The 72089-nt window shown below is 43.7% G+C and overlaps 3 protein-coding genes across 4 annotated transcripts; 2 read left to right on the top strand and 1 right to left on the bottom strand.

Moving 5' to 3' along the window:
• Positions 1–4435: 4435 nt before the first annotated feature.
• On the bottom strand, positions 4436–26263 carry gdpd5a (glycerophosphodiester phosphodiesterase domain containing 5a). Of its 2 annotated transcripts, none has more exons than XM_080013369.1 (16): positions 25902–26263; positions 23292–23466; positions 14565–14668; positions 14331–14424; positions 14182–14241; positions 13982–14080; positions 12929–13022; positions 11864–12009; positions 9206–9288; positions 8734–8884; positions 7869–8099; positions 7622–7767; positions 7320–7467; positions 6855–6937; positions 5843–5955; positions 4436–5385 (listed from the first exon to the last, which is right to left on the bottom strand). In XM_080013369.1, exons 2-16 carry the CDS (start codon positions 23406–23408, stop codon positions 5294–5296), a joined length of 1761 nt encoding a protein of 586 aa, XP_079869495.1. In that variant the 5' UTR covers positions 23409–23466; positions 25902–26263; the 3' UTR covers positions 4436–5293. The 2 variants fall into 2 exon arrangements, with proteins under 2 accessions (XP_079869495.1, XP_079869496.1); XM_080013370.1 differs by having other exon boundaries at positions 23292–23469; positions 25907–26263.
• A 26399-nt stretch (positions 26264–52662) lies between these two features.
• Positions 52663–56624, top strand: serpinh1a (serpin peptidase inhibitor, clade H (heat shock protein 47), member 1a). Its single transcript, XM_080013170.1, has 6 exons — positions 52663–52705; positions 52910–53001; positions 54054–54672; positions 54768–54866; positions 54994–55226; positions 55637–56624. Exons 3-6 carry the CDS (start codon positions 54075–54077, stop codon positions 55934–55936), a joined length of 1230 nt encoding a protein of 409 aa, XP_079869296.1. The 5' UTR covers positions 52663–52705; positions 52910–53001; positions 54054–54074; the 3' UTR covers positions 55937–56624.
• Positions 56625–57828: 1204 nt separating this feature from the next.
• On the top strand, positions 57829–64822 carry acer3 (alkaline ceramidase 3; the record flags this gene model as incomplete). Its single annotated transcript, XM_080013915.1, has 11 exons — positions 57829–57931; positions 60990–61100; positions 61415–61467; positions 61658–61710; positions 61965–62046; positions 62148–62183; positions 62835–62893; positions 63843–63944; positions 64176–64280; positions 64569–64614; positions 64769–64822. The coding sequence occupies 11 exons, from the start codon at positions 57829–57831 to the stop codon at positions 64820–64822; spliced, it is 804 nt and encodes a 267-aa protein (XP_079870041.1).
• Positions 64823–72089: the final 7267 nt, after the last annotated feature.

The raw sequence follows: 72089 nt of genomic DNA, 5'->3' as shown, positions 1-72089 counted from the left end.
GAACTTGAAAGAACCAGGCGAGAAAGAAACAAGCAAGGCTTCCAAAAGCAGACAGCTTGTTTAAAAAAGAAAGATGCGATGGCAAAAGCACTAGTTGTTCCACTGAGCGAGAGCCGAAGAGGCCTGCCTATGAAGCAAGCCATACTTATTTGTTATTTATTTGACTTACAATCAACCTACGCACGTGTGTTTTCTGTTCATAAGGCCTATGCGCAGGCAGGAATAACGTTGCGTTGTTCAAGGCGAGGCCGCGGACTGCAACTAGACCGAGCTTAATCTCCTCCATCTTCCTTAATCCAGAATCCGCGGGGTCCTCCAGCTGCGTCTCAGCCGCGTGTAACGCCCCGTTTCGGTCGCCAACTTCAAAGCCGAGAACAAGGTATACAGAGATGACGTGCACCGAAGAACGCTCCTTAAACCCCAGCCATACAAGGCATGACGGCTCCTCCTGGATTGAAAGACATTGCTTGCCAGGGGAAAGCGCATGTGTGTCGGCGCCCACCTGGACACACTGAGCCGCCAGGCGAGGAATCGGGAGTCGGGCGGCTGCGCGGCGTTTCCCCGGGTGGCGGACGGGAGACGAGAGCGAGAGAACGAGGTGGGGGAAAGCGTGACTTGTTGTTGTCGCCGCGCAGGGCGAGCAGACGCAGGAAGGCGCCGGGGACCGGGAGGAGGTGGGCGGAGGGCTTGCGCTGACCGCAGCGCACCGAGGGCGGTGCAGCGACTCCTTTGGAAGCCTGTCCAGTCTGCACAGCGGACAAAGCTCCTCAAGTAAGCAACGGCAGGCTCCTCTGGCGCCAACAAGATGGGCCTTCCAGAGCCCAGCCCACTGAATTATGCAACCACTGCCAATTCTTTCCCACCGAATTGTTTTCAGGCTTTTATATATATATATATATGTGTGTGTGTGTGTGTGTGTGTGTGTGTGTGATATACACACACATCAGAGTATATATTATGTACTCTGATGCTAGATGGATGGATGGATGGATAGATAAAGAGAGAGATAAATACTTTATTCACCCCCGGATGGAGTGTTAAAGCTGGAGACCGAATAGAAAAATAACAACTGGCAATTGCCAGTAACCCCAAAGATTAACTCACAAATAGAAACATTTCACAATATACAATAAACCAAAACGATTCAAATGACAAGAAATATAACCCCGAACAATAAACCTCTTTATCAACAATTCACATTCTGACACAAATAGGACATTTTCTGCCTATCTTGCCAGTACAAGATGATAAATGTGTGTACGTCATAATACCAGCACAACAATTGATCATAAACGCCTTTTGTTTCCTTCTGGCTTGTGACGATGACTCGACACAACCCTGTGGCGGCAGAAGTTAACCAACCGGTTGGACCCTCAGTGAAGTGTGACGTGTGTCTGCTCCCCTCCAGGCGGAGTCACCAGCGGCTCAGACTGCTCCAGTAACAGAGGCAGCTTGAAGCTGGACAGTGACCCCCCCTCCCCCTCCTCCTCCTGCTGCTCCAGACAGTTCTGCGGCCGAGCCCGGGTCCACACAGACTTTGTGCCGAGCCCCTACGACACCGAGTCGCTGAGACTCCAGGTAAACAGTCGCGCTCAGCTACTGTTTCACATCAGGTCATCAAGCAGACTACAGCGTGCTCCCAGGAGGAGCAACCGGCAAACTTCCCACTACTAAACGACCCGCTCTACCTCCTGGATTGAGAGGCTTTATTTCCCGTCGGCATAGGAAGCCATATTTATTGGCGAGCTGTGGCAGTTTTATTTACACAAACGCTCGGATGTTGTGAATCTTATAAACCTAATGCATATATATCAGGAGGTCAAAGTTCACATTTTGGATTGTGGCACTGTGGCGATTCCGCGTTGCACCATTACACGACGATTATTAAAAGACTCTTCGCTCATTCTCTCAGGAGGGAGACGTCATCGACGTCATCGCCAAGCCCCCCATGGGAATTTGGAGAGGTCTCCTGAACGGCAAAATGGGAAACTTCAAATTCATCTATGTGGACGTTCTCGCAGACGAGGGACCCGGGACACGCGAGAAACTTCAAACCAACGAACGGACCCGAAAATGTAGACCGAGAACACTCCAGGAGCTGCTAAAGCGCCACAGTTTGGAGGTATACAATACATTTTATAGATACTGTGCATATATGTAGAAAAAGATTTCAAGCTAAATTGCGTGATTTGTGTGATGCCCCCCGGCCAACAGCCAAGAAGTGTCAGACGCAGTATTAAGGAACAGGTGTTTTCGAAAGTACCGTTGTTTTTATGAATGCGTGGTTAAGCTGTGTCGGGTTCCGTTTGGGTTCACCAGATGTACTCCAGTTCTCTGTGGCTCAACGGCTACCAAACTGTGGACGACCTGATGGGGCTGCGTGAGCGCCACCTGACGGAGCTGAGCGTCGCCGACCCGGGGCACCGGCTGCGGCTGCTCGCTGCCGTCGAGTCCCTCCAGGACCCGCAGCGTGAGTCGGACGAAAAAAAAAAAAAAGTCCAAAGAGTTGTTCTTCTCGACCTTTAATGAGTATAACTTCTTAGTCCGGAAGGTTGTCAGATATTTTCCCCCTGAAGATTCCAGCCGTGCCTTACCTTATAAAATCAATGATAATAATAATCGTAAGATAAATGCAGAGGTGGAAAGAGCCGGGTTCAGGCGGTAATCCAGGCAGTGGGTTTTGAGGCAACACAGAGGTCCCGGCTAAAAAGGGAGCTCAGCCGGATCAGTGCAGGGCTGGAGCAAAACCATGGAAGGACTTTTACTTCCTGAACTGGAATGGCCGTGTCAAACTGTGATTATGGTGCAGTAAATAAGTCAACATACCAAAACCACACGGGGCATTTTTAGATTGTCCAGGCTTCTTGAAAGTAGATTTTGCACATATCTTCTTCTATCATTTTCTTTCAGCACATCTATCTTCTTGTTATTATTGTCAGCGTATTTGGCCCCTAAAAGCCCCGAAGAGCCAAATGAAAGGTTCTGGACCCAGGCCACAATCTGTGAAGGCTTGACCTGCTCAGGAATTGGTGACAATTGACCTCACAGCTAATGGAGAAGACGCCGTAAACCGCTGTATATGAGACGTTGAGCTTCCGAGTAGGACAGACCATGTTTAGGACAGACCATCTTAGAGGTGAGAGACAACAGGATAACCTTGAAGGCAGGCTTCTTGAGCGGAATTGAAGGACGGATGAGGACAGATGAGACAGGCAGGCCAACCTCTTGAGGATCGCACATGTCTGGCAATTTGGCCGCGTTCCTATTTTGACCACTGTGTTGCATTACAGAGGACAGTGAGTGGGGAAAGGCGCCAGACCAGGATCCCGAGGAGACTTGTGCCGAAAGCGCCATGGCCGACACCAAGAGCTGCCCGAGAGACTCCGGTTGCCACATGCCTCCAGACACGGAGATGAAATCGCCACCTCTCTGTCCTCCACCCGCTGTCATGTCAGCTATCTCATAGTAGTCAGTTGTTTTCCAGCCGTTGTTGTGCTTCAAAGGCAGATGTGATTTTCTGCCACAGTGTTATTTCTCACAGGCGGTTAAAAAAAAAGGTTATTCTTTGGCCTTAATTGGCTGCTGTTGCTCCTACTGCTACCGCTCTGGATTTCAACGAGGGTATAAATAATAATACAAATAAACAAACGACTAAGTACGTTCCATATACAGAGGTGCGTATTCTGTAACATGTAATTCAATTTGGGACTCCCGGTCATGTACTGCATTTTTATTTTTATTTTTTACAAGAAAAGGAGACAAACTACTACGAATCTCAACTTCAGTTAACAAAAAAAACTAAACAAAAAAACAACAGGTCTCCACGGTAACCGTCAGCCACATCACATTTATTCACATTAGACATTAACAGTAAACAACTGTAAACAGTAAACAAAAAAAAGGTTGTGCTTTCAGTGTCCACAAGAGGGCGCCACTGTGCTAGACAGGATGGTTTTAAGTAACAGAGCTATAAGAAGATAATATAATCGGAGTGTGACTGGCTGGAGACAGAATTGCGCCGATGAAGGATTCATCGGTGCAATTAATGTGCAGGTGGAGCAGGCCTTTTAATAACCATGTGGTGGAAAGAACACCACTGACTACGCCTAATTCGAGTCAAACGGTCAATTATATGACAGGGCCTTGCAGCTACGTTTGTGATTTTTATAGTCAGATAATAGTCGCTTTCTTGTCAAGTAGTATCTTCCATGGATCTGAAAACACGCGCATTGATTTTAAGTATTTAAATATCGGGCACTCAAATACCTAAATTCTGTCCATCAACACCAACCAAATATTCAAGGTCAAACCCTTGATAACTCCTGAGAAACTCAGAAAATAAATGTAGCTCAGTGCATAATAATTCATTCATCTTCTTTCATTTCCCACAAGTATTAGACTTGGAAAAAAAAAAAAAAACTTGTATAAGGGGGTAAAAGACTTTTTATTTCAGTATGTGGTTTCACAATTCTCAAAGACATTAAGTACTTACTTCCACTGCATTAAAAAGAATAACCTACAATATATATATATATATACATTAAACAAAAAGGCAGCCACGTGAAAGTTTGGATAGCCAACATTCACTAGAACGAACCAATCATGGCATTACAGAACAGGCAGAAAAACATTTTGAATGTGTTGAGCGATGTGATGCCCTATTAATACCTCCACCTGGGCATTGGACAAGAGTCATAGTCATAATAATCGCAACCATAAAATATCGATATATTCCATAAATTCAACTCGTGAAAATCCTCTTAGAGGGGAAACATGTTTAATCAAATGTAAAACTACTTGTTCATTTACATTGATTTATAGTTACAGAGCAGTGTGCAGCTGCTTAGCGGTGACTAAACAACAGCAACACAAGTGGAAAAAGACAACAAAACAAATAAAAACAGCCCATCACTAACTACCTGAAGTAAAAGTTCATTCAAAAGGTCACTCAAGCAAGCAGAAATACTTGCTTTTAACTTTTTTATTTTATTTTAAATACTACATTAAACTGGTGAATGTGGCTCTGTCATGCGAATGAAGAATTCTCATTCTAATTTTCAGCAACGTGCCATATCAGCCCGTTGACCCCCACCCCCATTTACCAGCGGCTAAATTGAGCTTCCCTTCATGTCGCCACAATCTTCAGGTGTGAACCGGCATTTCATTTCATTTCACCTCCGGTCCTGTGACCATCCTCAAAGAACACACCGTTGTTCATTTGTACCCTTGGAGTCCTGACGGGAGGATAAATGTCCAAATGCCAATGAACGACACCACCCATGGTATGGTGCAGTCAGTGGCGGAGGCCGCCACAGGTGTAGCTGGCGTAGCCGTTCTCAGGGAAGAGGGACAGGTCCTCGTTGCTGCTGACTCCATTGTTCATTTCTGCAGTGGGACAAAAATAAAATACAGTTATGACTGACACTTAACACTCATCGCAAATAAGACTGATTTGATACAGAGGTGTATATTTACTGTTTATTTTTTTAGGTTTATTGCCAACATTTTGTTGTTTATCATTAGGTTTATTGTACATACTATGTTTGTGGTTCAGTTTCTGGTTTATTTCATTAGTTATTGTATATGAAAAAAAGTAGTTTTTTTTGGGTACATTTGTTGTTCACTATTATTATCTTTAGTGTATATTGCCATGTCTTTGTGTACAGTGAACCATTAGGTTTATATTCCATTTTTCCATATATTGTCAGTTTGTTTGTATTCTATTGCTTTATTATTTTTGCCCATTTTTTTTTTTTAATGTGAGCTGCGGTGACACTCAAATTTTCCCCTCTGGGATGAATAAAGTATCTGTCTGTCTATATGAATTTCTTGGACACCACACCTGAGAAAATGAGCCTCTCCTTCATGACGTTGACGTCGCGGCTGGGCCGGCGCACCACGGCGCTCAGCATGATCTGCTCTGGGTTGTAGGTCTGTATTCCGCTCATCTTCCACCTTCCACCGCACAGAGACACAGCACGGGACGTTAAAACACACACACACGCACGCACGCGCACGCCTCCCAAGACCGATCAACCACGAAGTTTGGTTGGGTGGAGAGTCCTCCCCTTAAAAGCTGCAGCGTTATCACATCACACCATTCCGATTGAGTCTTACTGGAATTCTGGAGCTAAGACACAGTTGGAGCTGGGATCTGACAGAGGTGGGGCGGTAAACAAGAGCTGAACAAATAGAATGACACAGAGAGGATGGGGGACTCTGAGTGTGTGTGTGTGTGTGTGTGTGTGTGTGTGTGTGTGTGTGTGTGTGTGTGAGGGTCAGGGTGGGGTGTACAAGCACAAAGGAGGAAAGATGAGGAGGCAGTGACAAACGCCAAGGCAGTCCCACTGGTTACCTGATCATATGATAGCTGACAGATGCCGGATGGGTGGGGGGGGTGGTGGTGGGGTGTGGGGGCAGTGGGCAGTGGAGGGAGGCGGTTGCATGCAAGGAGAGAGAGAGAGAGAGAGAGAGAGAGAGAGAGAGAGAGAGACGAAGGGAGCAAATGACAGAGGGCGAGAGAGTGAGGGAAATTAATTCCGGGAGGAGAGAGAGAGAGACGTGGTGAGACAGTCAGGGGGTAAAAAAGCAGAACGGTCATTGCAGACGCAGCAGACAAAGCTCGGACGAAGCGAAAACTCAAACACGAAAACCTTTATCGCAACTGAATCAGCACTGGCGATGGTCTTCCAGGGGATTACGGGAATGAAATCCATCAATAAACGTTTCGAAAACAGCTTAATGTGACAATAAACAGGTTGAGAAGGTGAGTGCTGATTTATCGCCACCAACTGTGTGGGCAGGGCGTGCACAACGGCCCGTGAGGTTCCACAGCACGGTGTCACGGCACCTACTTTTGGATGGAGAACATTCCCAGGACCAGGGCGATGGACACGAGATCCGAGGAGATCCAGATGAAGCAGTAAGCACTCTGGCTCTGGAAGACACGGGAGGAAGGAAGGAAGCGGTTTACCTGCGCATGATATCATTCCGTGGAGCATGCGGAGCTGGATCCGTCAGACAACTCGACGCTGCTGCGCCCTACACTGCCCAGACACCTAACTCAGATCAGACTACAAATGATGCATAATAAAGAAAGATCATCTGAAAGTGAATCCAAGACTTGTTTTGCAGAACTGGTACTTTGGGCAGAGGGGAGGAAAGTCGTGTTTTGTGTCCTCGACACAACCCTGCCCCTCGTCATCCCATCTCTCCCGCTGTCCTCTTGGGTTTCTGTGACCTTTCTGTGGATGCATGAGCATGGGTGGGGTTGCCAGATGCAAAAAAATGTAAAAAACAAAAACAAAAGTGCCGTTTACCATGAGCCAGATGGGGTAAGGCACCTTTCGGAGGACTTGGGGGGCGTCGGAGGAGACAGAAGGCACCCCGCTGCACCACAGGAGGGAGTAGAGCCAGGGCTCGTTCACCGGATAGATGGTCACGCTCACATTGTTGGCCAGATATTCCCTGAGCAAGGAAGAGAACGCGTGCTGACTGGCGTGCAGTGTGATTGTAGTACATTAAAAAGGCAGAGATGGAGCTCCCGGGTTCGGGAAGTAAACGTCCTCCCCGGTATTTTGAGCCAACCCCAATCAGGGGAAACCTCAGCGCTCGGCCTTACTCTATATCCTTGTGGCTGGCTTTGCTGTAGTGGAGGGTCAGACTGCTGATTCCCCGCTGCCTTATCTCTTCCATGGACAGCTTCTCGTCCGTTGCCTGCTGCAATCCCCGCACCCTCCCCCGGTCTGAGTCGGGGGTCCACGTCACCTGGTGAAGCCACAGACACTGTAGTTTATCAACAAAAAAAATAAATGCTCGAAATCGATCTTTCCGGATAGTTATCGACGAAATCAATTGGGTAGACCTACAGTCCTCACCCTCTTCTGTGGGATGCCCGCCCGCTGGACGGCCCACAGGGTGTCCATGAACCAGCTGCGGTGGCGCGGGTGCTCCGGGGGAGGCTGGCGGATGTTGAGCAGCGCCGAGCGGTTGGCGCGGGCCGCCAGGCGCAGCATCTCCACCAGGCTGCACACTGTCTGGTTCCCGATCCGGCTGCGATCCTTCGGCGTCAGGGACTTGACCGTCCAGTAGGGGTCGCTCTGCAGGGCCGAGAGAAACGAGATGATGAAATGTTCACCTTTTTTTTTTTTTGGGCGGGGTTTTTGAGGAGTAACTCGGTGAAAAGAGTCGCTCCATTTTCATCTGATTTGGTTGGCGTAACGCACAGAGAGCGAGGGAGGACTTCCTGAACGATGACCGAGAGTCTCTGAGTTGTAAATGGAATCCTCACAAAAATTATCGACTTCTGTCAAAATGATTGAACGGTTGAATGGAGCATGACAGTGCACGTCAGTCACATTAGACATGAATTATGCCAAACGTCTTATTTGCGCATTTATTTAGTCCTCTGTAATTTATTTTCAGTTTGCGAGTCTCTCGCTCGCCCATTCACTGAGTGGAAACCCAAGGAGCTTGTTTGGGTGCTTTTGCTCTGTTGGCTTTCTGCTCTTTTGTCGGAGAGACTCCCATCTCCCAGGTCATGTAAGATATTTGTTCACTACCAACGAATCATTCACGAGTCTCACATCACTTCGAGAGACGGGAGGCGGAAGAGAGGAAGGGAAGGGGATTCAAATTTGAATACTCTTGATCTCCCCCCCCCCCAATTCAACCAGAGAAAATCTAAAGGTTAAAATCCCAAAACAAAAAGGTGGTGAGGGTGAGGTCACGTACCTCCAAAAACCACTGGCCTGCGTTCAGAGAGCGTATCTCCGTCCAGTTGAACAGCGAGGCGTCGTCCGACTGTCTGGCCGGATACACCTTGGCGACGTCGGTGGTCCTCCTCAAAGTTCGGTCCCGCATGAGAAAGGGAACGCCGTCCACGCTGAGGAAAGGGAAACGGGATTCGAAATACAACTCCAGCATAGTCAGGGTCAAGGAGGTCGAAATAAAAATACTCCACATGTAAAGTGAATTTCAACTGCATTAATTATTTTTTTTTTTAAATATACCTTTATTAGTCCCACAACGGGGAAATTTGCAATTTTCCATCCTAGTAACTGACATATCTAGGAGCAGTGCCATGTGGAGGCACCTGGGGAGCAGTTAGGGGGTGTCTTGCTCAAGGACACATCAGCACACTACCAGGAGGAGCCGACTTTAAACAACGCGCGGTAATTGCGTTAATATAATTGCGGCTAATAACCTGACGCTGACGTCCGCCTCCAAGGAGCTGACGCCCTGCTGCAGGGCCCTGTTGAAGGACACAAAGGTGTTCTCTGGAGCCAGCTAGAGCACAGGGAGAGAGAGAGAGAGAGAGAGAGAGAGAACAGCAACTGTTAGTCAACATGTGTGTGTTTGCGTCAAACATTTTTCCCTGTCTGCCGCCTGTTGTTAAGCATTGAGAGGACCTGAAAACCGAGACAGGTCACGGTTGCTATGTTTTTGAAAGAAACCTACTTGGAAGGATTGCAGCCCAGTAATCTTTGCTCATTTGTAAAAAAAAAAATATATATATATATTTGAAAACATTTCATTTGGACATTCTGTCTTTACTGAAAAAAGCTGCCACTGGACGTGCGAATGATCGGCTGCCTGTCACAGATACGATCTTAAAGCATCCCCGTGCTTTAAGTGTGTTGAAAACGTGTTGTTTATGAAAATCTGACCTCAGATTATAGCACTGAACTACAACGAGGCCCAGAGTCAGTTCCTGGACTTCTGCTGTTTGCCGTTCGTTGCCATTACCACAACGACGCCCAAATCTACACACCTATCCGTCCAAGCAACCTTCCCCACATTCACGGTGAAGAGGCATGCTTTTCATTCGAGACCCCAGTGGTTGTCCTTAAACGACCCACATTTGGATACAGACGACACCATACATCTTTCCCCGGCCGATTCCAGTAATGAGGAGTTCCTGGACTTTTAAAAGAGATCACCTGGTTACAGGGCTTTTGCCTTTCGGGGCCCCTGAGCTCTTACTTACTGTAATCAGGGAAGCTTCCTCTGCTGACAGTTTGAAATCCAATTGTATGTATGTATTTCCCCCTGTCATTCAGCCGTCCCCGACTCCACTTCTTCCCTCCCGCAGTGAGTGAGCACAGGTTTACCCCCTGCTGCCAGCACGACGATATCCAGGACTGTCTCGCACCCATTACGACACATCTCGCTGCGTCATCCTGCATCCGTTTACATCATGTGGAGTCTCCATCTTGTTTAAGGGGTCAACCCCTCCCCCCGAAACACAAGGCTGTCAACTTGCGTCCTTGGCTGCCGCCTTTACCGCCGCCAATTTCCCCCGTCACTCTCGGCCGCAACGCTTCCCCCCCCCGTGGCCACCGTGGAGAACTGACCCTCTGGTCCGGGGCCGACCTGCCTCTCGTAGCCACCCTGGCAACCGCCGCTGCCGCCATCGTGACTCCTGCTTCTACTGCCGATGGACTACTGATGGCTTCCTGGCTAGAACTCTGCAGGCCCACCGGCTCCTGGAGAACCGCCTGCTCCTACCACCTGGCTACTATTACAATGACAAGAACAATATGGCGACAGAGACAGCCGCGTACTTGAAAGGCAGAACCTCCGAAAACATTCAATGTCTCTCACATCCATGACTTTAGAGGTATTCACTTGACTAATACTACATTCCATAGGTGTGGTACAGGTATGATCCTTTGGTAGTTTTTACATTGTCCATTTTGCTGTTCTTCTGCTATTGTCCAGGGGATAAACCAGGGGGATTACGAGTGGAAAACCAAGGAATAGATTACGATCAAGGACCTGTAAGGAGTAGACCTTCACAATAGTCCTGAAAAGTATGGAGTGGTACAATTCACCATTCCTCAGGGAGAAAAACCTCCCGAGGGAGGGAGGAGGTGGAGATCCACTACTCTTTGCACCAGAACATCTCCTTAGGGTTCAATGATGTTCAGATCAGGTGGAGGAGGCCATGCCTGGGGGTTGTCTACATCCCTGGCTTTCAGGAAACCACTCAAGTTTGTTCAACAGTGTGTACGGGGGTGTTATCACGCAAGAATATGGGAATATCACAGGGTAGTTTTTGCACCTAGTCCCGTCAAATTGACTCATCGTCCTCGGCTGTTACGACCACACAGAGCAATTATTGGAACAAAGAAAAGCCACAAGAACACCCACCGTCTTTAACAGTTGGCAGTACACATTTTGTATTTAAAGGTATTTGGCTTCATCCAAACCTAAACCCATCCGTATGTAGGAAATTGGCTGAAAAACAACTCATCAGACCAGATGAATATTTTCCATTGCTCAGGGTTGCTGGTTTTGTGCTCCTCGCACCACTCCGGTTAAATTCCGGCATTGTAAAGCTCACAACATGTCGTTTTCGTTGGGGCTGGGGTCACAAAAGTGCCGATTCAAATTTGTGGTAAATTTTGAGGCGGTGCTTTCCTGGCATGTATCCACTATCCTGTTAAGTGTCCGTCAATCCCTGGCAGCGAGCATCGACTCGCGACCGCTGAACCTCTCTGCTGGTGTAGTTTGTCCATGTTTGGCAAACGCGGTTATGAATTTTGAGACTGTTCTCCTTCTTAACACATGAAATGATTCTGCAGCCAAACGCAAACCGATGAGCGCGTTCACGTGCTTCACCCGACAATTCCTGATAATACCCACATCCTTTTTTCACCACTCGGGTCTGCAATCACACACAGGACCCAATTACGTGAATTTTGTGGTTCCTTTTATCGCCGAATGGAGCTCTTGACTTCACCTGCGGTGAACTTAACCCTTGTGCTGAGGCTCAGTGTGAGCAGGTGTAGACCACTCACAGCCAAACAGCTGAGGGGGTCAGGGATGCCAATCTGTCCATGTACGGCGTGTAACCCACCATAGGCGCGCCGCGACGGCCAATGATGTCCGGCTGAGGTTTGAGGTGGTGGCGGTCCATGATGCAGGGGCATTTGAACATGAGCGGAGCCAAATACAGCGCCAGGAGGATGACGATGTAGATCAGCAGCACCATCACCTGAAAAGCTGAGGGAGAGAGAGAGGAGAGCCACGCTGAATCCTATCGTCAACCACGCCTGGGTCCAACATGCCGTCAATAGCACACTGGTAGTCTGGCATTATGCTTGGAGCTCCAGGTGTGTTTGGCTTCCTCACATATATGCTAAAGAATACGAGGGCTAAAATGAATGTTGAGACACTTTGGGAGAGAAAATGAACTGTTTAAATGCTCATTAAATTCTGTTTTTAAATACTGTTTTACTTTAATCACTAATATACCCTTTTTTTACATATTATGTAAGGTTGAGTTGGCTCTTAGACTAAGAATCTCATTACCGGTAATGATTGCATTGCATTGTTATGATGTTTTTGACAATAAACTTGAAACTATAATTACATAGACCTAGTTGTGTGTAGTGACGTGGCATGGAACGCCAACAAGCGTCAGTACTTTCACACGAGGGACAATGTGAAAGCCAATTGGTATTGTATAGTCAATGTCTGAAATGTCTCTGGCATTACCACCAAATCAAATCCAAAAATTAAACAAACCATTCAACAAACCCGATGACCTCACAGACTATTCGATTTTAGGGTTGACCACACAGCTCGGGTTTTCTGGAAAGACAACGTTTTTCATGATTTGCTGGCCCTAAATATGGTTGTGCTGGCGGCATCCTCTTTGACACTGCTGTCAAAAGATTTGAGGATCTTTTGCCGTCAGCTGTATTCTGACAGACTTTGAGAGTCGACGTCCCACCGATGGGAATGCTGTACATCGACAGCAAAAATCAGAAACGGCAAAACTCAAGGTACTGTCAAAGAATAAAACGGCCCCCATGATTCCCCTTTTGACCCCACACAGGCCGGTAACGTGTAAGTATATTTTTCTTCCTTTTCCTTAAGGGCACCTTAAACAAAACAGAGACATCCAAATGAGACTTACTGGACCTCTCCCTGCGGACCACATATCCGGCCACCACCCAACCAAGAGCTGTGACAGCTGCTAGGGCTCCGATATGAAGGAACGGTGCTGTGGACTGGTGACCGGGCACAGAGAGAGAGAGAAAGAGAAAGCAAGAGAGAGATTGAGTTTTTTTGAAAATCCTTCATTTAACTCATGTAGTATTTGCTGTGATTCCGATGGCACTAGAAAAAAAAAAAAAAAAAAAAAAAAAAGCGGCAGAGCGATGGGGGGAGGCTTTCGTTTATGATTTATTGTTACTTAAGTTACGGCAGACTAATTAGTCAATATTTTTAAAGACAATGAAGCTATGGATTCCCGATTCTAATGACTTTCTAATTCTTATTGCACATATCTGAAATATTTAGCCTGCTGGTAACAAAAAAACACAAAAAAAAACCAAAACATAAAATTTTCAACTGCTTACTGAAAATGATATATATATATTACATTTAGCAGACGCTTTTATCCAAAGCGACTTACAATTATTCAAACACCGATGGACGCAGCCATCAGGAGCAATTAGGGGTTAAGTGTCTTGCTGAAGGACACTACAGCATGCTAGCAGGAAGACCTGGGATCGAACCAGCAACCTTTAGATTACTAGACGACCAGCTCTACCTCCTGAGCTACCATCATAAATAAATAAATAAATAAATCAACAAACAAACAAACAAACAAACAAACAAACAAACAAACAAACAAATATAAATATATATAAATAAAATAAAATAAAACCTGAAACCACCAAATTAAACTAAGCAAGCAATTGCAATTCACTGGTGTTTCCAAGGTTTTGCATTCTGAGAGAGTTCTTCATCTGAGGAGCACAAACTTGGGGAAAAAAAAAAAAAAAAAAAAAAAAAGAGCCGCTCATCTTAGTCTGGAGCTTAATTTCACAGAACCTCAAGATTCAAGATTCAAGATTTCAAGATTTTTTTTTTATTTGTCACATACATATACATACTTCCATACATATATGCAGTGAAATGTAATTAATAATAAAATAATAAATAATATAATTAATGTAATAACCTGTAGAGATATGAGGATGATGTGCCACTCGTCCCCCCAGATGTCCACCACGGAGACAACCCCGGAGATGGTGGTCAGCAGCGTGGCCAGCACGCCCACCTGCGTCAACAAGGCACGCTGAATGACACATTTCAGGACATTTTATTTAACCAAGGGGAAAGTTTCAGGACGGCCAGGGGCTCGGGAGAGAACTCGACTACCTTGTGAACCCAGTAGAGGTTCAGCTGCTGTCCCAACGAAATGTGGAAAAGCGCCAAAATCTGCAGAAAAGGGAAAGGGAGCTGAGTGAAAAGACGGATCAGGATGGGTGGCCGGAGCGCAGCACGCGGAGGAACACAGCGATCGTTACCGTTAGGAAGGCAACGTAGCCGAAACCCACGGCGCTGGACGCCAGGATGGGCACCGTGTCGTCCCTCCACTCTCCGGAGCGGTTGTAGAGCGACCTGCGGGACAAAGCCGACGGCCGTCAGTCTTACCTTGTAGCCTCTCGCCGAGGGGGGCCAAATCAGATGGATATCTCAAGTTTTATCGTCCCCCGTCTTTGTCTTGTTTTTTTTTTTTTTTTTTTAACCCCAGGACTAACCAGTTGAACTCGTTGTAATCGTTCTGAGCCACCAGCCAGAAGTAGACCCAGAAGAGGAGCAGCAGGAAAGAGCTGCACAAGAGGACGAACCACGTGCACTCCCACTGCGGAGAACAAAAACGAAACAAAGACGCCGTTGTCATACCTCGTCCGGCCAAGGCCCCGCGTTGGCCAGTGCATTTCCTCAAAAACGGAGCGACGGGGACTTGGAGGAGTGTCAAACTACGTGTTGACACCCGGCGTGTCTGATAAACACAGGGGCAAGACGGAGGCGAAACAGGCCCCTCCATTTGTACGTCCCCAATCGATCCTCTCTCTCTCTCTCTCTCTCTCTCGAACTCCGCTTGTGCTACTTAATCCAGAGAAGGTTTAGCTGGGACTGTGACATACAGTTGGTTTGATACGGTGACAAAATGTACTTATTGTAAGTCAATATGGACAAAAGCGTCCAACGACGATTGCAGCTCCCTTGCTAAATGACGTAATGTAATGTAGTGATATTAATGGGGGGGATACTGCACTGACATTTTGTAAACATCCCATTGACAGAAGAATTTCCGGGAGTTTCAAGAGATTCATGACACCTTTTTAAAGATAAGCATCACCATATTTAAGCAGCCCCCTGGAAGTCGGAAACCCATCAGTCGACTGAGATTCTTCAAGTCGAGGAGTTGCTTTTTTTCTTTTTCTTGCAAAAAAACCTGCCGGTGAAATGTAACTGACGCAACTGAAGTTATTTTTATTTGGTGCCATTCGTTTTTCTTTGTGAAATGTAATGTACGTATATAGAGCCTAAAGAAGACCGAATTCATGTGAAGATAGTCCCATTTGGAAGATTTGCTTATTTTAGTTTATTTATAGGGGCAAAACGAAACGTTGTGAACCGAATCGAACCATCGTGGTGAAAAAACGTTTTACCGCTGCTGTTTCTTTTTAAAGTAATAATTCCATAAATCTGGATGCAGAGTTGCAGTGAAAAGAAGATAGACAAGACAGATGCGAGTTGTCTTTCTGTCTGAAGTGCAATAATAGCTTTACGGGACGGCGCGCTGTGTTGCTGCTACTTTACGACACGTGGTGAATGAGCTGCTGTATGTCGCCGCTATGCGTCTGCACATCCACCACATTGGAGCGGTCAAGATCCGCCCGTAAACAAGTACAATGTGTATTGAAAGAAACAGACTCCTCTACAAAACCGACTGTAACTCGCTTAATTTTGAACAGATTTTTAATGAAATTTGGTTTGTTGAAAACGTGAGAAACTGGAATTAAATTTAAGTTACTGGGGGCGGATCTAATCATACTTTTTTCATTTACCACCATGTTTAAAGGAAGAAGGCATCATGTGTTCCTCATATTGCACTTGTTTTCATTTTTAAAGACCATGGGCAAAGGTTCCTTGCTTTAAGTGTTTTACAGAATAAATAGAAAGCAACGTTATATTAGTCTCCCTATTTAATATATATATATTTTTTGCTGATACAAAAAATGAGCCGATCCATGAGTTTTATGATCTGTTGCACCCCTATTTGTTCGTTTATTTATTTATTTATCAATTTATATGTTGATAAAATAAATTATAGTTTTGAAGGCAGATTTCTGTCGATTTACAAAGTGCAGTAAAAGAATCGTGTTCCCCAAAATTGATGAATAATCGTGATCACAATATTGAGCAACATAACCGTGACTATCATTTTAGCTGTAATCGTGCAGCCCTACTTTAGATCACCCTTTGCTCCACAAGTCGGGCCAGAGGACAGATGACGCGTCCCTGCAGTAATTAACAGGATTACCGCTTAGTACCAGTGGGAGGCGGGGTATGTGTATGTATGTATGTGTGTGTGTGTGTGTGTGTGTGTGTGTGTTGTGAGGTTGGAGAGCCGGTAACCAGCTCCAATTGAGCATTGATCAGCTTTGCACCCACACTGGGCCCTGCTTTTACCACAATATAGAGGCTCAAAGAAAAATGCACAATCAACTTCAACGTTCACCGTTGTTTCATTCACAAGAGGTTAGAGAATGTACAATAATAACTGTTTTGATCCTAGTTTCACTGTTATCGCTCCAACTACAGTGTAGACAGTTATGGAAGGATGGACTAATCAGATTGGAGTCCCAGAGACTAAAGCGTATCACATGGGGTGCGTATCATATGGAGGGCTGTGAATATGAGGTTAAGAATCACTGTCTTAAAGCTTAATCATCATCCAAAACAAACGTGGACACAATTCTATAGATACACCATTTGTGCGTAAATGTTCCAACTTATATTCTGGCGAAATCTATTTTTTTTTTCTAATTATCACTATAATTGTTGTTATTATTATTTTTATTCGGTTACGATGTTTGTGTTCTGTGTAACAAACCTGCCAAAGAACATCACGAGGGCATGTGCTGTCGCACGTTTTAAGGGGCGCACAAGTCTGCGTGGTAGCAAAATCTGGAAAGTCTAATTTGGTCTTTAGAGTGAGTAATTGCAATGTTTTTTTCAACAGTGACAAAATGTGTGGTCTAAAAGACAGATTCCTTTAATCTCAGGAGGAGATTGGACTGGACTGGTCGGGACTGAGACACTGTCCATCGGACCAGTGCTTTTCCACCACTGTGCCATGGCAGCGCACGAGTAGAGCTCGCCAGGTGTGCTTTGAAAGTTTTTCAAAATTCCAAAATGGAAACCGACAAGTTTTCAACATTTCCCCCCCTAGCGTTTCCAAGAGATTGCGTTCCACTTCGTCTGGTTCGGGACAGTGATCGGGAGCCCTATCCTCTTCTGGTTGCGCAATGGTTGACACACTTTCTTTGTGCCGTAAATCGAGCCTCCAATTTCCCGGGGGGGATCGCACCCGGTGGCAGACAGAGTTGCATAGTGAAATTGAGGCACATAGGGAACCAATCTTAACGCCCGTGGTGTCATTATTCTATAGCCATTACACTGTGCAACTGTCTGGAATGGCTCCCAGCCTGCCAGTTCCTCAGGCGTCCAGCAGAACCCACTATAAATATGTTGTCCTATTATTATGATTTAACTTGTTTCACCTGTGTTTATTTGATTGGTTGGTTATTTATCTCTGCCTGCCTGAGGCCCCTTGCTCGGTCTTGACATTTGCTCACTGTTTTTTGGGTTAAACTTAGGGATTAAAAGGTTGGTTTTTTTTCCCCATTTTTGGCAACCTGACTCCTGTCTTTGCATTTCGGTCTGCAATTCACCACCGGTTGTGACAGCAAGACTCCGCCAGGATCGACCCAGTAAAGTTGGATTGTCTTCGCTGGGCTCTGAACAACCAAGCTGCTGCAGTTGGCCGGCACGAGACACTTCTCAACCAATAAATGGAGAGCATGCAAGCCTTCGCCCAGTCGACCAGCAGAACCAGGTGGAAGCAGCCGCCAGCCCACCTCCACCTGCTGTCCCAGAGCGTTCCATCCCAGCTTTACAGCCACCTACCCTTGTTTCACCGCCTGAAGAGAGATGAAGCTCCACAAGTCTTCCAGCACATACCATCCATTAACCTATGCAGCTGGGGAGGACTCTGCTCTCTCACGCGGAACGTGAGCACCGAATGAGGGAGAGGACACTGGACACGTCCGTGCTTCCTGTCCTGAAATTTCGGGAAAAGGTCTGGCTCGCCCAGGGATGGGAAACCTGTGACAAGTTCCATCAACACACCCGAATCTGCACCTTCTGGGGTCCCATTACCACTCTCTCTCTCTCCTGGGAGGCCCAATAGCACCCCCTGAAGGTGTTTGTTGACCCGGGGTCCGCGGGTAATTTGATGGACATTGGGTTTGCCACTCATCTTAAGATCCCCGTAGCCAATTTCACATAGTCATTGTTACAGCTGTCAATGGGGGTTCAGGTAGTATTGATCGCCTCACTGTCCTCATTTGTTTATATATAGATGGGTTAGATCAGGAAACCATCCAGTTCCACTTAATTCACTCCCATGAGTTCCCTGTAGTCATCGGTTTTCCCTGGCTCACTCTACATAACCCCCACATAGACTGGTCACTAGGCGCCATCAACACTTGGGGTCCCATTGGCCCAAGTCCTCTCTCCAGCCTCCCCAATCCCCAGTTCCTCTCGAGTTTTCTAGAGTCCCTCCTGAGTATACTGACCTAATGGAGGTTTTCACCACTTCCCTTCCTCACCATTGCCCCTATAAGTGTGACAGTGACCTGTTCCCAGGGTCCTGTCCACCTAGGAGACAGATTTTTTCCTCTCTGAAAAGTGAGTTTAATGTTGACAGTGTCCTTTCCGGGCTTCATTTCGAAAGGCAACATCCAAATGGATCCAGGGAAGACCCGTGCTGTAAGAGATTGGCCAACTCAATCAAGCAGGTGCAACGTTTCTTAGGTTTTGCCAACTTTTACAGGCGTTTCATCCGCAAACTTCAGCTCCATTGTCGCCCTCACCAAGGGAGCGCCCCGTCACTTCATTTGGTGACCTCAGGCTGAGGAGGCATTTAACACCCTCAAGTGATGTTTCACCTCCGCTCTGGTTCTGACCATACCTGACTCTGACCTTCCTTTCATTATGGAAGTTGACACCTCTGATGTTGGTGTGTGTAACATTTGGGGGACAAAGAAGACCCACAGACCCACAGACCGTCTGAGCAAAATTATGATATCCGCAACTAGGGGCTGTTGGCAGTCAAGCGGACTCTGGAGGAATGGAGACACTGGTTAGAGGGCTCCAAACAATCATTCATTGTTTGGACCGACCATAAAAACCTGGCTTATATACAGGAGTTCAAGAGACTTTACTCTCGCCAAGCCCACTGGGCTCTGTTTTAACCGCTTTGGTTTCCTTTCCGACCGTCCAATGTCTAAAAACTTGAAGCCTGACGCCCTTGTCCAGACAGTTCGATTCCACGGAGATGGAGAACTGTCCTGAGCCCATCCTTTCCGGATCAAGGATTGTGGCACCGGTCAGTTGGGGAATCGAGACCTTGGTCGCTAGGACGAGAGAGAGGGAGGGAGACCCAGGCGTCGGTCCACCAAGTCAAAGCTATGTCCCCACTGCCACTCGCTCCCAGGTCTTACAGTGGGGGCATTCCTCTCGCCTGACCAGCCACCCAGGGGCCTCTAGAACCCTGGAGTTTGTTCGCAGGCGGTTCTGGTGACCCACCATGGAGACAGACATTCTGTCCTTTTTTGCCGCATGCCTCGTCTGCATGCAGAACAAGAACCCTCGGCTAGGCCTCCAAGGCGTCTTGCACCCCCTTCCCATTCCCAGCCGTCCATGGTCACACATCTCCATGGATTTCATCACCGGCCTTCCACCGTCCCAAAGTAACACTGCCATCATGGCAATTTTTTGAATTGATTGTGGATTGTTGTTTTTTGAAATCCTGCCTTTTTGTACCTCTCCCCAAACTCCCCATAGCCAGAGAAACTGCCGCAAACATGGTGCAGAATGTGTTCCGGATGTTTGATCTGACCCTGGATATTGTATTCGAAAGGGGGCCAAAATTCACCGCCCGGTTCTGGAAGCCATTCTGCAGCCTGATCACGGTAACGGTCAGCCTCTACTTAGGACACCTCCTACAGTCCAATGGTCAGATGGAGAGGGTTAACCAGGAGCTGGAGACAACCTGAGGTGCTTGGTGTCCTCCAATCCCGCCTCCTGGAGCAGCTTCCTCATCTGGGCTGAGTATGCACACAACACCTTAATATCCTCATCTACCGGAATATCTCCCTTCCATTGCATAGTCGGCTACCAGACCCCGCTATTCCCAGAGCCCGAGCCCGGGCTCCCATCGGCTGAGAGGTTCGTCGATCGCTGCCACAGGACCTGGAGCAGGGCACAGTCTGCACTGCAGAAGGCGTCCAGGTGGCACCAGACTGAGGCCAACAGACAACGGAGGCCGGCAACCACAATCCAAGCTGGGCAGAGAGTCTGGCTCTAGATCCAGGACATGCCACAGTGGGTAGACTACTGTAAAGTGGCGCCCCGGTTCATTAGACGTTTCAGAGCGGTAAGCAGGGTCAATCCGGCAGCCTATTGCCTTACACTACCCCAGAGCATGAGGATCAACCCCATCCTCCACGTGTCACGTCGATGGCCAGTTGCCACCAGTTCCCTGGCTCCAGCTACAAGGTCACCACCACCGCCACAGCTCATCAAGGGGTAGCCGGCTTATACCGTCCACCGCCTGCTGGTTTCTTGGGTGCAAAGGCGCCTCCAGTACCTGGTTGAGTGGGAGTGATGAGGGCCAGAGGAACTGACCTGGATCCCAGCACCGGACATCCTGGACCCAACCAGTCATTGGGGACTGTCAGGAGCCGTTTCTAGAGGGGGGGGGGGGTCCTGTCAGGAATGGCTCCCAGCCTGTCAGTTACTCAAGCATCCAGAAGAGGCTACTATGAATGTGTTGTCTGTGCAATTATTATTATTATTATTTTTTTTTTCTTGTTGTCTGTGCAATTATGATTTAACTTCTTTGACATGTGTTTGTTTGATTGGCTGGTTATTTATAACTCTCCCTGACTGAGGCCCCTTGCTCAGTCTTGACATTTGCTCATGGACACTGCACTGTTTGTTGGGTTATATTAAAAGTTTGTCCATTATTGGTTTGGAAACCTGCCTCCTGTCTCTGTAATTCACCAGCGGTTGTGACAACAATTAGGGGTGATGATATGACGATATTAGATTGTGAACGGTTAAAATTGAGACTGTTTTTATAGTTATGTTTACAGAAATTGTTAGTATCGTGCTACAGTGCACATTCTAATCAATTGCAGTTTATGGCTCATACACGCATCCAAAGTTGTTTTCTCAGCCAAATTATAATCTGAATGAATCGTTTGCGACTCTTGCATCACAATTAGTCCGGCATTATAATGAGCACAGTAACAGGTTTCTGGCCATTTTAGTGGGTAACAGGATAGTGGTATAGTGTTAAGGGATTATTTTATTGTAAAAAGTAGCACTACACTATTGACATTTCAGTGCACCGTACCTGACTACTTACCGGGCTGTATTTATAGGAGAGAAATGTTTAATTTACGAAGAGATGCTTATTGAAGCAGATGACAGAAGCAGTTGTGTTGTGAGACTTCTTCCATTCGTCAGCACATCATTAGTGCCCAGGTCACAGGTTTTGTAAATGGACTCATTTCTGGCAGAGCCACTTTGTATTTAAAAAATAATAATCATCTAAAGCCAATACAGTAGGTCTGTGTGCACAGTTTGTATCACACACAGCTGGTAGCTGGCCTGGAGTAAAAGTTCTCAACACTGCACTGATTCTATTACCAGCTTGTCCTATGAATGCTCTTTCATGAATGAACCAGTCTTTAAGATATTTTAGTTCTTTGATGTGGTTTATGAAATAAGTTGTAGTTGGGAATGATCTTAATTTTTAAAACAAATGTGTTTATGAATGAATGAATGAATGAATGTTAATTTTAAATATTCATATAAAAATATAACATTTTGCTTTTGGGTGCATTTGTGTTTGCTGTCTTTGCGTGCGTCTTTGACAAAGCCGGACCTTTTTTTTGGGGGGGGGGGCCTTCACAACCAGACAAACGGAAAATTGTTCAATTATTCCTGAAAAGGTGATCGGGTTTCAGTGTGGGCTCGACGGGATGACGCAGCCTCGCTGCTTCTGTTGTGCAGTGTGTTGTACGGGAGCCAAGGGCCACACACCGCCGGAGAAATTACTTCAGGCACAGAGAAGTCTGCTCTGCAGCCAAAAGCCCAGAGTAAAATGACATTGAATGTGGAAATGTCTGGGAAAGAAAAAAAAAAATAAAAATGTTTTCCACATTGATTGGTGAAGAGCTGGCCGTGGTATTTTGCTTGCAAGAATGAGACAGAAACCCCTGTATGTCCACATAAACACTGCTTCTCAAAGCCTCACAACCTATTATTATGGATTAAACCAATATATGTTGATTAGGGGACAACCAAAGTCTTGTATAGTCATGCAGTTAGAAAGTAGGCCACCCCTCTAACGCTTTAAAGCAGTTTGTAGCGTTAGAAAAAGGGAACAAGGCGTAACAAGCATGCCTGCCTCCTTCCACGCTGTGTTAATCGACCATTCTTTGGATTATGCGTTTAATGTTACTATCATAAATGCAAGAAGAGCCATTTATTCATATTGAAACATTAAAATTCATGTGGACAGCTAATTTGGAAACTTGCCCAATTCATATTCTGCCTATGGGGACATTTCCAACATTGGCTTAAAATTCCCCTAAAATCTGGACGGAAAAAAACTAATCCTAACGATTTGACAAAATGATTGTGGTAATACTTGTGACAGTTTTACTGTCTACTCACAGCAATTTGGCCATTGAGTGTCTCCCAAATCAAATTTTAAAAAAAAGCGTTACTTTTACAAACTCCCTTAGGAAAGTCAGACTAAGAGTTAGCTCTCTCCAAAGTAAGAAGAGGTCATTATCTGCTTTTAACTATTTTCTGTTGGAAGACTGAACTGGTGATGAAATGTTGGGCTCTTTTTTTTGAGACTGGTCTTGATGAGTCAGCCAGTTCAAAAGGATTTGTTCAATCTTCCAACTCTTTGCTCATTTGATACGGATGGCGTAACACACAGGGAGGACGATGAACGAGAGTCTCAATTGGCGGTTCGGCTCCGATTTTGGAATGGAATTCTCCCGGGAGTCATTTAATTCTGTGAAAAAAATGGGTGGGTGTTTGCCGATTTCACCCTCAGAACAACAAATTGACCCAAAAGGAGCACACATTTCCCCTCCCCTCACCTTAGAGCTGTCATCATGGGAACGTTGGTAGCGTTTCCAGCGGCAACCGTAGATCCCGGTGATGAAGGAGAGGAACACCTGCTTCTCGTAGACCTGTAAGGGTTGGTGTTTCACCATGCTCCGTCAGCCTCAGCTCGCCACCAGTCTGTTAGCATCCCACACGGGTCAGGGGACCCTGCTGAGACGCAGAGGCCAGGCAGGGACTTCAAAAACACACGTTTTCCGAACCGTTTCATTTCCATGCCGTGTCACGCCGTGTTATCCCCTTATATTATTAGAAAACACAATGGATACCGCGGCCGCCCGGGGCCTTGTTTTCAGTGAAAATATTTTGTCCTGAAAGTCAACACGCTGTTTACCACAGTCCCGGCTTCATAATACAGGAGGTTTTTACAGTCGCCCGAGCCCTGGAGTTCGCATTTGGCGGCATGACACAAATCACTAATACATTGTTAGAGAAAAGACGGTCACATCTGCATCCATTGCTGCTGCCAGCTGATTGTCGCTGGTATTTTGGGGAGTTTAAATCATGACATTGTTGAAAAATCGTGACATTTTCGATCTGCGGAGACGGGAAAATGTGTGCTCAAGTTTTCGCTCGGTCAATCTCCGTATAAAGTGTAAACATTATACGGAAGAACATTATCTTGGAAATGGAAATTCTCTGGTCAAGTCAAACTGTGTGACCCGTTTAGTGGTCACTGTATGTGTCGCAATTGCACAACGTATGCATCCATTTAGAGACGAGGTCCAAAGTAACTCATTTTCAAATGCTTCGCCGAGCCTCAACCTTGTGACTTTAGAAGTCTGGTTGTCTTCTTGTCTCCGTCTTCTTGTGTACTTTATCTCACGGATCCTCCATTTGATTACACTTAATTATTCACCGGGCATAAATTAACATTTTCTGAGCGACGGGAACGAGCCCGTACAGAGAAAAAAAATGCAACGTGAATAGAAGGCCCTTTTTTTTTTTGTTGTTGTTGTTGTTGTTGCTGCAGCAACTTCTCTGCAATTTAACTGTCATAGCATGTTTCACCTAACACGCACACGCACGCACACACACACACACACACACACACACACACACACACACACACACACACACACACACACACACACACACACACACACACACACACACACACACACACACACACACACACACACACACACACACACACGTGTGTGTGTGTCTTGCATCGTGTCTCATCTAAATTTGTGAGATGTCAAATTCCAAAAGTTTGAAAAATAAAATGTAATTTATGCGCTGTTGAAAGATCGTTAAAGCACCACCTTGGCCTTAGTCGTGGTGTTCCAGAAGGTTGCGATCCAGTGCAGGGCTGGGACCAGGCTAAATCGTTTTATGATATTGACCAAATCGGATCGATAGCAGGTTAAAGTTATCCGCTGGATGGGCTGGGTTGGGTGGATTAACCTACAAGTCCAAGAACTCCAACCAAAGGTACAAGGTTCTGAAAGGAATTTTTCAGCCTTAAACGCTGCTTTATACGCCGGCCACTTTCCTCCCTCCAAAGTTTGCCTTCTTCTGATTGAATGATTTAGGGCTTCCTTTTTTTTGCTTTTGGTCACTTGAGGTGGTCATCAAGCCTTTCCCTTCTTGTGCGTGCCCAGAAGAAATATAGAGGAGCACATGCAAATACATTGAATGGCCATTTCTTATACCAGCCGAATAAAATATTAAATAAGGGATTTACAAAAATAATAACCCTGCAGTTTTCCACTTTAACCTGCAGTCAGCTGATATAGCTGATCTTCCAGCTCTTCTTTGGCCTCGACTTCCCTTTGCATGAAGTCGTTCATGCCCGGAACTATCCGGGGGTATTGGTGTCCAAGTATGCTGTGTCATTTAAATGACCAGCCTGTCGATTAATAATACAATAATCTAGTCAATCTCAGACACTTGGTTCTTATTCTAGCCACACTGGGCAAATGCCATGTGCTATAATTATCTCATAATATCAGTCACTGTCTCCATCGTTCATTGCGGCATGAAATATATATGCATTCATTAACAACAGTGGGTTCAGCCCAGAATAGAACCAAGATGAGCGTGCAGAGACTATTTTTCTTCAAATCAACAGGCTTTAAAAAAAAAAAAAAAAAGTCTGCGTGTGTGTCCTAATCTTTAGTTGATTTAGTTGACAGTTTCTCAGTGCGAAATAAAAATAAAAATAAAAATTTAATCACACAGATTTAATACATGAAGACAAGAGAAATTCAAGCTTAGAGTGGTTTTCATATACACATACAGTATATAATATATATACACATACACACGCAGACAATATAGTTAGGTATTTAATTAGGTGGTGGTATTTAAATTAGGTGGCGGCATCTAACTTAAGTGGTGACAACGAAACAAACCCAATCAGGCTCAAGTTGGACTCGTTCACGGTGTTGGGAAACGACCAATTCTGCCTTCTCGCAGCAGAACCATCATTTACACCGAGCGGCGTGATTCCACCAAACTAGCGGCAGGACGAGCAGCCGTGCGCGCAACGACAAACAAACACACACACACACACACACACACACACACACACACCTCGCAGATTACAAGAGATAATCCCAGAAAGTGCGCACACTCACCTCACCTCCGCGCGTCTCGTCGGAGCGCAGTGAAAAACGCACTCCTTCCACCCCGGATCGCTGTCGCCGTGGTCCCCAGTAGAAGCCGCCCTCAGCCTTCGGACTCGGACCGCTCATTTGCGTGCTGCGGCGTTGAGTTTTCACGCGCAAAGCGGGACCGACCCGACCCGGTCCGGTCCGGTCCGGTCCAACGGAGCAGGGGCGCACTCCGTCCGGCTCACTTTGCCAGCTCCATGACCGCGACGCGACGCGACGCGCAGCGAAACGCGAGAGACGCCTCCGGAGAAAGTTTCCCGCGGATCCCGACGCGCCGGAAAGTTGCCACTTGTCAGAGGAGGGCGAGGAAGGGAGAGAGGAGCACCCCCCGCTGTAACCCCGCGGACACGGTGCGTGGGTGGAGCTTCTGTCCCCGCGATGGAGCGGAGGGCGGTGCGTGTGTGCGTGTGTGTGTGTGTGTGTGTGTGTGTGTGTGTGTGCGTGTGCGTGTGTGCGGAGAGCGCGGAGGCAACTGACATTGTTCGGAGGCTCATCGCGTCACGTGATCAACCACTTTGTCAGCTATCCTCGACGAGGCTGTTACGTCAACGTCAAACTTTTTTCTTTTCTTTCACGGCCGTTAAATGATGTCGATGGTTTATTCGTTATTTTACATTTAATTTGAATATTTGAATATGCAATTGTTTTTTTTATCTGTATTTATATATACGCGGTATGTATATGTATGGTTTTTTTTTTTTATTATTACAGCAAGGGCTCGATTTCCCAAAAAAACAAACCAAAAACAAATTTCAAAATGGCTGATTAATTATGGTTTCCCCTGAATTTTAAGACGGACCAAAACACAGTGGAAACAAACAAAACCCGTTATTTAGATTGGACTGGAAAAGGAGGGTGGAATCGATCGAATCACCAGAGGGTGTTTGTGTCACGTTATTCACCATGACAACAAGGAAGGTCACTTTTTTTTTTTTTCCAAGTCGCTGTTGAATATTGGTTTCTCCTGGATTTTAAAGGAAAAGACAAACTAAAATACCATGTTATTTTCTTATATGCATATTTTCGATACTTTTTTATCCTTTCTTAATATTTCAATATAAAAACAACAATATGGTTTATTGTTCATATTCATTTTTTTCATTTATTATGGTATGATTATCGGGGTGGTTGTATTTGCCAGTTTAGATGATTGGAGGGTTTACCTTCTCTATGGAGAAGGCAGATACTTACTTGTCATAACGAGATCAAGTAAACCAATTACCTAAACCCAGTTTGTTTGCTAGTAAACCTGCAGCATATGGATGATGGAAGACCCTTGTGGTTTTGGGGACTGCCCACGAACATCTTTTGTGGCCGACTTCCGACGGCCAATTATTCGGAAATCCCAATAGTCCGAAAATGTCCCACTGGACCGAAAGCCCATTTGTCCGACAGCCCATTATCCCCATAACAAACGGCCCTTGCTCTTGAAGGCCCACTGCTCCAAAAATACACACGAGTGGCTGGGGGCAAGCGAGGAGATCGCTTCTCAAAAAAATCTCGACCGCCTTCTCACGGCCCGGTGGCAAATGCCCCGCGGTTGGGAACCTCTGCTCTTGGGAGCCTGACACGGGATGCACAGGGTTTAGGGTTAGGGTTGAGAATTTAATAAACGAGTCTATGTAGCGAAGCGAATGTCGCAAAATAAATCTCAATATTCTTGGCCTTGTATGCGGGCATCAGAAAAAACCTGGTCGGGAAAAGCCTCTGTGAGGAAAACCCAGATGGCAGTTCCAGGGAAAAAGATGTCCTCGTAACGAGGCGAAGATGCGACGGAACGGATGGTCGACGAATGGTCGGCACTGCAGCGGGGCTCTAGTGGGTACTGTATCTTCACCCTCATCCACCTCTATCTGAAGGCACCATGCCACACTTCCACCTGAGGCTCCGTCCTTCAGGTGCCCACAGCCATCGGTCGATCACCCTGTCCAAGGTCGTGGTATCGGGGCCGTCATCTCCCGGGAGAAGAGACAAAAGCAGGGGATCAGTTTCCGCCATCATAGCCATTTGCTGCGCCCCCAGCAGCCTTCAAAATCATAGCACGGGTGATCAGAGCAAGCTGGTCATATATTCTTCAGGGCGGGTACATGTGCATAGCGGGAGGGGGGCCTTACGATAAGACCTTATCTTTATCTTTGCCGAGTCCAGATGTTCATATGCTCCGAGCAAGCTCTGGGTTGTTCTTTGATCAACCATTCCGAGACTCACCATCACTCCCCGCTTGGAGATCGAACATCTCCAGATAAGGTACTGAATAAAAGAGGCTTCAAAGAAACGCAGAATAAAACGAACGACAACAAAATGCAAAAATGCATAACAGAATGAAAAACACATCCCAAAACCACACCACATCCAACGAACATCAGAATTAAACAAATATCGAGTATTATAACATCGGTCTTGGCTAGTAGGGTTCCCCATTTGCCGAACATTCTGTCCAACCAGGCAGTATTCCACTACCCATAGCCGCCATTGTCCTTTAACTCTTCCCTAAGGTATTTCAATTTCCCGAATGCAACAGTGAATTTTTCATCTGGGGTCGTGTTGTTAGGGATAAACGTACAACATTGCACACCAAACATGGCACATACGCCTTGCTGTGTGGCTGGGATCATGACTGGGGAAAATGATTTTGCCAGGCCACTCGGGAAGTTGCGTCTAGCCACTCACCGAGGGCCTCGAACAATTGAAACGTGTAAATGGCAAAGCGTTGTTTATTATAATAGATGTAGTTCACCCAATCCACATTTTTGTCAATTGTTCACCAGGGACAAAGTATTGACGCAAATCCACCTGAAACTTGGTTTTGTGGCTTTAATTCCTGAGGGGAGCCCACTTGGAACTCAGATGGCAGCTATGTAGACAGCGGAGGCATCCTCAAACCGTTGGACAGTACCAGTACGGGGGGTGTTCTGTGAGTCCAGATCTTCTGATGGAATTACTGAAGTGCACTGTACTACAGCAACTTGTGCGCAACTGCCAGTCCAATTAGTCGGCAGGATGGTATTATTTATTCAGATTTGCTCTCGGATTGCTGTGCCATTCAGATGGATCAGCGCTAACTGGTGCGTGTGTGTGTGTTCACTCAGCTTCGGATGTAGATTCTCTCTGAGAAATGTCCCCCGCTGTCTCTCTCAGGTCGCGTCGGATGGTGACGACGGACGGGTTGGGTTCTGGAGCAGGCGTGCACTGGGTGACCTGGAACGAGACGTTTGAGGTTTTTTGAAAGAGGCCCTGTCCGCGGGGCTCATCCCCCATGTCGTCCGGGATCACGGTTTAGCCTGCCGGAAGATGCTACAACGTAGGTTGAGGGCAGAGAGATGTTTTGCGCAGTTAATCAGTTCATTTTGACATTGCTGAAGGGAGGGTCCCTTGTGGGGCCCTCTTAGGTATGTGGGGCTCAGTGTTGTGGCCGTCTGAGACTTTGAATGCCCCATGATGGATCCAAATGTTTTGTTTGTGGACATCTGCTTGGTTCTAGAGTGGGGGTAAATCTTCGACATTGGGTGGCAGCAGGATTTATGTTGCAGTGAACAGACAGGTGGTCTTTAAATATTAATACATAACAACTTTTATCCACAATGGCATTTCATTAATTATTCCATTCTTTAAATATCAAATTTGATGTAAAAAACAATACTATACTACTTCATACTCACAAACACTCATGACCCACATCTCAAAGTGGATAAAACAAAATCCAATCGAAATGGTTAACTACAATTACTGTACCAGCAGCACATTTGTAAATGCCATAACATCAATCAAACAAAACAAAACAAAAAAATTAAACTAACAATACCAAAAAATTTAAATCCAATGAACCAACAAGAAATTATAGACCTTATCAAATAAAAAAAATACTTTGTCAAACAAATTTTGTCTAATCGCATCTTAATCCATAAACAACAGCTTGAGCTGTCCTGTGGCACACAGCAAGAAGGTCCTGGGTTCGATTCCCGCCTGGGGCGCTGTTGGCACCGTGCTCCGGGCAGGTTATCTCCAAAATAGGAGCCTCTCTGTGTGGAGTTTGCATGTTCTCCCCGTGCTCACGGGGGGGGGGGGGGGGGGTTTCCTCCACCTAACGTCAGTAAGGACCCCCACCAAAAACATGCACAGATCATCGTCTGACCAGCGATATACACTCGTCCCCGGGCGCGTCGACGAATGCTGCCCACTGCTCCTGGCTGTGCCCCCGGAGGAAGGACAAGCCAGGATGGGTTAAATGCAGAGGCCTCATTTCACCGGCCACCATCCAAAGCATGTGCATGTGCGTGTGTTGTAGTGTGGTGTGTTGCGTGATAATTAAAGATTCTTCTTCTTAATACTCATATTGTCCTGGGGGGTTATCAACACTAGGTCACATTCAGCTTCAACTAGTGGTAACTTTCTCTACTTTTCTTCGCAAATAATTTTTTACAATTCTATAGAAGTGCTTGACATACAAAAACAATGATCAACTCTTTAAATAACAGTGATTCAAGGAAAATCCTAAGTAAGAGTTAAACCTTTTACTTGGCTGCAGATCTATCGATTGTCGCTGCCCCTCTTGGTATTTAATCTTTTATATTTATGTTTATTAGGGCTGTTGATCGATTTCAAAATTAAGTTGGGCAACTTAAGCCTGCAATACCCTGGCGCTAATTTTGACAGCACTATTTTTTATCCAATTTTTATTCCTATTTGTATTTATATCTTAATTTCATACTTGTATTTAATCTTTCTATTTTTATGCCCAGCACTGTAACTGGGGTTTGCATAAAATCATTTCACGACATGTTGTACATGTGATGTGATGATGTTTATATGATAATAAATAAATATACCAATGTAATATATCTATACATCTATAATATAATGTAATATATGTATAAATATATCAATATATAGAATTCTTTGAATCTTGAATCATTCCTGGGGTACGGTCCAACAACGAGAGTCCGTATAGGATATTTTTGCAGTGGCTGGCGTCTAATGACCCTATGAAAGGGGTGGTCGTCACGGTCTATGTCGAGGACGGACGGTGCTGACCCAGTCGTACCGTGGTTTGCAATGGCGGCGATTTTTGCGCATGTGACTATTTGGCTGGTTTTTCAATAACTCAGGTTCACAGTATCTTGCTATATTGGCTTATGTGTCAGGTTAAATATCAAATTGAGGATTACTTTGGGTGTTTTCTCTAAGCTGTGAGGAAAAGACATGCAGTTCCCTTGAGGTGGGGTTAGTCACACGCACACAGGGGAGTTGACATCTCAACCACCCTTTAGCTACACAGCGGAAGCTTCCACATTCCTTCTCACTCTTCTCCAGCTCTCCGCGCCGACACTCCCTAATCTCCTTCCCTCACTCAGCACACGGCAGAGCGAACCAACACAGCAACGTTTCAAGCTACTTTCATTGCTCTAGTTCACAAACTTCTGTTTACCCTTCACGCTTTCACCACAACCGTCTATTTCACTTAAACCATGATTCTCCAATTAGCTCAACAATTTTCTGGGGCCCCCACAATCCAATATCCGTTATATTTCTTAGCTCTCATTTACCACAACATACACAATCAATCACAGTTTGGTACCATACACATTCTTTAATGACAGCTGTTTCCACACAATTTTCCACTCGGCCTTCTGTCACCGACTCCAGAGGGACACAGACTACGGCCTCCTAGCCTTTGACTTACACTGATAGCAACGCGGCCACCCGGTTCTGGTTGTTCATCCGCTATTCCAATCACAGTTACAATCCTATCTTATAACACTATCGTCCTTTATAATTGTTGGCCTCTCCTGACCAGAGATGGATCCCAATCCTTTTATGCTAATGTGCCCTTCTTCTATTTATTAGTCTTTTTTAATTCAATCCACAGTCGTTTTATCGGAAACCATTTATCTTGTCATCAATTATGAATTACAAATTTGGTAATCTGACCAAATTCAGAATTTAGTTTTGTACAGGATGTACGTGAACCCCAAGACACACACAGTCACCAGCCCCTGACAGTCTAACGTTTCTAAAACAGATTTTTATGTAAAAGGCTCTGCTCTGCTCACCGATTTTTCCTAGTTTTCTCGTTGGACGACTAAAGTTCGGACAGTACATACGTAGTTTAATTACAACAGGGACAGGAATGGTGCGCTCTGGTCTGATACCAAAGTATGTTTTAACTTTATAGCCCCCCCGAGTGGAAAAGTAGACAAATGACAAAATTCCAACAAACGACAACGACAAGTCCATTCACTGCTATGGAGAGTCTGATTCTGCATGCAAAAAGCCGATTCCCCAGCTGAGCAAACTACTCGCTCAAATATTAGCTCTCCTATTTTCCCTGACACATTTTGTGATGAGAAACACAGAGGCAGTACATCTGACGGAGGAGGAGGCTTGCCTGACACCACCAGTCTAATTCGCAAATGCATATTAGTCTGGAATCTCTCAGTTCATTTTCGATTTCCAAGGGGTGTTACCAACGTGCACAGACCTAAATGTCTCTGGACGGAATTGGATAGACCGATAACTAATCAGAGCATTGCATAGATCTACAACCAATCAGGGAAACAAAACGTGTGATGTAGCACTGAGCCAGCGAGTTGGTTAATTTAACTTTTACCAAATCCTGTGGGAAGTACGACCAACACATCTTTCTCATCAACAAAAGCTTTTTAGAGAATACCGTCCCGTTGGTTTAACACTGTCGCGATAGTGGATTCAACAGACCATTCCACGTCAGTGGCAGCCATCTTGGTAAGGTGCCTAAACGGCGAGTGCGGATTTAACAGACCGTTCCACGTCAGTGGCAGCCATCTTGGTAAGGTGCCTAAACGGTGGTAGCGGGTTCAACAGACCGTTCCACCTCAGGGCAACCATCTTGGTCAGGTGCGTCACAGCTCTCCTCTGCATCGTCATTGTATCAAACCCACCCCATATGAGATAAACAGGTGTGATTGGCCCGACCCTGGCAAGGTCGGGTGAAAATCTATGTGAATGGGAGGATGGCTAGACATATTTTGCAGTGCAAATGAAACATGAGCTGCAGATTGCAGATACTTCTTGTCTGTACCATACCAGCCACTTTCATAACCCATAACCCAATCAGAATCAGAATGGGTTTATTTTCTCCAGGTACATTTACATCAAGGAATTTCTTCGGGTAAGGTTTGGTGCACTTCAGTACAGATGTCGAGATGGGGGTAGGGAAAGGGTTGTTTTAACAGCTCTAGCATTGTGAATCCCCTCCTGGACAGGGCCTACGGGCTCAGGATGCTGCCTATCGGCTCATGTTACTTGGCAGAGGCTTAGAACAGGTTAGCGACTCATCTTCAGGGATCTATTCCAGGCTCAACAGTCAGAGATTACTCTGTAGTTTGGCTTGGATTACGTCACGTCCCTTTAATCTTGTCACTCTACTAGAGTCAGCAACTAGCAACCAGCCGCCAGACACAATCAAAAGCCCTGGCAATACAACAAGTGTGAGCACCTCACCAGGGAAGAAAAATGATTATTAAAGGAATCCACACCATTAATAGTGGAGAACGAAATAGTCAGAGGGAAAAACCCCTGATGGTTTAAAAAACTGTCATCGTATTAGAATTAGCCTTTAAAATCGCCCTCAAAATTCTGGGTTATCAGAAAACTTAATTATAGTCAAAGTAATTTCATTTTTTGAATTGAATTGATTCTCCTTGTCTTTTTTCCATGTAAATATATATATATATATATATATATATGATTTTTTTTAAGGAAATATTTGAAGGAAATTAAAAATGTGTTCTATTTTGTATACTTTTAATTATGTATATATTCATTATTAATATTGTCATTAGCTTTGTCATATTGTTTGTAAGTAAATGCCGTTTCAACCCGAACGTCACTATTTCAACCAGCAGAGGGCGCCCTTACATTGTCCGCCGTTGGCTTACGTAATACGTTAATTAATATGTAAATATGTGATATTCTGAGGAAATAATGACAATCTGGGTCATATTTATAGAGGTAAATTACAATGATGTTCCTACAATAGATACCCAGCTACAAAAACACTTCCAGTTATTAAAAAAAAGAACAATACAATTAAATCCTAAAGTCAATGAAACAATGAAAATAAAAATCTAGAATAACTCACCTACAAACTGGTATTTATTTATTCATCATTGGTTTTTTTTTTCATTATTCATATTTGATCTATTATTTATGCTTTTTTTATATATATTTTTTAGTTCTGTGTTCCTTCCATCCCTCGATTTTTTTTCTTTTAAATCAAAATGTTTCCTTACAGCCGTACTGATGTACGCGAGAGGTTTTTTACTTGAGTGCACTTGAGATGTTTGAGGACGGTCGCACAGGAGCAAACCCGCTGGGGCAGTGGGGCAGGACATGCTTCCGCTTCTCACTTCCTGCTGGCTGTTGTGATTCAAAACGCAGAGCTCAGGCCTGAGCGGGGGCGGACGCGCGGGACACCGCTTGAGGGGGGTTACATTCATGGGAAAGTAATAAGAGTCCAGAGCAGCCACTGCTATCAGTTCCCGCACCCCGTAGACATTCATCCCTGAGATAAGACTCCTCCACGGCTTGTGTCTGAAATATATGTTAGTCTGCATAAAAGTACACACAACAGAGTGCAGTATATAAATTGTCTACTCCGTTGGGGGTGTAATTGTAAGGGTTGTGGGACCCTACATTTTTCAGTGTCATTATTTCCCCGTCATTTTTTTTCAGTTTGTGCAACTATTATTATTTTTTTATTTTTATTTTTCCAGTTCTTGCGATTATTGATATTCAAGCTGAACTCTCTTGTCTGAATTGGTTTAATTGGCTTGTCGATGTAAGGTTGTTGAAAAGAAGTCCCAAAGTAGTAGACGCATTGACATTAACACAACGAGCTACCGCTCCAACCTTCCGGGGGGGCTTTTTATTCATTGGGTGGCACCTTTTTATTGCTTTGCTGATAAAGAATGGTTTACAACTGGACTTCAAGAGGTAAGTTCACAGGGCAATGCTGAAAGCCCCACCGTGAACGGCGCTCTCGTAAGACTATCGCTGTCTGAGATATAAAACGCAGACCAAATAAAATGCCATTATTTAAAATAACAGGTTCACAATATCTGCATTTCCAGTACATATGGAAAATCCAGGAAATTCAGGTTGTTGTTTTTTTTTATCAAAAAATATAATATATAAGATATAAAATATAATATATGAGAAAAATATCTGGATTGTATCCATTCACTGAATCCATCTTAATATTGGGACACTTCTGCTTGCATGAAAAATAACTACGATTTAAAGACTAAATCCACAAACTGCAGCTTTTTTCCCTCTGCATGACCTGCAGAATATCACCAATAAGATTATTGAGTTTATGTGAACCTGGCGTCAGTCTGTCGTCGGGTCATATAAAAAGCTTGAATTTTAAATGTATACCAATGGTACATAAATTGTGCGTCCGGTCCAGTGGTACTGTACCAGTGTGAATAAAATATAATAAGAGTGACATGTTCGCAAATGATAATAATATCTACCGGTTGGTTGTTAATCCAGTTACGTTTTGTATGGTTGAACCGGGGATATAGCATTGTGAACATGGCAACATTTACTCTAGTTCTCGTACGTTGCGTTTGTTTCAACACATCTGATTGGTCCATATCTATATATGTATATTTTAATCTGAAAATTACTTATTTGATGCTTGGTGAGTAGTTACTTTACTGACTGGGCTTAAATTAAGCATCTCGATGGTGACTGTTTATTTCGGCAAGCAGCTGTAAAGTTGTTTGTTGTAGTTTGCTGTTAGTCACTGCTACATCGTGTTTGCATGCTCCACCGCCCTCTATCGCTGTACTGTGGACATCCAAGCCACGGACGGTGAGTTAACAGGACGGTTGTTAATAATCGTTGTTGTTTTTGAGCAGTCAATGAATCAATTTGCTTATTTTCCCTTAAATTTTGGGCGTGTCCGTTGAAGTTGTGGCACAATTGTAAATTCAATTCGTTCGTTTGAATTCAAATTTATTGCTGTTGGTTTTTCATGCTGACCTTATATTAGTTGCATGCATTGTGCCACAGATTTTGGTCTAGGTCTCACCTGGGGATGCCATTACTGTGTGTGTTGTCAAACCTCCTACTGCAACTACTGTTTAGGTGCCAATTGTGTTGGTCCGTTCTGCAGTGGACCAAGGCAAGGTAAGTGTCGGCCATCTTGGGGGCGCTTTAAAATTAATCTGTGGAGTCTTTCCTTCGCTCAGACGAGGCGGCGTTTGCCCTTGTGGTTACGTTTGGAACCACAATACCCCTTTTCCACCGCACCAAAAACCCGGTAACACCCGCTAACATCTGGCTTTTGTCTTTAATGGGAAACCTTACACCCGGCATTCTAATCCCGGGACAAACGACCCTGCGGTAGTCACAGGTTTTTATCAGCTGCAGCTCCGATCGGCTCTGATGGAAACACCCGGGCAGACACGTTAATTTTCGCCCCGTCTCTGGACATTGGTGCGTAAATAGACAGGAATAAATGCGTATCAATCGATCATTTCTTATCCGATTTAGAATCCAAAAATAAAAATTGGATGTTATTGCCTTCCCTGCGCGTGGAGCAGAGGGAACGAGAGTTATATATGTAACTACGGTTCTTTGAATTCTGGACGATCACCAAAGGGAAGTGTTTCACACTAGATGTATCCACCTCGCCCATCCGCAGTTGAGAATTTTTTATCAACAAAGTCACGTGACCCCTGGTGCCTAGGTGCCGCCCCTATGTAATCACATGGGACCCGGCTCTGTTCCTACAGAATCTTCTCGCCAAGCACCTGAGGGACAGAACTCTGGCGGTCATTCAGAGAGTTGAGAACTGTGGTTACATATGTATCTCTGGTTCTATTCCATTCTCACTCACCGCCAGAGGCAGTGTTTCACACTGGATGGCTGATACAACAAGGTCATGAGGAACCATCGCCCCACACCTAATCTGTTGATGGCCCTGGTAGAGGATAGGAGCACGGTCACGACATATGTCTGCCACTGGCTAATTCCAACTGGCCAACTCTCTACAATAAACGGGTGTTTACAACCCACCGTCTCCTGTGTCACTTATTTTAACTTATTTTTCCGCTCAGTGTTAAAAATCGAAAATCTGTACTTTAATACTGTTGAAATCATGAAATGCTAAAATATTTGGTGTAGATTGTATTTTTTTTTTTTTTTTTACTGGTTGTCAAATGGCCAATTGTGCACTCAATTGTATTTAAAGAACACTTGCATGTACCACCCTGATGAAGGCTGAGATTCCGAAAAAACCCTTTTTGTAACCGTATCCATTTGAGAAGTGATACTTAAAAGTGTACTAGGAGTCCAGGGATCCCCCGATCTAAAACGCCAGTGTCAACCTGTTCATGGCTGAAAAAAGCCATTTCCTTAAAAAGGGGCCGGGGGGTAAAAATCATACCACACACAACGATGCATCTTGCCCCAGTCTTCACTGAAATGTTTCAAAAGCAGCATCAGACATCCAGGAAGTTCAGCACATAGATGCTTACCGTACCTTTGGCGACTCCCACGCCTTCTAAGATGCCTGCTATTTTGCTCTTCTTCTCGCGGGACATGAGGTATGAAGCAACTCTTCCACATTTACTTGACACAGCCTCTCTGTCAACATCCATACCCGTGAGTTCTTTGAAGTGAGCCATCGTGCCACACATCTCAAACAGATATGGCCACTCTCTTACCAGAACAGGGGTTTCCATTCCACTAATTATGTTCCTTCTCTTAGTGTAGAAAGTTGCGACCATTTTTTGTTTGTTTGTTTCTTCTGTTTTTGTGCACGGTCTTTAATTCTTCTTGAGTACATTTTTGAGTCTCCGGGGTTTCACCTAGAGGCTGCCGCTTTGATTTACAGTATACAACATCTCTGAATGACAGACAATACATTGAAACAATCTTCCTGGCAATTTCACTCACATGTTTTTTCCCTGGTGTAGGGCAGTAAGTTTCCCCTGTTTTAAGGCGACTCACTTCACGACTTCCACGTCCTGCTGGCCGCTCTTTGTTTTCGTGCCTTCTAGTCATCTCTGATGCCATTTTACTCCAGGGGATCTCAAGACTGAAGCGCCAGTTGTTGTTCCACTGGAGTGCGTCTATGAGGAGTTGAGGGTGCACTTGAGCTTGAGGTAGACAGTGGAGAGTTTGAATTGTCTGCACAGTATTTATCTGGAGAGAGCACACAAAATTATTTACAAATAGTGATTCAATACATTTCTGCATTCACTATTGGCCCGAAACATAATCATAAATTAATATTTCTACAACACACAGAACATTGTTGATAGAGATCGGCTTTTTTTTTTTTTTTTACTCTGAAGAAGCATGAACTTATTTTCTGGGACACATTAGTCTGGGGGCCTTGGATAGTACACAAAAATGAACCTGACCTCTGACCATCATGACATCCACCCTTAACTGGCTCCCACAGTTGATATTTATCAGATGGGGTCCCATGTTGAACTAGGACTGCTGTGGAGTCCCACTTGCTAATATGGCTTTCAAAAAACGTTTTAACATACAAGTTTGATGGAGTGGATGACTGTTGTAACAAAAAATAGCAAAAGATATATTATTGTATGTGCAGCACTCATCCACACTACCGGGCTTATATTCAAATTTAAATGATAAAGCCTTTTCATTTTACATAGTCATACATACAGTTATAATGAGAAAACATACAGTTTTTAAATTCATCCAAGACATTTTCTCACATATACTTGAGGATGAATAGTGTCTCCATTATACTTTTCATCATTCCTCTGGGTGTGGCTATAGGGCTCATCATTCCTCTGGGTGTGGCTATAGGGCTCATCATTCCTCTGGGTGTGGCTATAGGGCTCATCATTCCTCTGGGTGTGGCTATAGGGCTTCCTTGCTCAGCTCTAGGAGGCGGGTCAGGAATCTCACTGCCATCCTTTTCAGCTGGATATAAGACACAATATGAATTAGGCCTGCTATCTTGTATTGTCATAACAAAGCAATTTTCCAATCCTTATTTTGTAAATCCAAAATATCACATTTCTGATTGTCTCATATGTAGTGAGGACACGGAAGACAGTTTTTACACCGTACAAATAAGTATACTTACTGTACATAAAGCTTTAACACCTGCAATCAGTTTACTAGCTTTGATTGGCCTGAGGACACTGACAAGATCTGCCCCATGGACATATTTCAGGGTTTCCACACCCAGTGTCTGGAGAGCCTCCAACACCAGTCCATTTGCACCTGAGATTGGTCGCACAGAGGCACTGAAGTCAGCGAGATCCCTGTCCACCTCGTCCATGACTCAATATCACAATATCAAAATATGACTCAATATTGTGTAAATACTTTACTTGTAAATGATAAAACCTGCTGTTCTGTAACGGGGAGACTTTCCCAACCAGACTTTAATGCGACGCCGTTGGCGTGCGAATGAGTAAGTACCTCCGCTTACTCGGAGGACGTCAGTTGAGGAGGTCGTCCTTCAGTGTGGCCCAGGACACATTTGCGTTTACACTGCTCAAAGAATCGGACCATATGTGGCCCAGACCACCTCCCAATGTGTTCTGAACGATCGGATCTCAAACTGCATTGGATGCGTTCACACCTGGCATTAGAGCTGTCCACTTGTGCTCATCACCAAATACGCATGTTAATGACAGGTGTAAACGGGGTCTAAATCTAAACATTTGCCCCTCATGCTTAAGGGTGGAGGGTGGAGTGTTGCACATGTTGCCTGACAATAAATAAACAGTTGTCAATTCATGTTACTTTCTCATCTCTTTATTTTAATAGTTAATATACAATATTGCTAAGAATACTTAAATAAATCAGATGAATAAAAGACCCTGTGATCGGTGATCGGTATGGGCCGATACTGCTTCCAGTGATCGACGATCGGCCTGAAAACCCACGATCGGCGCACCCCTTTATATCACACTACAAAGCTCTTTAGTAGGAGGAAAAAAATCACAGAGGTAACTCATTTTGGTAGGTCATTTTGTTTTAGGAATAAATTGGTGCACATGACCTTGCACATACTTATCGTGTTATCTATATCACTGGTCATTCCAGGCCATAAAAAAATGTTTGCAACTTGCATCCCTTCTTCTCTGGCTGCCGTGCGCTCCGACTGGACTTGAAAATGAAATGAAAATCAACAGAAATGGCATTGGCTTCCTCAACACCACAAACCACGTTTTTTTTATGTCCCTGCCAGGCCCCTTGGTGGAAAACAGTGCCCCTTATACATGATAAAAGAAATGAACTTGTGACATACAAATTAAATGTATTGGTCAAAGGAATACATGGACTCCTTCAGTCATTCATTTCTGATAATTAAATAGTCACGTTATCAGAATCACAATACAAGCAAATGATGTTTAACTCATAGCAGAACTTTGACTCTTTAGAGGCTATCAATACCAACGTGCAGTGTCAAACAAATCTATGTACAGCTGTTACTATATTGATCCATACAGTTCTAGAGCACAGCTCTTGAAGGACGAGGTGAGAATGAAGAAATTGGTGCCATCTGTCTGTTTAGGATTTATTATCTGTTTGTATTTGTTTATTATGTATCAATGTATCTATTTCTTTATTACTTCATTATGTCACTACACATGACTATATGATTATATTGTTTGAGTAAGCAGGTTAAGACACCCAAACAAGGCATCCATCAACAAAATCAAATCGTGTTTTTATCAAATGTCTTTGACAGGATATTTGGCGGGCTTCCAGAAAGTTGACAAGACAGTTTACAGATGACTCCTCAAAAACCTTGCTTGCCAGGTCGAGGTGATTCTCCATTTGACCCTTGTTCTATGACCTATACCCTTCTTTTGAAACACACTTTACTGTCTTTAGCAGCATACGAGGTTAAGATATGGACAAGTTGGCTCGGGATCAAAACTTCTCATTTGAATACCTGAACACCGGACGACACTCGCCTTCAACATGCTTCTAAGCTTTTTCGTCGAATTTCCAATTGTTGGGCTCTTGTAAGTTCACTTTTTCCGTTAACTTTGCACAGCAATATCTTCTGGTACAATGACGGGATAAGCGTCCGCGTCAAGATCCGCTCGTAAACAAATACAACGTGTATCGAGAGATGCAGACTTCTCTACCCAACCGACTGTACCTCGCTTCATTCTGAACTGATTTTCATCAAATTTGGTTTGTTATAAACGTGAGAAATTGGAATTAAATTCAGTTACTGGGGGCGGATCTAATCAGCTATATGCCAAAGCGTTAACCTTCTGAAGAGCCACAACTTCCTCTGGGACATGCAGACTCCCATCTACAAAAAGGCAACATCAAGTAGTAATATAATAATGATAGTAGTGATAGTGATATAATAGTGATATTATAATGATATAATAACCTATAATAATATAATGATAATGATATATGATATATGATATATATATGATATATTATAATGATATACAGTGGTACCTCGGCTTACGACTGTAATTGGTTCTATAAGAACAGTCGTATGTTAAAACAGTCGTATGTCGAAGCAATTTTTCCCATATAAATGATGAAATCATGAAGGGTGAAAAGAAACAAAACACACAGCACAAACACAGTAAATATGAAAAAAATATCGATAAGCCACGAACCACGTGCACACACCATGTAGGTCGCCCGCTGACTGACTGCTGACTGACTGCTGACTGACTGCTGACTGACCGCTGACTGACCGCTGACTGACTGCTGACTGACCGCTGACTGACTGCTGACTGACCGCTGACTGACTGCTGACTGACCGGTGACTGACCGCTGACTGACCGCTGACTGACCGCTGACTGACTGCTGACTGACTGCTCACTGACCGCTCACTGACCGCTGACTGACTGCTGACTGACTGCTGACTGGCCGCTGACTGACTGCTGACTGACTGCTCACTGACCACTGACTGACCGCTGACTGACCGCTGACTGACCGCTGACTGACTGCTGACTGGCCGCCGACGCGCCAACTGCAAATTTCCACGGTTGTATCTTGGAGCAGTCGGTCGCAAGTCGATACAAATTTTCGCGACTCGTATCTTGGATTAGTCCTATGTAGATGCAGTCGTAATTCGAGGTACCACTGTAATAGCTTATAATAATATAATAATAATAAAGATATATTGTGATATAATAGGCTATAATAATATAATAATAATAATGATATATTATAATGATATAATAGGCTATAATAATATAATAATAATAATGATATATCATAATGATATAATACCCTATAATAATGATAATAATAATAATAATAATAATAATGATACATTATAATGATATCATACCATATAATATAATAATAATAATGATATCTTATAATGATATAATAGCCTATAATAATACATCCACCTCTTAAGTTTCTTTTCAGACACTTTGTGGTCAAACGTTGTTACCGGCTCATATTTTGGGCTGTTTTGACTTGACATTGAGAATTTCATACATCTAACACTCACCTGGTGTGAGAAAGGAGGGGGACGCTAATTCAGATAATAAAATACACATCTGCCGAATAATCCATCCACACTGCAACTTTATTTCTCAGAAACAAATCAGAAATGTTAGATGACAAACACAAATATCTCCTTTTCTCATGTTCTGCTTTAAACTCCCGCACACAATCAAAACAATGAAAAACAGCCCGCTTTTGGTTTTCTGATTTGGATTCTGAATGGGATATGAAATGTTCAACGCTGTGTGTGCTGTGTGAAGGGTTCTGAAAAAGTGAACTCAGTATTGGAAAATGTGTGTAACCAATTGTAACAAAACAAACAAAAAAAAAAATGAAGATCGGGATGTATTTTGCACTGTCTGTCATGTTTCCAAACGTTTTTTTTTTTTTTTTGTTAAAGCATACATTACATTTCTTGTAAAATGTAATCAACCAGTCCATTTTACATTTGGAACCAATTTACAAAGGAATGGTATCTGTACGGTGTGTACTTCAAATGGATTGACGTTCATTTTTGTTTTTCAGTGTCCAAACACTCAGCACCCGGTGATGACAGGTTGGACTTCACGTTGCCCAGGTTCCATTCCCTCACGCCTGCTCAACTCACGCTTGTTCATTTACTTATTTTTCGGGATACGGGTGGCCCGAGGGGGTCCGCTGCATAGCCACGTGCTCCACGTGGATGCAAATGTAAACCCTGGTCGGGATGCTGCGGATCAAATACCCCTAGAGCTGTTTCTGCGTCTCTGTGACTTTATTTCGGCTTCTTATAATGCAGAGCTCACAACGCAAGTCATTGCATACAGTACATATGAATCAGACTAACGATCGCCAAATTCAAAGAATTAACGAGATGTCTATAAACCTGACGCTCGTTGAGGCATTTTCTACAACTACGTTGATCATAACAAATGAAACTGCAGTATTTCCACTGTTGTGCAGGACAGTTCCAGTAAAAAGGAAGCCAGGTGTGGGACGGTTGCTGTTCCAGATATGTTTAGAACAAGAAAATACATAAATAGACACGGTGATCTGGGTCCACTCCGTGGCCTCTGAATATCACGCGGTGGGTTGTGGCGGCGAGTGATCGGAGTTGAACATTCTTTTTTAGCTTCACTTCCTCCCTGTCCCTTCCCATACAGTTCTTCCTTTGTTTCTTTCTTTGAGTCCCGTCTACTGTGAGCACATGCTGTAGACGTTGCCAATAAAGAGGCGGCCGGTCTTAAAGGGATACTGTAGGTTTCGGCATTTTTTTTCCCCACCCGGGGCAGGCCTTACTTAGATTGTCGGTTCCCATCATTTATGAACTGTTCATAGCACAACCTCGCTGAAAACGACTGAGAAACTGGTCTTTCTGCCCCTGGTTTTCATTTAGATTGACATAAAGAATGCATCAAAATTTCTTACAAAATATCCGGCCACTGACGCGGCTGCAACATTTTATTTGCCAAATAACAAATAAGTCGCTTCCAAGTTCATTATTTTGTCATTGATCCCAATTACTGTCATGGGCCGTACTGCACATTTAGGTTCATTTTCCAAATAAACAAGTGGGTGGGGGGAGACAAAAATAAATAAATAAAAACAACAACCACATCTGTGTTTAAACGGTCTTGTTTTTTACAGTTTACAATCACAGGGCGGTTACGCACATTACACGCAACACCTTGAAATGTGCAATTCAATTGGAACTGTTACCGCGTCAACTTGAACAAGCAGTTTCCGAAAAACAGCAACAAGCAAGTTTCTGTCGCCTCCCGCTGGAAGCCACACTCTTTGTATAGCACGGTGTAGACAGAGGTAGATGACCCAAATGAATTCAACGCACTTTCGTTTCACACACGGTTTGAGACCAGTACGCAGGAGATACAAAACAAGTGTGACTTCATACCAAACCACAGTTGTGGTTAAACGTCCACTGCGTGCCTTTCCTGTTTATATCCCCTTGTGTAGGATGCGCGGGCGAGTCGGTTGACTCCTTTGTCGCCAGCGTTCACATAATCTGGTTCATCTGCCCGAAAAAGTGAGTTGTTGTTAAGACTGTGCCCAAGAACAAGTTGTAATGCAAAGAAAAAAATAATAATTTGCAATATATTGTATATATTATAAGAAGTTATAATATATTATAAGAAGTATAACCATAATTTTTCCTAAAAATATATTATTTAGTTGTGATATAACATATGTCACACTGACAAAATGCATGATAGTCATTGCATTTTGTCAGGTGGAGTCCATCCATATATTCAGTTGTACTTGTTTCATTGTATTATTCATCTATATTTCCGTGAAATTATCCAATGTACTGTTTATCAGTACATGTTCATTCCATAGGGGATGAACAACGTCTCTAAAAGAAAGCAGTGAAGTCGATGTCATGCCGCTTATTATTGCGGTGGCACTTACCATCTGATTTCTGCTGGTGTGTATCGTGCAAGAACTTCGAGTTCTCGTAATCATCTTCAGCATCATCATCACCTGGACACAACAGTTAAGCGAAACATTATTCCGTCTGAAGCTGAAGTAAATGCGGCGCCAGTGTAATGATGCAAATCATTACGCCAAAATATTTCTCTAGGTCAAGCTTACCCTTGCCACAGGAGACATTTCCATAGATGGGAAAGTTGCGATCTAGGAGAAACAAACGGGGGTCCGCGATGAAAAAGAGATGCGGCTGGTAGAAGATTTCCAACCTATTTGATTTAACATCACAGCGTGAGAGTACGACGGCTCCGATTTATTTTCCATCTGATTTGATTTAAGGTTTGAGAGGACATCGCCGCACTTCCCTCCCTACATCTTGGTGCTGTGGGATGTTATTTTCCATGGCATACTGCCAAAAAAACAAAAATTTGAACAAGCCTGAAATCTGATTGGAAAAAATGATTGGCCTGAAATTGTGTACAAGATTATTCAGCTACCTTTTTATCGCCATACTCACTTTATTCACATGCACTTTACTGCACATGTTGGTATATACAAATAGTCTATCCATTTACATAACTCTACTCCCTTCTATTTTGTACCCCCACTTTGTATTATCTTTTTGAGTCTTCTTTAATTTTAATTTAATTTTATTTATTTTATTTATATTATTCTATTGACTCACTGCATTATGTTTTAGGAATCAGTTAGTTTCAGTTAGTTGCTAGGCAGAAATTAGGTCAGCTATTATGTTCAGTTTAGTAACTCTTGTGCATAATCTCCGGGTGCGTTTGAAAGGCATTTCACTGCATATATGTATGAACGTATGTATATGTATGTGACAAATAAACCTCTCTTTGAAAAAATGTCTTTGATTATCTTCAACCTCAACTATCTGTCACATCTTAGAGTCAAATAAGTATTTTTATATTAAAGACAACTGCAGACGTGTTGCTCTCCGCTCTGATGAAAGAAAGACCTCTTTCCTTGTTTCTTAAGAACGAAACGTTTGGTGGACTTGAATTTTTCTCACCGTCATCGAGAGACCATCGTTCTCGGTCCAAACACGCACGACAACATGACAAATATACAAAATATGTCATCACTGACCAGCTTTCACCTCCGCAGTCTCCGTAACGTTTCTGTACACTAGGGTTTCGAGCGGCTTGCTGCAGAACACAAAGACGTATCCATTTTACTGTTTTGTGCATTTGTTTTTCAAACAGCAAAAGTGGCTTCCCCAGAAGATGAAACACTTACACGTATGTCGGCTCAGAATCTCTCATATCCCCTGCCAGACACAATTTGTAGAGAATCATCCATTAATACACGCAATTAGTGGAATGACAAAATATGTCAATTAAGTTCCGCATGTTGTATAATACTTACCCTTACTCGTATTGACATTAGCATAATATTCATCCGCAGCTGTAGGAATACTTATTTTTAAATGTATAATATTTAAATATTAGGGCTCAAAATACAGGAAATCTTGTTGATGAAATGTAAAACTAAATTTGATTTTATACACACATACTGTGTGTGTATGTATGTATATATGTGTGTGTGTATATATCGATATATATATATATGTAACTTACCTTGTGTTTGTGAAGGTCCCACTGGAGATTGCCTTGAAAAAAATAAAGGTGAAGTTACCTTAAGATTTCAACACTTTGGATTCACTCCAGAACTACATGTTCTATTCTAAAGGATGGGGAAATAAATGTAAGGTACATCCCAAACTCCACACAATACAATTCCACACGACTAAAGCTCCTTCACATGCATCGCTCATACAAACTACTCGGAGGTCGGGAAAGCTTTCGATTTTAACAGGGAATTTTTGAAAAGAGTTCATCAGTTTGTACGTACGCTGAGCTTTGAGCCTCACTGAAGCAAGGTGCTGTGGCACCGGCCCGAGTCACTGAAAAAACCCCAAAATGATTCAGGACGAAGAACAACACAAGCGCATGCAAAGCAAATGTACAGTATGTCATCAAGAGGGAGTCCAAAATAAAGCTTGTGGATCAACCTGTCCGACTTTAACATCGACCATGTGTGGATTTGTGTAAATTTGTGCAAATTGATGACTTCATGCTGAAACAGTGTTGAATTTACCTGTTTTGGATCGCATGATGACAAATCTGCTGCTGCCACGTTGACTGTGGAGACAAAATGTGTAGCATCATCTTCAATGTTTCTATATATATTGACCACTAGCGATAACTTAACACTCCAGAAAATACATTGGCAAGAAACCGCCATAAATCCTCAACACTTGTTATTTTTATTTTTATTATAAGATGCTTGCATCTTAAGAAAAAGTCATGCCCAATTTGCAAAAGTGGCAACTTCTTCCAATAATGAATACTCACAATGTCTGACGGTCATAAAGGCTGACCTGATCTTCCTCGTGTATTACCTCTGCAAGAGAGAAGCATTCTCATCGTCGCACAAAGGAATCGCTCTGAATATCATTATTACTAAAACGTCGCAGAATACCAATGTAAAACAAGAAGAGGATTTTTTTCCATTGGAATCGAGCTAAATTATCTGCCAAGGGGGCGAAAATAGATTTCTTAAAACCAGAAATAAAGTCTTGCCATAGAAATGATGCTACCAGTCCTATTATCGGTCCACAAAACACTGTTTGGAAAATAAGGACATTTTTTTTTAGAAATGGAACTTATTTCAGATTTTAAAAAAAAATCCAAAACCATAAGCTATTTTTTGTAGATTTGATGTACATTGTATGGATAATCTTATACACCCAATTCTAGCCCAGTCAATCCATGTGAACCCAACAATTACTATTTATTATCACATTTTTCTGGTTAAAATGCATTTTATTTGCAGCGTGTGCACAACATGTGTGGTACAAAAGAGGAACTAATGTGTTCTCATTGTTGGGCCAGTTAGAAAAGCACTTACTAGATTTCTTTTTCCCCCGCAGACACAGAAGACAGAGCATGCAGACAGTGGTTACAGACATGAGTGCCAGAAGTGCAGCCATACCTAGAAAATAAGCCCAACACTTAACGTTCTTAAATATAAACGTGTTTCTGGAAAAAATAAAAAAAATCCCATTCACTTGGGATGGTGTGTATTTTATTTTTACTTACTGTATCATAAACACTTGATACAACCAGGCACGTTTTCTTCATCAGAGCTCATCTTCACACTCTTTTTGCCAGCTGATGTACAGTGAGTTTTTAATCAATATATATAATTGATTTCATTGCTTGATTAAAAAATAAGGTTAAATGTTGTGAAGAATTAGCATTTGATTCATTTAAAAAAGGTTCTGTTCGTGATATTGATCCTGTTTCAAACATATCTGACTCCAACAAAAAAAGTTTTCACACTACACTAAATTCAGTGAAATGCTCAAAGTGTGGCCCAACAATCTTGGTTAAATAGAATATTTCCGCTGCTTCAAACAAAAAGAAAACACAATGGGACACTAGATACAGCAAGAAAAAAAAACATTGTAAATATAAAAATGAAAACTTTTTGTTTATTCTATGTCATGCGTTAGTCATATCTTGCGTTACCTTCTGTGATGCGTCTTTCTTCTCTCTGACAAAAGCAGTAGCACAGAACGCAGGAGAAATATGTTTCCTCTTCCAAACAGAAGCTCATACCACATCCTTCTCTCTCAAGACAAGACACCAAAAGAGTCCCTCAAAGGACACCATTCTGTAATGCACTGCTGAGCATATTATTCAGCTTCCTGAAAAAATGTATTTACAAATGTTTGTCACTTTGTATTTATTTAATTTGGTATTTTAAAGAAATTTATGAGCCACAAAAAAATCTCCACAGGAACGTCATCTTCGCAGTTTGCAAGTGGCATAAAGTATGATATTAACAAACGAGTCTCTCATGGAATAGTATCACTCCGGCGATGTTCAAGTATCAGAATAACATTTATTAACAAATGTATTAAAATTAAGAAAGAAGCACATTTTGAATCAACAATCAAGATGTTACGAAATAGTCAACGACCAAGTTGGTAATGTTCCTGCTATTATTATAAGCAATGCATTTGAAGGGGGCTTCTGAGAGCAACTCTCTCTGTGATTGGTCAGATGTGTCTTTGAACTGAAAGGGCAACGCACCGCATCAACATGTTTATTTTCCAGGTCGGTCAGAGCAAGTTCTGCATCCGGGTGAGTCAATGAAATGTCTCTCAAGCTTTTAAACACTAAGAGACGCCTCGGATGCTTCTCCCTCTCTCCTCTGATAAGAGTATCACCTCACATAGTGTCAGTTTGGAAAGATCTGCCCAATGGTTCCTATTTGCTTATTTTGCAAGTTTTGCTTGACACGCCTTCCTTTGCGTTTCGAGGATGCATATGCATTATTCTCACGAAGGGGAGAAGTTGGGGGGCATTCTATTTAGCTTTTTTCAGATTCCTGAAGGCTTGATAGATTTGTTGGAGTAGCTGCAAATTGCTACGGAATTAACATTATTTGAAATCATTGCTATGTCAAACCTAAACAATCAATGTCCATGCTCATAATACAGTTGTCCCCAAATCTCAATATGCACTTCTCTTTGTGGATAATGTCTTGTCTCTTCATGAATGTCATTCACAAGTTTCCAAAGACTTGCCTACACTCCGTTCGGGACTGGCTGTGCATATGCACAAAGCGCCTGAACGCGAGCTTTACCTGGCTTTAACCCAACCCAAGGCCTCATTTGATATGCCTCCACAGAGCATTTCCTCTTGAGGAAACCCTCACAGTTGGCACATGGCACCTTAAGCACCTGGCTGTTGTGAACACAGTCACCTCTATTCCTTGACAAATCAAACCGAATTCTTCGCTCGTTAGACCTTGGCTTTCAAATGTCGCGCCATCTTGCTGAAAGGCTGAGCGCAAAACAAGCAGTTATACCTTTCTTACTCTCTGCCACTTCTCTTTCTTCTTCAGCTTCGTGACCCACACGTTCAGTACTGTCACGGGGCGAGGACTCTGTAGCGTCAGTAATGACCAGTGAACTAGAACGTGTCTTGCGTGTTCTTGCACGGGGCTGGTCATCTACTTCCTCTGAAGTAGTTGACTTGACTGAAGCGTTTTCTGTGCCTCTCCCAGCTTTGCCCTGTTTGCCTTCAGGTTGTGAATCGCCATCTTCTTCCTCATCGACTGAGCAATACACTCTTGCTCGCTGCACTCAGGACTCGGTACAGAGTATTGTAGCAGCATTTTCTAGTAAGCTGGAAATAAAAATAATTTGGACCATTAATTTGCAGTTTAAATGTCAAGAGCCCGACAGGCTACAATCATTCGCTAATGTACGCTTCAAAATAACACTATTTTGCGCCAAAGTTCTTCAGAGAGGGCAGGGATACAAAAAAGGCGAAAGTTAAAAATATAGAAAGCAAAAAAAACAGAAAGCGAACAGGCGCAACATAAACGCATACACGACTCCCATCTGTCCCTTCTCCCAAGGAAGACTGGCCTGACCCATTTAAAATTGGTAGATCAAAAATATTTTATTGCTTATTGGAATGCAAACCAGAGTGTGGTCAAAGCAAGAAACAAAACCATTTACAGAGAAACATGCTTTTATTTCAGCCAAGGTGTTCGTGATAGATAGAAGGTGCAACTTCCTGTGAATTGTGCAGCTTGAACCCACGCTCATTTGACAAGTTGTTTTTTAAATTAAAGTAACAGTTTTGAAAAGATATTGGGTACCGTCTCATATATGATTAGTAAGAAGAACCTACTGCTTTATGAAATACCGCTCATTTTTCTAAATGTGTGCATGTGATGCATTAAAGATGTAACTTAAGTTGAAAGTGCATGCTCTGGGACAAGTCAAACTTTATGGCGTCATGTTTTAAATACTGTGTATGATTATGAATGTGCATTCAATACATATAAAAGTATCATACACAACCATGTCTCAAAATGTGGTGTAGTTATACAGGTATGTTCTGGAGACACCAAATGTACTCTTCTCGTGTCTCCTTAACCTCTTCTGCCCTCTAAGCTTTCAAGAATGCAGAAGGCACATTCCAGGTACCAGAAGGGGCGGAGGTTGAGGGCATGAAGTGCATAGCAGTCTGTCAGGATATAGTCTGGTGCACCCAAATACAGGACTCAACGGAGGCTCAGGAGTAGGTGAAAGGGTCAAAGGTTTATTTCATATAGGCAGGGGTCAAACAGTTTTAATACAAGAGGATTGCTGAGGAAGGTGAAGACAGGTGGCGAGATTGCTGAATGGGGACAGGTGTGCAGTGGCAGGGATGTGGAAACAGAAACAGACAGACGGAGCTAGAGAGGGACAGAGGTAGATAGAGAGGGAGAGGGGGAGCTAGAGAGGGACAGAGGGAGCTAGAGGGACAGAGGGAGCTAGAGAGAGACAGAGGGGGCTAGAGAGGGACAGGGGGGGCTAGAGAAAGACAGACTGAGCTAGAGAGAGACAGAGGGTGCTAGAGAGGGACAGAGGGAGCTAGAGAGGGACAGAGGGAGCTAGGGGGACAGAGAGGGCTAGAGTGGGACAGAGTGAACTAGAGAGAGACAGAGGGAGCTGGAGAGGGACAGAGGGAGCTAGAGGGACAGAGGGGGCTAGAGAGGGACAGGGGGAGCTAGAGAGAGACAGACTGAGCTAGAGAGGGACAGAGGGCGCTAGAGAGGGACAGAGGGCGCTAGAGGGACAGAGGGAGCTAGAGAAGGACAGAGGGGGCCATAGAGAGACAGAGGGAGCTAGAGAGGGACATAGGGAGCTAGAGAGGGACAGAGGGAGCTAGAGAGAGACAGAGGGGGCTAGAGGGGGACAGAGGGAACTAGAGAGGGACAGAGGGAGCTAGAGGGACAGAGGGAGCTAGAGAAGGACAGAGGGGGCCATAGAGAGACAGAGGGAGCTAGAGAGGGACATAGGGAGCTAGAGAGGGACAGAGGGAGCTAGAGAGAGACAGAGGGGGCTAGAGGGGGACAGAGGGAACTAGAGAGGGACAGAGGGAGCTAGAGAATGAGCTAGAAGGGCAAAGGGAGTGAGAGAGGGAGCGAGAGGGACAGAGGGAGCTAGAGGGGCACAAATAACAAGGGACAGAATACCATAAAACAAGCACAGGGCAGGATCCTGACAGCGGTCTCTGACTGTCACACAAGCTCTCTGCAGGGGTTTGGTAAGCAAAACATCAACAACAACATAAGAACAGATCTCACACAGGACTGCTCAATGTGTTAGATCAAATAAGATGGAACATTATTCATCCTCGAGGAAATTGCTTTCAATTCAATTCAAAACTTTATTTGCCATTTGCTCAGGTACAGCTGTACAGTACAGCACTGGAATTATTGTGCAGATCTCTCAGTCAAGTAATAAATCGCACGTGATAATAAATAAAAGATACACACAATTAACAGATAATAAAAGATGTACGTACATAGTAAAAAGTATAAAGTGAGTGTGTGTGTGTAGGGTGTGTGTGTGTGTGTGTGTGTGTGTGCGTGCGTGTGTGTGTGTGTGTGGGGGGGGGTGTCACACAGTTCAGGGTTTCACACCATCTTGGATGTCTTTTGAAGTAGCCTCATGGCCCTTGGAAAGAAACTGTTGTAGAAGCGCTTCCTGTTTGTCCTGACGCTTCCTGGTCAGCGGTGTCTGAGCTGGTGCCTGGAGCTTCTCCACCTAAAGGGAGCATGTCCGGGATGATGTGGGTCACTGAGAATTGCCCGCAGTTTGTTCCTGCAGCGGCGGGCGAACAGAGCGTCCACGGGACACACAGTTGTGTTCGTATCCTCGGATGTGCTGGAGGGCCCCGGAGGGCCTTCCTCTCCTTTACTGCGGTGTGGTGTAGCACAAGAAAAAGAAAACATTTTTCGAGATTGGAAACGAGGTATTCGGTGCATTCATTCATTCCAAGGAAACTGAGCCTCTATCCAGAGCCTGTTGCTTTAAATGTCTGGAGGGGGCAAATTCTTTTCCCACAATCCCAGTAACTGGATTCCATGGGTGGGCCCATGGAACATAGACATAACACTGGGCTGACTTGAAAATCTCTGCACCTCACTGACACACTCCTTTTTGCTGGTCTACACAGGAAACAACTTGACAGAAAGAGTGCTGTCTTTTGGACGACATTGACATAGACGACGGACGACCCCTTTTGAACTGGTAAAACATCCAAATAAGGTAAGACAAGAGCTCTGGATCAGAGGGGGGGGAAGGGTGGGAAGCCTTTTGCTCCGGAATGTGAGTTAAGTCGCATTTCTTTCTCTTTGACAGTAATTTGCTTTGCCTCAGTGTCTCCAAATCTGCAACGACGCATGAAAACAACAAGTTGAACTGAGAAGCGGGACTTTATCAGCTCACTAAAACTATGACCGGAGCATTAAAGAGTCTCCTGAACCTTCATTCGTCCCGTGTCCAGTAGCATAAAGCAAGAAGATATCTAGAGTGGTTTGAACCATGCATGCCCCACTTAATATTCACAGAGAGAGGGATGAATCTAATTCTTTGTGCTGCTGCACATGTTTTCGGGGGACTGGAATAAGGAATTGTGTCTAAAAACAAAGTGCTATTCTTTCACTGTTAGTTGGTTGTCCTATAACAAACCTCGTTTCTTATAATCACAAAAGCTCTAGTCTGGCGTAATAGCAGGTATTTGTTTTATTATATCCATCGTTCAGGTTTCGAACAGTTACGATTTTTTTTCAGAGGAGACAAGTTAAGGTTTCAGACCGAGATTAAGATTAAATACTTTGCCTGGTGGTCTCACGGGGCATGTTGCTACTTGTCAATGAGTAAAGTCATTGTGATTCTGAGACGCCTGCGATAGAAGATCTCTCACTCATAAATGGACCGGTGGATTCCATACTTAATTCTAAAAAATATTTTTTATGTATTTATTTTTTTATGTATCTGTTATTCAGTCATTAGTACCATAGCATTTTCAAGGAATGAACCACCACTGGCCACTGTTTTGGCTTAGACATCCTGCAGCTGCCTACGTGGCTGTTATGGAAGAATACGCTGTATGCCTTTATGTCTGTCAGTACATTCTTGATTATTAAAGCCTTAAATAATTGAAGGCTAACCGTGCATATCTTGCCTTAAGTTCCATAGAAACTGCAGGGTTATCCCATGGCATGGCTCATCTAACAACAAATGTCATATCAAACATGTACATCAAATTACGTTTTTGAATAAAAAGTGGTCGTGGTTATATTCCTGTCGGTTTGTAGGTTGCTGTTAAGAGCTTCACGATGTGGGCGACAAACCTGGTGGCCCTGGTCCTGCTGGCCCACACAGCCTCTGCTGCTACGTCCGCCTCACCAGACAAGGTCCTCAGCCGCCACGCCACCCTGCTGGCAGACAACAGCGCCAACCTGGCCTTCAGCCTCTACCAGAACATGGCCAAGGAAAAGGGCACAGAGAATATCCTCATCTCCCCCGTGGTGGTGGCATCCTCTCTCGGTCTGGTGGCTCTCGGGGGAAAGGCCTCCACCGTCTCCCAGGTGAAGACCTTGCTGAAAGCGGACAAGGTGAAGGACGAGGAGCTCCACTCCGGCCTCGCTGAGCTCCTCACCGAGGTGAGCGACCCCCGCACCCGCAACGTCACCTGGACCATCAGCAACCGCCTGTACGGGCCCAGCTCGGTGAACTTCGCCGATGGCTTCGTCAAGAGCAGCAAGAAGCACTACAAGTGTGACCACTCCAAGATCAACTTCAAAGACAAAAAGAGCGCCGTCAACTCCATCAATGAGTGGGCAGCCAAGTCCACGGAAGGAAAACTTCCCGAGGTCACCAAAGACATTGAAAAGACTGACGGGGCCATGATAATCAACGCAATGTTTTTCAAACGTGGGCCCATATAATAACACTATTTACTTTGACCCAATGTAGTTTTTCACGATTGTAAATATTGGATTTTTATTATATTCTCCCCCCATAAACAGCACACTGGAACGAGCAGTTCCATCATAAGATGGTGGACAATCGTGGCTTCCTGGTATCCCGGGGCTACACCGTTTCAGTGCAGATGATGCACCGCACAGGTCAGGTGACATGGGTCTTGTGATGCCGTAAAAATAAATTGATACTGTAATGTACAAAGGAGTACTTGTTAGATATTAATGTCTTCATAGCTGTGGAACCATTCATGGACATTCTGTATGTTCACAGGTCTCTATGGCTTCCATGACGACGAGGCCAATAAGTTGACTGTCCTTAGCATGCCCCTGGCCCACAAGAAATCCAGCATGGTGTTCATCATGTCCTACCATGTGGAGCCTCTGGGGAGGTTGGAGAAGCTGCTGACTCAAAAACAGCTGGACACCTGGATGGGAAAGCTGGAGGAGAAAGCCGTGGCCGTGTCTCTGCCCAAAGTCAGCATGGAAGTCAGCCACAACCTGCAGGTAAAGGGGAATGGAGAGTTTGGTGGCGTTGGTTCACTGCCACCTAGTGATTATCGGTGGAATTGCAGGCTTTCATTAGGAAAATTTTATTTTTTTTAATTTGTATCTATATATTTATTTTCTTTGTTTTGCATTTTTTTTTTTTAACAAAATATCTGTACTCAACATCACTAATCATGGTGAGGCTAGAGGTTTGTGAAAGATTTTCCCTTTTTGCCAGCAAAGTTGAAGTTAATGTTAGACCACATGGCAGTTAATTTGCCCAATTTGTTTTTGGGGAACTCTTGGATTCTCGTTTTATTAATCGACCACGGCTTCTCCAATGTCCCAGTTCCTTACATCTATCTAGGTTACTCTTTACCTTCTTGACATTCATTTGTATTCCATCTTCTATATCTGCCCCTGTTAAGAAACACCTCGGTGAATTGGGCCTGACGGAGGCTGTGAACAAATCAAAGGCAGACTTGTCCAAAATCTCAGGGAAGGGTCTGTACCTGGCTAATGTGTTCCACGCCTCTGCTTTGGAGTGGGACACGGACGGAAACGACATGGACACTAGTGTGTTTGGCACCGACAAGCTGAAGAATCCCAAGCTCTTCTACGCGGACCATCCCTTTATCTTTTTTGTGAAGGATCAGAAGACAAATTCCATCCTCTTCATGGGCAGGATGGTAAGACCCAAGGGTGATAAAATGAGGGATGAATTGTAACCTCATGCTCTTTTTTCTTTTACCCTGTGCAGTGTGCATGTGGGTTGGTGTGTGTTGCACGATGTGTGTATTTTCAACTGCGAAAAGATGAGTTGTGAAATTGGGGGGATGGAAGCACATTCCTTGACTCACCGTTATGCCAATTTAAATCCATAATGCACAACTCTAGAGATTGTTTTTGTATATTTTGTGTTGCTCTTTAGTTGCTCTTTCAATTTAATTATATGTACCACAAAGGAAATTCACGTGATGCACATATTTGGCAAAGGGCGCTGTGTGACCTTGTATTACCAATGAATGCTCATAGTTTTTAGGCAGTGCTACTTAGGGGAAGTTTCCACGAAGCTTTGTCTTCTACTTATACCAAGTAATTCATCAAATCAAGACTTTTGTTGGACATCCCTTCACATCATGTCTATAGTTAGAATCTCTTCTTTAACATTTAACGAGCCACTACCATTATTTCCCCTTTTAAAGCACATCATATCTGATTAAAGGACTGCATCTTTTGCATTTTTAGCTCAGTAGTATTCCATCACTTAAAACACTAACACGCTTGACAGTTACTTTCTCGGAAACAACGGGTCTGCTCGTGCAATCACAAATGTATAGAAACATTTGGCTTTGTTGTAGCCGTCAAATTTTTTTTTTCATTTTTTATTTTTTATAAATAAATTTTTCCTCAAGGTGTGTTTGTATGCGATTGTTTTGTATGCAAAGGGTTTTCCAGGTGCGTAACATTGACTGTAGGAATTCCAGCAATGGGGAAACTCGGCAAGCTCTACAAAAGCTCTGAATTTATTTCAGCAATGAGTGTCATGGATTTCTGTAACTACTAGGCCATACATTGTTCGTGCAACTCAAACCCTGTGCATTTCTTAACTCCAAATACACCCCGAGAAGCACTTCTCACATATGGTGATGAAGGTGATAAATGACCATATTTACAATTAAACCGCCATTAAATCACAATTTTATCACATTTTAGACGCTATGAGATATAGTCCCTCATATATGCAGTCATATTCTGGGACTTTTTATTTATAGTATCTACCACCACCTAGTGGAACTCGGGCTTTTTTTTTTTTTTTTTTTAAATTGTGAGTCCGTCTGTAAGCTGGACATTATGATAATATTGTTGATATTATCGGGGGTACTGTACTGCGTTAGGATTTGTATGATCGAGAATAGGGCGTGTCCAAGCTTACAGAAAGCACCCTTGTGCCTCCCGAAAGTAATTGCAAAACGGTTCGCGCAAACTCGTAAGTAATAAGTAGGTAAGGAATTATTGCCGTCATTCAGGCACGGCGCGGTAGGATTATGAAAGGACGAACTCTCAAAGCGGTGCGAAACGAGTAGGTACAGCAATAACATAATGTGAATCTGAAATCAATGCCGCCAAAAGACTATATATATATGTATTAACCTTGTGTTTGTGAAGATGGAGAGCCCCTTAAAAAAATAATGCACAAAATTATATATATATATATTATAATAATAATATTAACAGTCTATATATATATATATATATATATATATATATATATATATAATTTTGTGTGTATTATATACAGTACACAAATATATAATAATAATATATATAATATATTGTGTGTATATGTATGTACTGTGTGTGTGTGTGTGTGTGTGTGTGTGTATATATATATAGATAACATTGCTACTATATTAATAATACTACTGTTAAATTAACAATAGTTATTATTGCTGTCATTATTATTATTATTATCGTTATTATTATTTCATTCTATTGTAGAACATGCCACCTTCCCATCCCACTGGGGGGGGCTCCATATCAATCCCAGCCCCCGGGGCGTGGGGCGTGTTCGCGCGTGTGTGTCTTCCCACTCCGCTCCCTCTCTCCTCTTCCCATCATGGCTCCCTCCGTGGACAGGCAGGGATACTGGGGTCGACCCACCTCCACGCTGGACTGGTGCGAGGAGAACTACGTCGTCTCCTTTTACGTGGCCGAGATATGTGAGTAGTCGTGGGAGGAAGGCAAAACGGACATGACCCGTTTTTTTTTTGGGGGGGGGGGGGGCGGTTCGGCGTGGGGTTTGGGTTTCCACGCAGAGCGTCCAGCGGGAAGGTCGGCTAGCTGTGAACGACGTTGACGCGACCGTTGGTGCCGTTGTTGTTGTTGTATTATTATTATTTTTTTTTAAACATTTATTTTGGAACAAAATAAAATGGTAGCATGTGTCATGTGTGGCAGGAAGTGGGTAAAATCCAATCCATTTCCACGGATGAAGGGGAACACGAGGCAGCTGTTTCTGTTTCATCTCGGACTGTGTTGGGAGTCGTTTGCGGGAAACCCGCGCCTCCCCACCGCGATATTTATATCTGACTGTGTGTGTATTCATCCTCGGGGGGTCGGTGTGTGGGGTGCGCAGGCACTCGCCGGGTGTCCACAGCCCGTCACAATCGGGGCTGCCTGACGTCGCGATTTATTGTCGAATAGTCCTGCCCCTGGACGTTCTAATCAACGTGTTATATACCTGTTTGCGTCTCACATCCCTAACCCTAAACCCTAAACCCTAAACCCTAACCCTAACCCAACTATGGTCTTCTCAGATAATTATTGTGGGTGAATATCGCACAGAGCCGTCGAGTCATTTCCCCAAATATTGGCAAATTATCCATACAGGGGCGTATGCCTGGCACATGCCTACACCTAAACCCTGACCCCCGAGTAGAAGATCCACTCCAAACATCGACAGAATCAGAGGTGTGTCAAAGTCCAACCAACGCCCTGACGCTCAAAGGCGACATTTAACTGTATCGTGGTATTGCGATACGACGTGCCGGACAATATCGCGTCCCACGTCGCGATATATCCATATCGAGTGGATATATCGCTCGGCCCCAACCCCGGGGACACCGTCCCGCGGAGGCAGGTCTCTCCACGCCCGCGGCGCGCCGCGCAGGAGGGCCGCCCGCAAACCGACCCCGGAGGGCGTCTCCCCGCACGCGGGCGTCATGGATGAAGCGGCCGCTTTCGAGGGGCGCGTCGGCGGCGCATCCCGGTTGAACCCGCGCGAGGCTCGCAACCAGAACTGTCAGCGCTTTGAACACACTCAGTGGCACGTTCACAAGCCCCCCCCACCACCCCTGCCTTTGTGTCACGACGGACACTTGAACTTTCGTTGACTCTGCTCGATTATTTTTGTTTTTTTCCCCCTCAAAATAAATCCATTCCGAAAGGGTTGAGAGCAAGCCTGCTCAAATGATAACGAGCCGATAAAACAAGGCCTTAACAGATTTGTTACCAAGTAGGTCAGAGTTGGTTTTGGCGCGTTTTTTTGTTTCCTTTCTGCTCAACAGCACAAATAGGCATTTCCTATGAAAATGGACAATAGCGTTGTTTTACAGTCGTTGTCCAACCGAAAACCCCGACGAGTAACACGAGACCCTGTCGAGATTTTTTTCCGCGCATTGGCATCGCGGCAACGAACCGCCGCGCAACCGCCATTCAAGTGACAAAGGCTGGAATGCGCCATTGTTCACGGGAAAGACGGAATAACATCCACGGCCGTTGTAATCCTCGTGCGGCACACTCTGTTGGTGTGTTATCTCAGGGTTTTGGAACATCAGCGAAATAAGGACAATGGAAGGCCGGCGTGGACGCGGGTCTCCGTGATCCGGGAGACAAAATCCTCTGTAAACAAGAGCGACGGTGTCCTTGACGGGTGCGACCCTGATCTGGAGTCCCAGATTCGAGAGATTCCGACGCCATTGAAGTGCGCTGACTTCTCCAGTTATCATACCACGTTTGACCCTGGCAGTTTTTTTTGTGATCTGCATTTGCAGACGCACACACACACACACCCACACCAGAATTTCCGTTAGAAAAAATTGGTGCCGGTCGACCTGTCCTGGAAGATTTCAATTTCCCGGACAAATGGGAGAGATTCCCGAATGGTATCGTCAAAGCATGTAGATGTATAATTTTTTTTTATTGAATTCTCAAAAATAAAACCGGTCAGTCCCGCCAGTAAACGCCCTTTAAAAAAATAATAGAAATTCTGAATATTATTTCTTGAAATCATTTAATTTCCGTTCCTGAACAATAAATAACATGTGCAGCCGCTTGAATTAATGTTTCACTAAAATAACATTTTGATCGAATCAAAAACAAAATGCATATGGAGAGTAGGTCTAAATAAATAACAAAGTTTGTGGTGTTGTCCGTCCTCGTTGGGACGTCCTATGGACATATTTTACACAATGAATATTTAACGTCAGCTTTGGGTCAGAACTTAAATATATGGATGTATGGATGTATGTGTCCCAACCACACATCATAGTTCTGCTTCTCCTCAGAGTTCTCCCCACTGCAGCTCTGTCTACGCTCTGAGTGTACTGTGGGTGTGTGTGTTTACAAAAGCAACCTGTTCACAAGGGAGGGGGCGGGGCTAAGTTCTATTTCGACAAAAGTGATTGGTTATAGGTGAAAGGTCAGCTATAGATCGTCCAAACTAATTGGCTTTCCGTTGCAACTTGTCCAGCCCGAAAATGAACGGCTCCGCAGAATTTCTTTATCGAAATGATCTCACCCAGCACTAATTCAAATTGTGCTCGGAGGGAATTATTTTCACCGGACGTTATGACCGGAAAGATTTCCATATGTCGGACTTCAACAGATTTTCCCTGTCGAAATCCGGCTATTACCGGATAAGGGAAACGGTGACACACACACAGCCCACACATGCAGTACTCCCCCTTTGGAGCCACCCAGTGCAGCTCTGAGCATAGGTCTGTGCCACAAGCACTGTTGCAGGTTAAACAATGCTCCAAAAGTGCTCAAGGGCAACCTCGCTGTAGTCAAAACCTGAAACACTTTCCCTCTGTAGATTTACCCACGAGCTAGTCAGCGCCGTGCAAACACGATAATGTTGACGAGGGTTAACGAAGGAGTTGGCCTCGGACGTCCCCCAGCGATGGCGACGCCGTCCCGCCGTAATCACCTCAGACGAGCAGAGATCATGACCCCTCGGCCCAGGCGTCACCCCCCGTCTCTCTCTCATTCAAACAGGGAACACTGTGAGCAACCTGATCATGATCCTTCCTCCCATTTACGGTGCCATCCAGACATTTCGAGACAGCCTCGAGTTCCGCTACATCTGCTCCTTCCTCGGACTAGCGGGTCAGTGAACCACCCGACCCCCCTTCCCCAAACCGTGAAGCATCTGCATGTCGATTGTGCATGAAAGAGATGTCATTATTATGATCATTGTTGTTATTTTTATTGTTATTATTATTATTATTATTATTATTATTGTTGTTGTTGTTGTTGTTGTTGTTGTTATTATTGTTATTATTATTATTACCATTATTGTTATTATTATTATTATTATGATCATTATTATTACTATTATTTTTATTATTTTTATTGTACATGTCAGCCACGAGTATTTAAAAAGATCAATTCTTTCCTTCCGTTGTCGTTGTGTCACCCAGCTGTTGGAGTCGGGTCCTGGTGCTTTCACATGACACTGCTGTATGAGATGCAGGTGAGTTGAAATCCAGAAACTCCCGCCGCTGCTGCAAGAGACGGTTTTGTCAGCAAGTGCATGTATACACAACAGTGTGCCTGGGTGACCGTTTGTAGATAATACTCCCAACACAGGGTCTGTTATTGTGGCCTGAATCAGTGCAAACAGTGGTGTCTTCATGTTTCTTTTCTTTGTCTCGTCGCCACAGTTACTGGACGAGTTGCCCATGATATACAGCTCCTGTTGCTTCGTCTACTGCCTGTAAGTGGATCGTTCTCGAGCGACTCCTGTGTCATTGGTAACAAACTCCACGTAAGAAGTATTTTGTCCGGACAAGTTAAGTATTTAGCCCTTCATCACAGTACAGTCTCAGAAGGCTTCGCAGGCCCCCATTTTATAGAGAAAATCGACGGCGTCCCCTCGTCCGAACCCCAAGAAAAAAACTCCTACATTCTGTCTAATCAGCCGCAGAAAGCGTGGCCCGGGTTCTTATTCTTCGGTGTCTTCTCTTTCAGGTACGAATGTTTCAAGCAGGAGAACACCGTCAGTGTATTTACCATCACATTATTATTGATCTTCTGCGCCTCAGTCAGTGTGGTGAGTATCTGGGCTTTCCGCATCTCCCGTGCTCGTCAAATATTTGAGCCTGTGAACTCTGTCGAGCGAGAGCGTACGCCTAACGCAGTGTTTGCTCGTAGGTGTACCTGCAATGGAAGGAGCCGGTCTTCCACCAGGTAGAGTAGAACTCACACCTTCACCGGGTGCAGGTTGCGCCCGTGTTTGCTGTAAGGGCTCCGCTTTGCCTTGGGTCAATATTGGCCTTGGCCGCAAAATGTACAAGACTTTGGTTGCAGTGCAGCCTCATATCATTTAATATTTTAATTATTGGCATGCCTGTAAAAGCCGTATCACATGTGTTAACTGTACTCGTTTTGCTTTCACCTGACTACGTACCGCACCGTGGCCCGTCCGCGGGTTCATGTCCACGCACAATAGCCACGAACCCGGCACGTCAGGTTGGCCGTTGTCGGTTCTCGGCAACGGAGAGCGACGTCACAAAGCCGCCTCTGTTTATCCTTTTTCATTCGGCCGTGTTTACCGCCCGCACGCCGAACTGCGGCGGCTCAACTACGAGACATCACTGACCGCCCCCCCCCCCACCCCCCCAGTTTGAACACCGATGTCGGTCAAGAAACTCAGCGCCACAAAAAGTCCATTACTGGTTCCTCTGTTGAATCAGCGATTGTATGAAAGGATTTAAAGTCGTAGGCGGAAAAAAACCAAAAACCTGATACTGCATAAACGTCCAGTTAACACAAGATACAGTGGCGTTTGTGAATTCCTGTGCAGGTTTGTAAACCACATGTGCTTTGGTGTGTTCTCAGGTCATGCTCGGCGCTCTTGTGGCATGCCTAGTAATGCGATCCGTCTTCATAGTTACGTGGTAAGTTGTCCAAGAGGAAAAAGAGATTTCAAAAAATTAATAAAAAATAGACCGTACGTAGATTAAAAAATATAATTAAAAATTCTGATATGGGATAAGATAAGAGATATGATAACACTTTATTCGTCCCGGCGAAATTCGGGCAGTACAGCGGCGGCGTTTTGTATCACCGTGCAGTATCACATGTTTTGTTGACAGCAACAGCAGTGCGGTTGATTCATTTTCCACTGTCTTCGTGTGACAAGAAGGCTGTAGGCACACTGTACCCACCCCCCTCCCGAAAAACACATATACATCGGGGATGAGGTGGAGCAATGTTGACATTGCTGACAAATGCGGACCGCTCTGTTGTATTACCAATTATTAATAGTTTCATTATGACCAGGGTGTGGTAGATATGTCACAGAATAATTAACCGTCCACATGTGGTTTTCTAGCCCTGGCGACACCCTGGTCGTGACCTTTGTGCCTGCGTCGCTTCAGGTTTTTTCTGTCCGCCGTTTATTTCCCGTCGGAATCGGTCATTTAAAATCAAACGTTGCTCTTTTCAGTTCCCGTCCCCTGCCCCCGACCGCCGCCTTTTGCTGGAAAGGTTTCGAATTCAGCGATTACGGACCCGGGTGGGGGGACGGTTTCTGAGTCGTTGCACCCGGTGGAGGGGGATCTGGTTCCCGGTGTCCTTCAGGGGCTTCAGAGCAGGGTTCCCTTTCTGCTGGGTTGTTGCGGGTCTTCCTCCGTTGCAACCAAATTTCTCGAGGTCCTGCACTCTGGCTTATGTAGTGTGTTTTCCCGTAGAATAACCAAGGCCATTTTTATGAGTATAAGCTTCTACATTTGCTTTGTTATCGGTCCAGGTCGAAACAGGATCAGTGGGATCAGTTCTCGCCCCGTGCTCTCGTAGCTTCTCTGTTTCTATCGGGTCTTCAGGGGTCTTTCTTTTTCACTTCAGGGTCTACCCCTGGCTGCGTCCGCTGTGCTACACCTCCCTAGGTGTCTTCATGTTGGGATTCCTGCTGTGGAATATGGACAATCTCTTGTGTGACTCATTGAGGTGAGTTGGAAACGGAATAGCAGGGTCAGGGTTTGTGGTTTAAGAGTAGGTTAGTTAAGAATTAACAGAATTTACACAGCGAAGATCAGAAACTCATCTATGGAAAACATGTATGATGATGATGAGAAATACTAACTACCAAAAGACAGTGCTTGTATATGATCGATTTTTTTCTTTTTGTTGATTTTTTTACTGTATACATAATGAGTTGTTAATTGGTGACATTCTCAGAGCCACTAGACGAACACTGCCCTCTGGTGTTGGAGTGGTGACACAGTTCCATGCTTGGTGGCACATCTTCACAGGCCTGGGGTCCTACCTGCACATACTCCTCAGGTAAGCATGTTTCCATTTAAAAACCACAGTTATAACTGCTATTATTATTATTATTATTATTATTATTATTATTATTATTATTATTATTATTATTATCATTATTATTATTATTATTATAACAATAATTATTATAATATATATACATTATTATTATTATTATTATTATTATTATTATTATTATTATATAATGATTATTATTGTTATAATAATAATGATAATAATAATAATAATAATAATGATAATAATAATGTTAAGATTCAAGTTAATGGAAATATTTTATTTCTGTAGCCTCCAGATCAGATCAACCTACCTCAAGCATAGACCAAAAGTAAAGGTATGTCAGGTCCTTGGCATTTGTACATCGGTTTTATTAGCAATTGGAAATTTGAACCAATCTGAATATTGGTTAGAATTTCCCAAAACCCAAACATCACTCAAGATTCAAGATTCATCATTAATTTTCTGACGGGTTCTGTAAAATGTCTCAGTTTATATGCGGAGTGTGGCCCGTCCTGCACGTGGAGCCGCAGAAGACACGGTGAAGAGACGGGGGCCGCCTCCTCCAGGCTTCATCGGCGCAGGGACCCTGCCACCGACCTGCCCCTGCAACGGGACCAGAGGGCTGGAGTCCCCCAGGGCACAAGTCCAGGGCCCTTTAGGAGCTTTACCAAGTACAGTATAACCCTGAGAAGTGTCAGGAAATGGAAGGATTTTTTTTTTCTTCCAATTTTTCTTTTTGTAAATCAACTGTAGGTGATCACATCAGTTTGTTATCGTATGAGTAGAATGTTCTGATTTCTCATTAGGTATCAGCGGATCCACGCTGTTGCGGTGATCGAGGTGGAATGGGTAAAGGGAGTTTTCTTTGAAAGTGTATTGGCAAATGTGAAAACAAGTGTCATAACTGTATCTCATTGTATAATGTTAGAGATGTACATGTTGGAGATGTTTGTTGTCGTGTGTGAAAACGCCACCATATTTAAATCCCTAAAGCAGACGGATATATTTAAATCCCATACTCGTGTACCGGATTTGAGGGAGTTGATGTTGGTTTTAATGTGCCCCCACCAACCTACTGGTTCCATTTTTCCAAGAGATGTAACAATGGAGTCGACGCAAGGGGTATTTCAGCTGCCAAACACAGCGTGTCACATTGAAACTGTAGCTCAGCTTTGTTGTACACAACTCTCCTTTGATTTTGTGCATTGGTCATGGACTTCCTGTTTTACTTGAATTTTCTTTACAATGACGCCAAGACTGGAAGCAGGAATATTTCATTTCACTTCTTTTATATGGTTTACAAGTTCTGAGAGTTCGGACATTTTTAACTCATATTTGAAATATGTTTGTGCTTTACTTGACTCTTAACTTAAAGGGAGATGACATCATGCTCACATAGTCTTTGTTGCACTATTCCAAATACGGAATATTATTTAAGAAAATACACACAATCAGGGTATTTCCCATGGCTTTTCCTATTTGTGCCACTTTTTGCATTTTGACATTTATCTGTAGTTTTCTTTTATCCGTTGTCATTACACTCTCGTAATTGTTACCTAATGACCAACAGATGATGATTCATAGGCTCTGCCAAAGGAGGGAGCGTTGTGAAACCATCATTTCTTTCGACACTGCTTTACAACTTTAATAAGGAAGTCCGATTTTTCAGGAGACGGACATGAGTCAGGGATTTATTCTGATTGCGGGGGAGGCCAGCCCCTTGGTGGGGACAGTCCCAAAAATACTATGCATTTACATTTGCATTTTGTATTTATTTTTTAACCTTATGTTAAAAAATATCATTAAGTTTATGTGCAGGTTAAATATTAGGATCACAATATATGTGACCCTTCACACAAACACACACGCACACATGCAAATAAATTCCCTTTTCCTTTCGTTGTTCATCCAAGAATAATTTTTATGCTCAAATTGTATTTGGAAGCAGCGATTTAGCCCATTAGACAATTGCTGTAAGAAAAACATTGGAAAGACTTTTTCACTTAAACAACAAACAATTAAAACTGAAATTATCTTGTAGCTTCTGGTTATTTTCAAACTCGTAAGGTTTCAGTTATGGTGCTGATTAAATTCATTGATTTAATTTTTATTATTACTATTATTATTATTATTATTATTTTTTTTTTTTTTTTTCCTCGTAAAATATCAATAACCTCAAGCTCATGCGTATGCAGCAGTGAAATGCCTGACATGAAATGTCAGAATTGGTTCATTTATTATCTTGGCAATTATTTATACCTTCACACCACCATGGCACAGTTGCAGAAGGGACATGAAAAGATGCATTTTTGTTCAAACAGTGACCACTGCTGACCCACCTCTGTGCAGTCTAAAGTAGGCTGTTTTCTCCAGGTTTTCAAACCCTACATTTATATGTAGAAATGTAATGGTCTAAGAAAGCACTGTAAATGCAAAGAGCTCATATACTGTGTAGAGTATGGATTCTGTATGTGGCTATCTGGATATTTGTGTGATTCAGGTTTCTCAAATTGTTGTGTGCGGGACTTATGTTAACAGATTCCCATGTTAACAAATTCTCATTTAAGCCCAACCACACTTCCGAACACACCGGCAGAAAACCTCATGTATCGAAAGCCACATTGACCCAGAGTTGCTATTGTTCATAAGCACAATATGTAAAGACAAGTATTAACAAACTCCAGATTTTCACATTGCCGGAGGAGGGGAGCGCTTGTTGACGAGGGTGCCTTATAATTATCCTAGCAGTGTAATCCAAGTTGCCTTGATGTTCATCATAAACAAGCCGGTAAAAGTGCCCTGCATGCTCCACAGTGTTTTCTTTCCCGGTTTTTTTTTTGGCCAGTTACAAAAAGAATACTACCTGTCACCAACCTTCAAAGCACCAAGGGGGAAAATACTGCGTAAGACGGATGCGCTGGCCTGTGTTAAACTCATGTGTCATCATTTTTAAAAATAGTTTCTGTTATCTTTATTATAATAATAATAATAATAATAACAGTAATAATTATAATCATAGTAATAATCACAATAATAATAATATCTATGGCTGTATGTGGTGGTACTTTATCCATGAGGCCAGAAAAAAGAACTGCCAAGTTTTTGTTTTAATATTTTGTTTTGGTTTTTCAGTTTTGGTCACGTACCAGTCTTTCATAGTGTGTCATGTATTGTTGAATTTAAAATGATGTAAAACATTTGGTATTATTAAAATTTTAATTATAGGCGAGATGTTTTATTCTTTTTCCTTTACTTCCTCTTTCTCAAATCACTTCATCGTTCAGAAGTGGACAGGTGGCCACTTCCTGTTTGTGAGCGGAGGTTGGTACGGACGGACCCAGAGGCTGTTTAAAGTCGGATGCTTAGCTGCTGGTTCCCGAGAATTACTGTTATCATTTTCCTTTTAATGGCAATGTGCTGATGTTGGCCATCACCAACATACAATGCACAACCTCGCTGCTCAGTTGATCTTGTCACGGCTGATAACAGATTGCATCGTCTCCAGGCCAGGCGTTGCGTCATGCAGCCTTGAGGTGCAGCCATCACGTACCAGCCGTAGTTCTACTCCCCTATGATTTATTCTGAAGGAATACCACAGATAAGCAAAATCCTTGCAGTGCTGCCAGGGTTTTATTATAACAGGGCGATACGGTGAAAACAAACTTTGAATATTCTTTCAATGTTTAAAAGAATGTTCTATTAAAAAATAAAAAGATAAAAATGTACTTTGTTTGATTTTTTTTCCCCTGCCATTTTCGATAGATAGATAGATAGATAGATAGATAGATAGATAGATAGATAGATTGATTGATAGATAGATAGATAGATAGATAGATAGATAGATTGATAGATTGATAGATTGATTGATAGATTGATAGATTGATTGATAGATTGATAGATTGATAGATTGATTGATAGATAGATTGATAGATAGATTGATAGATTGATAGATAGATTGATAGATAGATTGATAGGTACTTTTGTTAGGCCCACGGCCTCCCAGCACCACTGGAGGCCGCTCTTGCTTCCATCTGCAGCTCCCCGTGTCGTGCGTTTGGGGCTCTCCTAGACCTGGTCGTGACCACTCTATTGATCTCCGGAGGGAAATTTCATTGTCACATTGCTCACATGAGAAAATAGGCAATAATAACTATAATAATAATGAAGCAATGGAATAAAAATACAAACAAAGAAAATGTGGAAGATTTTGAAAATGCACAATAAAACAACTGTACACAATATACTAAACCTGATGATAAACAGCAAATATGACCTAAAAGATAAGAAACATTTTAAATACAAAAAACTGCACAATTCATTGAAATGTGGAGGACAAGGTATTTAGCTAATTAACGTGGCTATGTACACCAAAACAACAAAACAAAGAAATAGCATAGGAAAATGAATAATCACAATGACTATAGGTCACAGTGGATACCAAATGCATCTAAATTTGAAAAATCACCCAACATAAAATGGCTGAACACGTAGGCTTGGGCCGATTTACAATTAAATAATTTGTTGATTACATCCAAACTTGCACGGAGCACGTCTCCTTGCCATGAACATGGAACTCACGCTGAAATCCTCTCATCACTACTCCCGTTTGGTGAGTCCGATCCACTCCACTGACATTAATGATTGTCACTCTGCTTTAAAAACTCCTGTCATTATAAACCATAGACCCAAATCACGTAACTTCCCTGTAACATACAGGAATCCAAACAATTTATTACCGGTTTGGACTTCAGCTATCAGTCCCCTACAAAGCCATGCACCCAGAACGATAAAAATTGCTTTATTAAACGTCAGGTCACTTACTTGTAAGTCATTTATAGTTAATGAGCATATAAGTAACCATAACCCTGGATTTTGCTCTACCGACAGAGACCTGGCTGGACAGAAATGGCACAGTCGCACTAATTGAGACAGCACCTCCCAATTTCAAGTTCATCCAAACCACTGGAGCTGATAAGAGAGCCACTGTCCAAGGTCTCCACTGATTTTGATTGTACAATCATCACTGATTTTAACATTCATGTGGACAAACAGACAGACCCAGATGCTCAACACTTCACGGGCCTACTGGAGGCATTTGACCTCACTCAGCATGTGGGTCATAAAAAAACGCATCATTAACAATAATACCATTTTGAAATCTTTAAGAGAATTGTAAATGAGTTGGGCATTATCAACGGAGGATCCCGTGAACAACTTCAACTCAAAAACACGCAATTAAATTGTTGAGAACATTGATAACATTGCACCTGTTAAAACTAAAAACAGAAAAACAAAAAAAACCTGGTTGTTAGGCAGCTTAAGAGAGTGCGTCGCCAGGCAGAACGAAAGTGGAGAAAGACAAAACTTCAGGTTCGTCATGAAATCTACAAGGATATACTCAATATATGCAACATAGAAATGAAACAGGCCAGACAGACTTTTTTCTCTAAAATCGTTAATGAAAATATCAACAATAGTAAATTGCTGTTTTACACTGTGGATTCCTATAATGCCGACTTATTAATCCACCATCTACAACCTCGGCAGAGATGCTTTCCACTGAAAAATGTGAAGATTTCGCTACATCTTCCAATAACAAAATTAGAGCTATCAGACAGAATATTAGTGCTTCAACATCCAGAAATGAACCTACCCTCCAGTTCCCCAGTAATATGACTGCTGCCGTGTCTCACTTTGTCCCTTTAGACATCGGACGATATTGTTGGTCGACTCGGGTCCTCCACCTGCTGCTTGAGCCGTCTCCCTGCCACATTTTTTAAAACCGTTTTTATCTGCCTAGCACATGAGGTATTAGAAATGTGAAATGGCTCTCTTCGATCAGGTGTATTTCCTGCAGCATTTAAAACGGCTGTCATTAAACCACTCCCGAAGAAGAGCAATCTTCATGCAACAGTTACCGCCGACTACAGTACCGTTTCCAACCTGCCATTCCCCAGCAAAATACGTGGAAAAAACGGTTTACTTTCCGCTTGCCGATCTATCAACAAACAGCCTTTTAGACGTTTATCAGTCTGGTTGTTCGACCTCATCGTAGCACGGAAACAGCACTTATTAAAGTTGTCAATGATCTTCATATAAACACTGATTCTAAAAAACAATGTGCTCTTCTGCTCCTGGATCTCAGTGCTGCCTTTGACACTGTTGACCATCAGATTTGACCAGTGAGATTACAAAAATGGGTCGCCCTGTCTGGTCCGGTTCTAAACTGGTTCAACACCTACCTACAGTCAGTTCTTTGTGTCCACTGGGGATTTTGTCTCGAACAAAGTGGATATTATATTTGGAGGGCCCCAAGGTTTGATTCTTGGACCATTATTGTTTAATCTCTATATGCTCCCACTTGCACATATTGTAAAGAAACACAAAATAAATTACCATAATTATGCAGATGATTCCCAACTATACATATCCCTATCTCCTGATGACCTACACCCCATACACTCCATCACCTAGTGTATCAATGATATTTATGTATGGATGTCACAGAACCTTTTACAACTGAACAAAGATAAAAACAGAAATACTCATCTTCGGTGCAAAGGCTCAGAGACAGAAAATTGCAGCTCATCTGGAGAGCAAGAATGGAGCCAAAAAATCTGGGTGTAATCATAGACGGCGATCTAAGTTTTAAGAGCCATATCAATCACATCACAAAATCACAAGGCTTCCTGTCAAAAGCAGACTTTGAAGAACGAATCTACAGTATACATTCACAAAGAGTAGATTGGACTACTTTAATGGCCTATTCACCGGCCTCCAGCTGTGCAGCGGCAACAGTTAATCCAAAATGCTGCACGCGTTCTCACTGGGACAAAAAAGTTGGAACACATCGCACCTGTTCTTATATCTCTACATTGGCTCCCTGTTAAAACCAGGATTGATATTAAGATTCTGCGACTTGTATATAAAGCTATAAATGGCCTTGGACCTCAGTATATGAAAGAAATGCTCATTGCACACAAACCAGCGAGAACTCTCAGGTCCACAGGCAGTGCTCTTTTAATTATCCCTCGTACCAACTCTAAAGCAGGGGAGGCTGCCTTCTGTATCTATGCCCCAAGTAGATGGAACACCCTGCGGGAGACCTGAGAGAGGCCCCCACACTGAACACCATTCTTTTTATCCACCAGGAAAAACCCGAGCGTTGAAACAGTGTAGGTGCAGTTTACCGTGTTTTTGAAACCAGAGCGGAGAGGGAGAGAGGGGAAGAGGGTGGAGGCTCTCGCCCTTCCCGGCTCAGCGCTGTTGAGAAACTACTGTACTCCGCATCTCACTTCCCCTCCACAGTCCCGTACAGAAACTTCGAGGGGCGGGTGCTCAAGAAAAAAAAGTAATAAGATACAGGCACATGGACCCCCCCCCCCCCCCAGCAGCTCTAGTCATTTTAGCCGCTCTGGTCCCACGGAGCAGATCACGTGGAGGAGACGCGGGGCCTCCGTGGTCTGCACTCCGCTGTGCTGCTTCATTTGGCAATTGCGTGCCGCGCAATATGCAAATCTTGTGATTATATTACAGCAACACACAATATAATCTCATTTATTTTGATAGATTTAATTTTGTTTCCTTCGTTTCTAGTTAGTAGTTAGTTCCTCCCGTTCCTTCTGGAACATTGGGCGACGAGCCCCCACCATTTGCTCCTTTCCAGAATGGCTTCTTCTCGTCGTTTCCGTAACATGCTTTTTTTTTTTTTTTAACGGGGTGAGGTTGTTAACCCCACGTCCAACCCCCAGCCTGGAGGACCGGGTGCTGACTTACCCGTGTCACAAAGGCATTCTTGGCAGTGCTGAC

Source organism: Zeus faber, assembly GCF_960531495.2.
Source record: "Zeus faber genome assembly, chromosome: 14".
Taxonomy (NCBI): Eukaryota; Metazoa; Chordata; class Actinopteri; order Zeiformes; family Zeidae; genus Zeus; species Zeus faber.
This window is presented reverse-complemented; position numbering and strand designations above follow the sequence as displayed.

What these genes read in the sequence shown, in the direction of transcription:
- gdpd5a (XM_080013369.1), bottom strand. Translation starts at nt 23,408, where the DNA reads ATGGTGAAACACCAACCCTTACAGGTCTACGAGAAGCAGGTGTTCCTC. An exon ending in GGTCCGCAGGGAGAGGTCCA is followed by an intron (nt 12,010 to 12,928) that starts GTAAGTCTCATT and finishes TCTCTCCCTCAG; the next exon opens with CTTTTCAGGTGATGGTGCTG. An exon ending in GAGGCGGACGTCAGCGTCAG is followed by an intron (nt 8,885 to 9,205) that starts GTTATTAGCCGC and finishes CCCTTTCCTCAG; the next exon opens with CGTGGACGGCGTTCCCTTTC.
- serpinh1a (XM_080013170.1), top strand. Translation starts at nt 54,075, where the DNA reads ATGTGGGCGACAAACCTGGTGGCCCTGGTCCTGCTGGCCCACACAGCC. An exon ending in CAACGCAATGTTTTTCAAAC is followed by an intron (nt 54,673 to 54,767) that starts GTGGGCCCATAT and finishes CCCCATAAACAG; the next exon opens with CACACTGGAACGAGCAGTTC. An exon ending in AAGTCAGCCACAACCTGCAG is followed by an intron (nt 55,227 to 55,636) that starts GTAAAGGGGAAT and finishes GCCCCTGTTAAG; the next exon opens with AAACACCTCGGTGAATTGGG.